The sequence below is a fragment of the Sciurus carolinensis genome, chromosome 1, assembly GCF_902686445.1.
Source record: "Sciurus carolinensis chromosome 1, mSciCar1.2, whole genome shotgun sequence".
NCBI classification, from domain to species: Eukaryota; Metazoa; Chordata; class Mammalia; order Rodentia; family Sciuridae; genus Sciurus; species Sciurus carolinensis.
The window spans coordinates 120470301-120542389 of NC_062213.1; the positions used below are offsets into that span (position 1 = coordinate 120470301).

Here is a 72089-nt window from a genome sequence, read left to right on the forward strand (position 1 = left end):
CTGGGTAACCGAAGAGGTAAAGTAAGATGGATTTTTTGTAAATAGTCTTTTGTTTTGGTGCTCAGGGGTCCCCACTAAAAGGCAGCTGGATCATGCTTGTTTACAGTAGCTCCCTTGTCCCAGGACCTTTTCTTTTTTCCCTGCCATTAAACTTTACACGACCTATGTCAGACTTTGTAAGCCACTACCTTTTTATTATATCATTTAAAAATCAATTTGCAGGAGATAAAATGGATTGCTAAAAATAGTCGTTGACAAAAATGGAATGTAAACTCTGAAGCATTTCCACAGTGTTAACATTTTGATTGTGATAACTATTATAGTAGTAGTAGTAGCAGTAGTAGTAGTGTAAGAGAATATCCTTTCCTTAAATATATCCTTTATTTTTAAGAAGTGAAAGGATATAATGCATGGTCCTACCCTCAAATGATTAGGAGGTGGAGGGAAGAGTGACGATAAAATGGCAAAATGTTAGAAACAGGGTCAACCTGGGTATGGTGGGCCTAAGATGTGTTCACACATTCTGTATATATCCTTGGAAGAGGTAGAGTCTAATTCCCTTTTCCTTGCCAGTTGGTTGGACTTGGTGATATCCAGATTAAAGCAGAAGTGACAGCACTGACTTCAAAGGCTAGGTCATAAAAGGCACTGCGACTTCTTGCTAGCTCTGTTTTTGGATCACTCTGAACCCCAAAGTCTGGGAGATGCTGTGTCATGAGGATATCCAGAGTTGTCTAAAACTGAGACCTGCCAAAAGCCATCTTGGAAGTGGATTCTCTAGCCTGGTTATGCTTTTTAGCTGAAGGCAACTACTACCAATATCTTGGCCACAACTTCAAGAAAGATTCAAAACTATAACCACCCAGCTTATCCACTCTGGGATTTTACTCTTAAAAACTGTGTAAGATAAATTGTCTTAACTCACTAGGCTTTGGGGGTAATTTGTTTTGTGGCTATAAATAACTAAAATACAAGATAAAGGGGAAAATACAGGGTAAAAACAATGTGAGTTCTTCATATTGTTCTTGCAACTTTTCTCGAAGTTTCCAATTATTTCAAGATAAAATGTTAAGAAATAAAGTTGACTGAATTTTCTGAACCTCCTATTTCCATACTTACTAGAAGTGAAAAACAAACCAATTTCCATGGAAGGAAGAAGAAAGGCATTTTAAGCCCGATAACATAGTTCCTGATTAATAAACTCATCATACTTATTTTTTAAAATCTCATATAGATGAATAAACCTATAATGCTTATTTATTAAAAAATTCTCATACAGAAACTTTTCAGATGAAGTCCAATTTGGAGCTCTTTAGAGAAAGCAATAGGAGATAAATTTTATAATTAAATCCGCAGGAACTTGTTTTAGATGTAGAGGGCTGGTAAGATAATTTTTGTGTGGTTACTCTGACTTTTCATAGCCCCTTAAAATCATACTTCATCCTGCAGCACCAATTTTAGCCTTAAGAAATGGTTATTGGTCAGTCATTTAAAAATTCTGAATACCTATATGTGGTTGTTACTGTATTTTAGGCACATCTGCATGGAGCTGACATTCTAGTGGAAGAGCACAGTTAACAAAAGAAAACTAAAGATTGAGGTAAGTGCAGTTGCTAATAGTAATAAGAGAGACATACACTGCAATGGTAAACAAGAAAGATCTGTCCTGTTCTAACAGATCTATTCTGTATATACTTAAGGCTTTGTATGTGGTTTGGGTTGTGAATATCCACAAATGAGCTTTATGTTAAGAAGATGACATGTAGCCGGACTTGGTTGCACATACCTGTAATCCCAGCAGCTCTGGAGGCTGAGGCAGGAGGATTGTGAGTTCGAAGCCAGCTTCAGCAATTTAGCGAGACCCCATCTCTAAATAAAATACAAAAAAGGGATGGGGATGTGGCTCAGTAATTAAGTGCCCCTGAGTTCAAGCACGGGTTCGAAGAAAAAGTTGACATGTAAGTTAGGGTTCTTCTGGTTAACAGTCAACAACAGGAACAGATGCTGGCTTACATAAGCAGAAGGGATCTGGAAGGATATTAGGAGTTTCCAGAATTAATAAGACCAAGAATCAGGCTGAAAAATGGACAGAAATCAAGGTGTGGAATGTTCATAGAACAGTTCATGAGGCAATACTGGAGAGTAAGGATTCCTTGGAGAGAAGGGCAAGTGGCTGAAGCTAACTATTCTTAAAGTCCTAAAACTATATCACAGAATCCAAAGCCCACTCTTTCCCCCAGATGTACCATTTATGGTACAGGAGTATGGTATGTTACTATGGTAACAGGAGTCCTCTAACTATAAAACTAAGTCACTTAAATCCCTACTCTCCTCCCTCCCTTCAATATAATCACCTGTTATGTTGATACAGGAAAATACCTCATTTTATCATGAATAGAAAGGTCCCCAAAATCCATACAAGACCTACTCTAAATAGATAGTAGGAAATGAAGGCTTTTCAATCAATAGAAGGCAGGGGTAGTAGTCTTTGCCTGTAGTTCCAGCTAAAAGTGGGACGATTGCTTGAACCCCAGAGTTTGAAAACAGGTTGAACAACTAGTGAGACCCTATCTCAAAAAAAAAAACAAAAAAAACAAAAAAAACCACACCTTGCTGGGGGGTGTAGTTCAGTGGTAAGAGCACATTGCCTAGCATGCCTGAGGTCCTAGGGGTGGGGGTGGGACTCCCACTTAATAGAAAATACTACCCTCTAGAAAATATGAAGCAGAGGAAAACTACAATACTCCAACTAGAAAATATGAAGCAGAAGAAAACTACATTATAATACTCCAACATGAATTAAATATCATCAAATAAGCAATTGCATACAATGAAAGAAAACAACAAAAATTTTTAAATAGGAAGATGTAGACAGTTATTCAAACTCAGGTAATATACTGAAAATATAAAAAATTATTTTAAAAATGACAACTAAAGTTACCTGAGAGACTAGATACAAAAGAAAATTAAGAAACAATGATTACAACAGCTATAAGAACAAAAACAAAAACGATAAACGGTTGGGGTTTTGACTCAGTGGTAGAGCGCTTGCCTAGCACATGTGAGGTACTGGGTTCCATCCTCAGCACCACATAAAAATAAGTAAAACAAAGGTATTATGTCCATCTACAACTAAAAAAAAAAAGAAAAAAGCAATAATAAGGTTCAGTGATAAAATTATATAGACAAAATTATCTAGGCCTCCAGGCAAAGATCTATAAACAAAATTAGGCCTCTAGGTGAAAGCCAAACCAACAACAGACAAAATTAACAATTCCAAAGACTAAAAAAAAAAAAAAAAAAAAAAATCAAGACTTCTTGAAAATATCAAACAATACAATGGTGGAGCATCATTTTCAAAAAAATTCAAGGCAAATAAATATCAGTCTAGGATTTTTATGTAGCCAAGCTATTTGTATTAAGGCTCTAGAAGAAATCTTAATCATGCTACGACTCAGAGACTACTATATTTATAAGTCCTCTACTAGAACCTTATCCAGTCAAGAGTAGACTGGGGGAGACTTCAAGTAAACTACAGAGAGTATTAAATACATTTAAAAATTTTTAATATGTATAATTATACAACAAAGGCAGGGATTAGGGTGCAAATAGTCTGTTTATATGTTTTAATGAAACAGAAGACAACTAAAAATCTGAGAGAAGAGAAATGATAAAAGTTTCATTGTCACATAGACAAATCACATGGAGAATCAACAGTTGGCAAATTGATGGCTGCAGTGATGCACAACTGTAATCCCAGTTACTCGAAGGCGGAGGCAAGAGGATCAAAAATTCAAGCCAGCAGTTGACTGGGCAACTTAGACTCTGCCTCAAAATGAAATTTAAAGAGGCCTGGAGATGTAACTCAGTGGTAGAACACTTGACTAGCATGTTCAAGACCAAACAAGCAAAAAGTGAGCCCAAAAAGTACTGTAAAATGTTATCTGTATAAAGGTGACCAACAGAACAGACATACAAACCTTTCTAAATACCAAAATTTTACAAATCAAAGAACACACTCCATTTAGTGAAGCACAGTACACAGTAAATATAGCAACACACATATGTTTACTTTTCAAAAAAGAAACACAGGAAGGTCAAAGAAGAAACTGAAAAATAGTTACCTATAGAAGGTAGTTATGAATAGAAAGGAAAGACAGACATGAGAGCTAATAAGATGTTTCTGTGTATAACATTCAGTTTTAACCTCTGAACCATGTAAACAATTCACATATTCAACAGTAGAATGATATTAAAAAGTAATTTCCATAGTTGAATATAAGTAAAAACCAATGAACTGAATTTTATCACACTGATAACTACACAGAGAACAATTTCCATTAACTTTTGAACATATACTCTGATCATACATCTTTAGTGGGCTATATTCTAAGGACATAACAGGAATGAAAAAAAAAAACCTTAAAATTTTTACTCAGTATGTTTACCATTAATTATAACATCGGTGTTGTAATTTTGAAACCTATACTATAAAACATTGGCAAACATATTAATATTAGTAAAAACCAAGATTCCCACTATTTTTTTCTTAAAACATTTTTTGAGATGCTGATAGACTTTTATTTTTTATTCATTTATTTATATGTTGTACTGAGAATCGAACCCAGTGCCTCACACATGCTAGGCAAGAGCTGTACCACTGAGCTACAATCCCAGCCCAGACTGACACTATTAAAGACAAGCAAAATATAAAATTAAAAACTGTATCAAGTTAAAATTTATAAATACTGACCTAGAAGCAATGATACCTTAGTAACAATGGATTCTAAGTTCCATTCCCTTTAAAAGGAATAGGGTTTCTGAGAGAAAGAGCTGACATTATATATTTGGAATAACACAAGTACAAGGTAAGTCTGGGACACCTTGTGTCTGAAGCTAGACAGAACTTGGCTAATGTGGTCATGTCTAAAAACTGCAAGAACTATCTTGTAGTGACTTTCACAGCCTACAGGCTCAAAGTGTTATCAAAAAGAACTAATTGACTATAATACATAGAGGAATTTAAAAAAAAATTCATGAAGACAGTGATATTTGAAAAAAAGAGGCACTGGAGAAAAAGGAAGGAAAATATTGTTTTTAAAAAATAGAAGATAAGCCGGGTGTAGTGGCATATACCTATAATCCCAGTAACTCGGGAGGGTGAGGCAGGAGGATTGTAAGTTCAAGGCCAGCCTCAGCAATTTAGCAAGGCTCTAAACAACTTAGATTCTGTCTCAAAATAAAAAGGGCTGAGAATGTGGCTCAGTGTTTAAGCACCCCTGGGTTCACTCCCTTGTATAAATAAATAAATAAATAAATAAGAAATAGAAAATAAACCAAGAAATGCATAAGAAAATAGAGAATTTTTAAAAAGCATTTAAAATCATGATTTTGCCCTCCAGTGTAATAAATGACTCAATCAAGAATCATTAATTGAGGCTGGTATTGTAGTTCAGTGGTAGAGTACTTACCTAGTACATGTGAGGCACTGGGTTCGACACTTAGCACCACATAAAAATAAATAAAATAAAGGTATTGTGTCCATCTACAACTAAAAATATTTTTTAAAAATAATCTCAATTGAACCAGGCACTGCAGTGCATGCCTATAGTCTTAGCTACTGAGTAGACTAAGGCATGATGATCATTTGAGCCTAGGTGTTCAAGGCCCGCCTGGGCAACATGGCAAATGCCCCTCTCAAAACAATCAAACAAACAAAAAAATCATTAATTGGTGCTGTAACCACTGAATGAAAAGCTGTTGGGAAACAGAATATTCCCACAGTGCCAAAACATTACTCCAAAGATTACTAAGGGAGAAAAAAAGGACCTTTCCAGTGAATAGATCAAGTAGTCCTCACTTTTACCAAATAATCAATTACCAATATTAATAAAAGTATCTAGGATTATGTACCCTTTAATGGGATGTTATATAAAATCTATATAACTTGTGAAATAATCTTGCTACAAACATTTAACTGAAGCTAATCAAATCTTGATTTCCAGTTCAAAGGAAATACAAAGAATAAAGGTAACAAGCCAAACAAAGGACAGATCCAAAATAGTAGCCAACTGGTTTTCTTTAAAAGTCCTGTCTTGGGGAAAAAAGCTATGAGGGTGCAAGGAGAGAGGTCTTCTAAACTAAAAGAAGTAAATATGAAGCAGAATCAATTATATTCTGATTCAGACAAAAATCTGTAAAATGTAACTTTTGAGATAGTTGGAAAAATTTGAATGAACTTAGATGATGCAATTAGAATTTGAATTGTCTTAAGTGTGATAATGGTATTGAGGTTAATTAAGATGTCTTTGCCAGGCAAAGTGTACACACCTGTGATCCCAGTGGCTTGGGAGGCTGGGGATCATGGGTTCAAAGCCAGCCTCAGCAACTTAGCAAGGCACTTAGCAACTCAGCAAGACCCTGTCTCTAAATAAAAAGGGCTGGGGATGTGGTCCAGTGGTTAAGCACCCCTGGGTTCAAACCTCAGTACTAAAAAAAAGAAAAAGGTATCTTAATTTTTAGAACATGAATGCTTAAGTATTTAGGGGTAAAATGTCCTAATAGAGATAAAATGCTCAAAATGTTAGTAACTATTGAATTTAGGTGATATGCTACTCTTTTAACTTTTTGTATATTACAAAATAAAGAGCTGAAGAAAATTTAAATTAAAAAATTCCTTAACAATCACATCTTTGTGTGCTCAGGAGATAACCTATGAACTTGTTAAAGCTTACTTGGCATGATTTGACATAGCATGGTTAAAGTCATCAAAATGGCAGTAGTTGTGCTAGGCATGGTGGCACACACCTGTAATCCTAGCTGTTTGGAAGGGTGAGGCAGGAGAACCACAATTTCTAAGCCAGCCTGGGCAAGTTAGGGAGACTCTGTCTCAAAATAAGATAAAAAGGGCTAGGGAAGTAGCTCAGTGGTAGAGCACCTGTGGGGCACTTGCCTAGAGTGTACAAGGCCCTCGTTCAGTCTCCACGACCACACATACACACAAACAAAAAACAACAGTATAAAAGCGAAAACTAAAACAAACATGAAGTGGATGCAAATAATATAAAAAAATGGAAATTTGAAGCATTATGTATATTATACAAAAATAATGCTTCAGTTTTAAAAATTCTAGAACTTACAGCAATACTATTAGAACAGTCACAGAATGTAACATGGGCTCACATCTTTCATGGTTTTCTGTAATCCTATGAGCCTCCCAGGAAATATTACCCTACCTTTGCTATATTAAGATCTATTTGAGGCCAGGTGTGGTGGTGCACACTGATTCCAGCAACTTGGAAGGCAGAGGCAGGAGGATTACAAGTTCAAAGCCAGTCTCAGCAACTTAGTGAGACACTAAGCAACTCAGTGAGACCCTATCTCTAAATAAAATATAAATAAGGGCTGGGGATGTGGTTCAGTGGTAAAGTGTCCCTGGGTTCAATCCTTAGTACAAAAAAAAAAAGGAAGAAAGATATATTTGAGCTGCATGCATATATTTGGAAAAGTACTTAGCATCATAACTTTACATTGGATTTACTATCCAAGTAGAGTAAAACATTAACATTAGCCTAAATAAAAAACTTAATAACCCCTTAATTATATTACTTTTGTATATGCAGTGTCTTATAAAAGAGCAAACACACTCATGAAAATTTTGTTAAAAAACACATGTCTGGGACTGGAGATGTGGCTCAGTGGTACAGCACTTGCCTAGCATGTGTGAGGCACTGGGTTTAGTTCTCAGCACCACATAAAAGCAAATAAATAAAATAAAGTTGTGTCCATCTACAACTAAAAAAAAATTAAACGTACATCTTATTTAAACATTTAACTAAATTTCTTACATGTTCTATGTTTAAAGTACATTTAAGAAGAGTGCATTTTTAGATTATCTCAAAACACTGTAATATTCATCATTCTTTCAGATATTTAGTGACTTTAAAAAGGAAGAAAGTGTACATTTGGGGTCAGCTCTGTATTTCTAAAGGAATACCATGTTATTTGTTTTAAAGAAACTATTTTAACATTTTAGAAATCCTAAATGAATAAGTGAAAATAAATGCATAAATGAAAAAATACAACTGATCCTTAGATCCAATGTAAGGTTGATACTTGACCCTAGTGACTGGAAATGTGTACCTAACAATAGTGAAGCCTGATGGTGAACCAAAGCAACTGCTATCAGTTCTATTCTATTAGCTTTTCTTTATACTGGTGATAATTAATGACTAATTTAAAATAAGTTCAAAATTGTATATTATATAGTTTAGATAAAACCTAAACAACAAAAAAAAATTTTTGAAGTGGTGTTTGGTTTATGTTGCTCCTGCTGGACTTGAATTCCTGGGCTCAAGTGATTCTCCTACCTCATCCTCCCAAGTAGTTGGAACTATAAACATTTCACATTGCCTGGCCCTTATAAACCAAACTTCAAATTTGTCCTTTAAAATATTTCAGCATTTAATAAAGCTATCATTAAACATCAGAATTGAAAATACATATATGCTAGTTAGTATAATATCTGATTATATATATTTTCCAACCCTAGAAATGTTTAGAAACATAAAGAATTTCTTAAAATTATAAATGGCAGTACATAAATTAAAAGTCTCTATACACGTGAATTGTCATTGCTTATGTCATCCCCAACAATTCAGGGATAATTTATTTACAGATGTTCAGTCACTGTGCAGTAAGGAATTTGGCCTTCATCAAAATTCTGGTCCAAGTCTTTGGGAGGTTCCAAAGGAATGTCTTTTATTATTTATACTGGGCTTCTCAGACCACAACTGACAATTTATGTTAAAAAAATGACCTATGGTGAGCCCTTGGAGCCTAATGTCAGAAAGATCTCCAGGGTGGGGTCAAAGGCTGTAGAAAATTTAATCATGCAGACAAAGAATCTGGACACTACAGCTCGGTGAGCTTCCCTCTGCATACTGTCACATACAGTGGCCAAAGGTAGATAATGTTGTCCATGACTCTACAAGGAGACAATCCTGGAAGTTCCAAGTTTGAACTCCTCCTACACTTTGCCTTATGTGTTTCTTCCTTTGTCTGGTTGTAATTTATATTTCCTTTCCCTATAATTATGTGACTGTGAGTAAAATAGCTTTGTTAGTTCTTTCTAGCAGATCATCAAACCAGTGGGTGGATATGGGAAACCCTAAATTAGCAATCACCAGGACATTCTCTATAGAAAAATCTCAAATCTTGGGTAATGGAAGGCAATTTGTATCTTTCTTGATATTTTCTAGAGTGAGTATGTAATCAGTCCTGCCTTGAAGGAATTATCTTTCTAAGAACAGTAAGAAGGACTGTTTACGATCTTACTTATTGAAAGGTAGTAGTATCTATAAGATGATTCTGAAATATATTTGCATAGCACTTAGATTTGAGATTGTGATATACTTTGAACAAAAGAAGCATTCTAATTAAAAAAAATTTTTTCAGCTAGTGCTGTTCATGAGAAGTTACCAAAGAAAAGTATATATTTTTTAAATGCTGATATTCTTATTTTAGTTATCTTTTAAAACAAAACATTTTGTGTAAAGTTATTACAATAATAGAGATGGAAATAAAATCCTATATGTTGCTTATTACATTTAATCTCTGTGCATTCAACTGATGGTCATAAAAGAGCAACTATATTCAAATTGTAGAGAAAATAAGTACTGAATTACTTTACTTAATTAACCTTAATGCTAGCAAAGAGAATTTTATTTACAACAAAATACTTTTAGGCTATTATCATCATACAGGTAGACAAATTCTAACTAGTTTGAATAAAAGCCATTCTTTTCATGCCAGTGCATAGGATAGAGAAAAGGAAGGATAATCACATGATAAGAAATCAACCAGAAAAGTAAAGATCAGCAGTTCATTTCTGATATGTGAGACTAATTCATAGGTTCAGTCATAGACACAGGTAAATAAGGAAATATAAGGAAAATCTATATAGAGTTATTTATGAAAATAATCTGTTTCAATAATCTATTAATTAGATAATGGATACCAAACAATGATAAGAGAAATTTTCCAATTAAAAAGTCATTTAACAAAAGATCACTTTATATATTTCTTTAACTTTGTCCATAAAACTTTGTCCATAAAAAATTTAAATATACAAATTACATCCCCAAGTCCAAAAGAATCTTTCTAAACAAATAAAATACAGGCATTGACAAATTTGGGATACAAACCATTTAAAAATCTTTTTTAAATTACAGTAAATTATATCTTATAAGAAATGAGACAACAAAATGACACTTATATACAACTGTTAAAGTTTCAAAAAGCTGAATGATGGTATAATGGTGCCACTTTGTGTAAATGAGAACTGTTAACTAATGCTTTTAATAGTTATACCTATTTCAATTTTGTTAGATAATGGATTTAAAGAGCAACATCTGTTATGTTGAAACAACCAAAAACAGAATTATTGTTATTCTTGGAACATTCTAATTTTGCCTATGTGTCTAAAATTGTGAATTACAGAAATATTCTTCAGAAAAGTCAAGTATTTGGTAAGGCAAGGCACATAGGACCAGATTTTGATAAAGGTGCTTTTTTCTTAGCCTATAACTACTTTATCCTGGAAATTCTTGAAGATGACTTTCTTTTCTTTTTTTTCTTTTTGCAGTGCTGGGGATTGAATCTAAGACCTTGTGCTTGCAAGGCAAGCACTCTGCCAACTGAGCCATATCCCCAGCTGCTTGAAAGATGACTTTCAATATAGCATAAACAACTCATGTAAAGCATATATCCATGTTTTCAGTGAACGTTTAAATAAAATGAAAGATGGTAAACCCTTTCTTAAAAAAAACAAAACAACTAAGTTGTTGACTGTACAATAACATTTTACAGGCCAATGATTTGATATGTAAGAACAGTCACTATTACACTAAATGTACAGAGCACAATGTCAATTAGTTTCCTTTTAGATTCCATGTTATTAGAAACTAGTTTAAATAGCAAACTGCCTTTCCTTTCTATGAAATTTGGTGACATTTGATGTAAATATTTAAGTTTGTACCTCTAAACTACATATTCTATCATAAAAGTAGCTTAGGACTTCTCTAAAATCATTTACTAAAGAATTGGTAATATTGCTATATTGCAACATCTACCTGTTACATTTTAAACTTTTCTTCACAATACTGTATTCTTAATTTTTAATAGAATTATCAATTGTCACTGTCCTCCCAAGAATTAACACACCGTTATATGGAACAACTTAGATGAGAGATAACAAATACACTTTTTTAAAAAGTACAGAAATTTAAATAATCCAGGAATAATCTTTATAAAAGCTTAATACAATAAGGACCTTTGAAGGTCATTAAAACACAAACCACATACATAAAATAGCATTATCTGTATATATGACATGATCTAGGACCTAAGTTCACCTTCTTCAATATGATTATTTCCTTTGAATTAAAAATTAAAAACTACATAGCTCAATAACATTTTCAACCCTACTAGAAAAGCAAAGTATAAATTATGACTAATGAAAGTTTGCTTTGAAAATATACTTCAGACTACTTTTCCATTTTCACAATTTCTAATTACATTTTATAATTTTTGTTAGAAATCTTGAAAATTATATTATTATGGACACTTGAAAATGTTATTAGTTTAACGTATCTACTATCCAATAATTTACGTGTGTAACTGTTGAAGTGTTAAAATAGGGGCAGAATAAACCTAAGTTAACAATTAATTGTGAATGCACAATGCATTAATACATAATTGCCCAAACAATACTTCACTGTAAACTGAACATATATCTTTATTTAAAAGTCTTAAATTCTGTGTAGTTGCAAGATTTAGATTTTAATTAGTAGCAATAGGATAATATAAGCCTGTATGTTGTTGCAGTCTTAAAACAAAATGTGGTTGTTATCAAACAAAATATTCTAAAAGGTGGTCAATGAAAATCATAAGTCTGGTACCATATTTTTTTTATCAATAGCAAATTAATTTTAAATATTTTATCATTTCAAGCACTTTCAAACTCTGGATGGAGTTGATTAGACCTCCAGTCTGTAGAGACTATGTTTTTGCATTATCAAGGTAGCACAGCCAGTCCAAGTTAGCCAAGAGTACCCAATGGTTTCTAATAACACTATTCTCCAGTCAAATTCTATTTAACAAAACCCATTAGACCCATATAAAAATATTTATTGTTTTACAGTTTTTATATCAGAACAGACTTTTAAAAATATATACAGTATAAATGAAAAAAATAAAGCAAAATACTTTATACTTAATAGATAATCTGCATCTAGTCAATAATTAAATTAAACCTATATCAATTATAGAATGTATTTTTACCCACCAATTCGTCTTACTATTTCTAATATATTCTCTCTCCTTTGAACCAACTAATTAAATAACATGTAATTTGCATCCTCAACTCCAGTGTTGAATCGGGAAGAAAATCCTCTAAAGCAAAATGGTGACTCCTTCCCAGCAGCTTTCATGGAACACAGAAAGGGAACTCAGAATTCAGCTACCTCTCCCAGTCATGTGATCACAGTATTCCTGGGGAAAATGGGCTTATAAGAAGTCTAAAAATTTTTTCTGACCAGTCTTAAATTTAAGGTTCTGGTGCTATTTAAAATAGTGTAATATGGCAACAGGAATGTCTCCAAGAAAAGTCATTTTGGTCTTGGTCCACTGATACTTATACTAATATTTTTGGTGGTTGTTTTTGTCAACAGTTGTTGATTAAAGGAAATTTCTACAGATAAGTAAAATATTAATTTAAAAACTTTCTAGTTGTATACAGTGTAACTTGATAGTTCAAAATTCTCCGTATGGAGCTATTAGACAAAATTGTTTTAAATTATTAAATCACTATTTAATCCATTTAAGTTACATTTTAAATTTTCAGTAACAACACAAAAATTTAAAGTAATATTAAGAATTTATCTGATTTACAGAAAAGATATGCATTAAGAGATCAAGGGTAAAACTCCATTAGAGTAAAGTCACTGGCTACTATCTAGCACAGGAACAACTGAATTACATCCAGCTGTCTCGAAGCACAAAAGATCTTAGAATTTATATGGAGAAATAGATGTCTCTTTACATTACATTTAAATATGAATTTTATTCTCTGACAAATCAGACCCAGAATATTACCTTATCAAATTTTTGTAATTAAACAAGTAACATTTTGCAATCTTTTGTTTAGTAATCTTTTATACAAATATAAAAATCTCAGATGTGAAAAAATTTTCAAATCATATTCTTATATTTCACAGCTTTATAGGTAATTATAGTTTTCAAACTTTGACTATTCCATGTAATTTGATATTTCTGTACAGAAAGAATAAGATAAAAAACATTTCATAAGAGTAAATAGATCTAATTTGCAAAAAATTGATATCTGACATTTGTGTGCTCTTGCAAAGAGTGCATAGGACATTTCTGCAGCAATCAAAAAGGTAAACTCTTTTTAAAATTAAATTAGATTTCAAGTTTCCTCCCATATTCTCTCTAATTCTAAACCCTGGAAATACTTTCAAGTTTTGATTTCTAGGTGTAATGTTTTGCTACATATACAGTACAAACATTTTATCTCTAAGTCTGTATATTTTCAAACCACTTGAACAATATGATTAGATTCAGCATGATGATATCTTCACAGAATCTGTAGAAGTCCTCTGTGCAAGATTAACGTCGAGATTTCTAGTGCACCATCATGAGAAACCAGTTAAAGAAAGTTTCTGACTATGCTTTAATGGGATTTCCTGCAGGTTTGGGATCATAACCATATAAGAAAGTAGCTGCTATTACAAGGATGGCTCCAAGGAAAAAGACACTAAATGACAGAAAGGAAAAATGAAAAAAAGAAAATCAGATTAAAAGTAAAACAAATTCTTCCTATATCTTTATCATAAACACAATTATAATTTGGGAAGAAAATGTTGCAGTAACATGGCTAAAAATATTGAATACTTCCCATAAGGTATTGGATATGTTATCTCACTTAGTTCTCACAACAACCCTGTTAAGAATTAATAGTATTATCTTCATTTTTTTACCTATGAGCCAACAGGTTTTAAAAGTTTAAATAACTTGGCTGGATATGGCGGCACACACCTGTAGTCCCAGTGGCACAGGAGGCAGAGGCAGGAGGATCTCAAATTCAAAGCCAGCCTCAGCAAAAGTGAGGTGCTAAGCAACTCACTGAGACCCTGTCTCTAAATAAAATATAAAATAGGGCTGGGAATGTGGCTCAGTGATAGAATACCCTTAAGTTTAATCCCTGGTACCCGCTGCCAAAAAAAAAAAAAAAAAAAAAAAAGAAAGAAAGAAAAAGGAAAAACAAAAAACAAAAAACAAGTAACTTGCCTGAAGTCCCACAACCTTAAGCACAAGACAGGATTCAAGCCCAGATGTTTCTGACTCCAAAGTCTGCACTCTCATCTCCTGCACTATGTCTTCCAAAGCAAGATGTTTTAAATGCTGTATTTTACCTAAACATGCATTTTGCATGCAAATACATTCAATAATAAAAGGTCTCAATTCTTTAAATTTACCATATAAAAGGAAAATTTCATTTTTTATATTAAACAAACCACAGTAGGTTCTGTTTAAAATGCAAGGTAATAATAACCAAAATTCAGGCCTGATTTATAAAAACAAATAAGATTAAATAAAGGAAGTTCTTAATTTCCTTTTTATTCCACCTATCCATAGATATAATCTAACATATATTACCTTATTTTGGAAGCGAACTTAAACTGTATGGAAACTAGATTATGAAATTTAACTTTTGATATATACATTTTAAAAAATGCTATTATAGAAACTTGAACTAGTCTTGGATTTGAAGTTTCTACTAACAATTCAAAGTCATTCTGATCTAAAAACAAAACAAAAATATTGCTCTATAAAGGAAAAAAATATAACCAATTTTTACTAGGACATCAAAGGCCTCTAATAATATGACCTCTCTGACCTCATTCCCCATACTTCTCCCCAAGCAATGTATAATTCATTTGCTCTATTCAATGTGCTCTTTCATGATAATGTTTGTAGATGTTATTCCCACAGTCTACAGTTTGTTTTATTGCAAGAAAAGTATTTATTTATAACAAATGAGATCTACTGTCTCCAAGACTCACTCCCTTAACTAGAGTGACTTTATTATACAACATTTATCACCTTATTAATGTATTATTCATATATCAGCACCCCTGCTCATCTATGTGCTCTTCATTCATTATTGTCCCCAGTGCCTGGCATATATAGGGAGCTCAATGATCACATGATAATTAATCACTAGTGTTGATTTGATGCAAATTGGTAACTTTTCAGAAGCCTTAAAGAAGCTATATAATTAAGATTAAGATAACATAAAACTGCCTATAATGTATCTTGAAAAAATAACTACCACAGAAATATTAGGGAATTATTTAGGCTTTGGATAACTATCTGTCTGGATATTTTCTTCATCAGTCATTATGAACTGTTCTTAGCTTTCTGGAACTCTGGAACTACACAGACTGAAAGTTTATGCTCAACTAAAGTTGTCTGATCTAACTTTCTACTCACTGCAGAAATCCCTTCCATGATTCCTATAACAGAATCTACTTGTATATTTAATGCTGTCAGGAAACCCCTGCTTCTCAAGCAAGCATTTTTCAAATGGTTCTGAGGGTAGTAGCAGTGGAGGCTGTGATAAATGGTCTGATTCTGGAAATAATAAAAAGGAAGAGTTGACAATTTTTTTCTAGATTAGAAGCAAGAGATAAAGAGAAACTGATAACCTTACTCATTACTCAGAGGATACACTTTAACCTTCTCTTTCTAACACTGTCTACAGAAGCTGCCTTCCCTTAAGGTTGTTGTGGATAAACTGTTTTCATGTCTGAGTCTAGGAGGAGTTCAGCCTAAGCAAGTAGAATAATAAAGGTGCTGTCACTAAGTTAGAAAATCCAGCTGGGGATAGGGAATGAGTATCTAGTAAACCCTAAAGTAAAAAAGTGAATAGGCATTAGATACAACATCCTGAAATGTAAATTTAAATGAGAATGAGTACAGAGAAATATCCTTGAGAGCTGGCATGGTGGCACACACCTATAATCCCAGTGACTGGGGAAGCTGAGGCAGAAGGATCACAGGTTTGAGGCCAGCCTCAGCAACTTAGGGTGCCCTAAGCAACTTAGAAAGATCCTGTCTCAAAATCAAAAAGAAAAGGGGCTGGGATATGGCTCAGTGGTTAAGTGCCCCTGTGTTTAATCCCCAGTAACTGCTCCCTTACCAAAAAAAAAAAAAAAATTCTTGGGACATTCTGAAGTTTAGAGAATGAGAAAATCAGGAAGGGAGTGAAATTGGAGGAAAACCAAGAATGATGTCTTGGAAGTCATTAAAATATAATCCCATTATTATTATAAATTAATTATAAAATTAAAACAAAAAAAACCCCAGAACTTTCAGTACCATCTGTAATGGGTATTAATTACACCAATTCTTCCTTACTGTCTCCTCCCTTGGCATCCATAACATTACATAATCCTGAGTCTCCTGCCTTACCTATCACTTCTTTTATAATTCCTTTCCAAACTGTTCTTTTTCCTACAATCACCTAATTGAGTTTTCTCATGAGCCACCTTCTCCATAAAAACTTCTTCAAAAATTTCATGCATTCTCCTGGCTACAAAAATTATACATTAAAAATGTTATGAGCTAGACAGTCGTAGGCAGGATAGACCTGTCTCAAAATAAAAAGGGCTGGGAATATAGCTCAGTGGTAGAACTCTTGCATAGCATGTATGAAGTGCATGTATGAAGCCCTGGGTTCAATCCCCAATATCACCAAAAAAAAAAGTCATAATTTATTACTTTATAACACACACACACACACACACACACACACACGTGTGTGTGTGTATAAGTTTTTCAGTAGAAGATTTTTGCATATATTTAGTTTGAAATTTTTTTACAAAAACAGATGAATTTTTAAATCATATTTCAATACTTTTTCAAAAGTTATAATAGGATAAACATCAAATTACTGTAAGCATTCTTTTTTTTTTTTTTTGGTCAGTGCTAGGAACTGAACCCAGGGCCTTGTGCTTCTGAGGCAAGCACTCTACCAACTGAGCTATATCCCCAGCCCTACTTTAAGCATTCTTAATTTTCTATATACTTCTAGAATTTAAAGAAGTAGAAAATAATATTTTACCTGGTTGGCACAAAATCTTGTAGCCAAAAATAGGATATCAGTGTTGATAATATTATGGATAAAGAGGTTGCAAATCCTTTTAAAATATTATCCGCATACTTAATAACAGCAGCTATAACAAGACCTCCAAGTGCCTACAAAAGTTTTAAGAGATCATTTTTAAAAACAGAATTGCTTTGCAGAGTAGTTTCATTACTCAATGAAGGTTTAGGCTTTTGTCCTACAAACTAAATCCCATTATAGTAAGCAATTTACATTAAGCATTTCTTATAAAGAATATACTTAGAGGTTTTTGTTTAATAGTCCTCATATTTCAAAAGGTATCTAATAAAGTGACTTCCAAAACCATCTGAAGCTTACTGTAATAAAGTTTGATCACATTATGAAAAACATCTATTCTCACCTAATTTAATAATTAAACATCATTTGTTTGGACAAATGTGTGAAGACTGGTCATTGTGAACAGTGATATATTTTAATCTTTGAGTAAAAATGAAATAATTCAAAAGGTGTTTTTCACTAACCTTTCAGTAGCCTCCTAACTTGGCTTTCTTCTTCTAAATTCTCTCCATTCTAACCTACTGCTCACTGTCATCAAATTACTCTTGCTAAATTACAGTTTTAATCATCTCTTTCTCCTCCCTTGTTTCCTCCCTTCCTCTCTCCCCTCCCCACTTTCTTCTGCTGTGCTGGAAATTGAATCCAGGGCTTCACACGTGGTAGGTAAGCACTCTACCATAGGCTATACCACTAGCCTTGTGCTCTTTCCTTAAAAGTGTATGAAGAACTTTCTACCTGATCTCTCTCAAATTCCAGACTGAGGCTATTTAAAAAATGAGGTTGTTGTGGGTGGGTGGTGGCTCTGTGTTACAGTGCTTGCCTAGCGAATGCAAGGTCCTGGGTTTAATCACCAAGGATGCCCCACTCCCCCCCAAAAAAGGAGAGGGAGAGGGAGGGAGAGAGAGAGAGAGAGAGAGAGATTTTACTGTATAGGCTGACCATCCCTAATCCAAAATCCAAAGTATTGCAAAATCCCAAATCTTATTTGAGCACTAACATGATGCCAGAAGTGGAAAATGCCAACCTGATCTCATGTGATGGACAGTCATAATGCAGGTACATTAAAAATATTGTATAAAATTATCATCATATTATGTGTATAAGGTAGGGGTGTGTGTGTGTATGTATGTATAAATATAGGCATGTGTGTAAGTCAATTCCCCAAAATGCAAAATCTGAAATACCTCTGATCTCAAGTATTTTGGATAAGGGATATGCAACCTGTACTTCATATCACCTTCCAGATCTAGACCACTCACCTTAACAATTTCACTCTACTTTTTTCATGATCGTAGGTTTATTTAGAGAAAGTCATGAATTATGCCAATTGAGCTTACTACAAATTAATGTTTGAGTTCCATTATTTCTAAGCAACACTATCATTCATCTGTATATTCCTAATACCAGCCAGTTATACCGAATCTTTTTAATTTTGTTCATGTCTTCAGTGCCTACTTGAGGGAAGATGACTTCCTCTTTTGCTAGGATAAAATATATCACACATAAATTCTCTTGGCTTACCCTATCTACCCTATTTTTCTCTCATCATTGTCTCCTTTTCTTTAAGTATCTTAAAAACAGAAATATCCTTCCTGCTTTCAAAACCAAGTCATTCTTTGACATCTTCACTAGCCTTCCAGGACTTTTCTCCTTATAACTTCAAATACCTCCAGAAGAACAGAAGCCTCTGAGGGCAGTGACTTGTATCTTCATTTTTATATCCTCCAGAGTAGACATACTTGATAAGTATTTTTTGAAAATGAAATTAATTACTCAACTCTTGAACAAATTCAAGTTAAATACAAACATGTAATTTGACAAAATATTTCAATATGTTAACTAAAAAATGAAGTTAAAAAACTAGAATGAAATATCTAGATCTGCTTTTTGGACCTTCAGGGGCTGACCATAAACTTTCTGTACAATATGAGTTATAGAAAAATCAAAAGTTATATTTGTCCTTAGCTTCAATCACTTTATTCTTAAACTTGCATTTTGATGATGTTAAATACCACAGATTTTACTTAAGACCTTTTTTAAAGTAAGTTTTCCATTAGGGCATTAAGACCAGTTCTATTTTTAACTTCCCTGAATAAATTAGACCCAGTGGGAGAACTAACAGGAGAGACCTTTTCCCCCCATGATATCCAGAGCTGCTTTGATTGTCTTTAGCATTAAAGAAAAGACTTTACATGCTTTACCTGAAGAACAACTACTATCCAGGTCAGTTGGTTATATCCCTGAAAAAATCCATTCTTTGATACCAGTTCTCCATCATAAATGTAAACACCCATTAATCCAAATATGCTCCCAAAGAAACCTAAAAAAAAAGAGAGAGAAGTCTATGTCATGTCATTTAGTTTTTCTGAAGAGATATTTTTTTTCTGTTGACATCCCAAATAGTTTTATACTTATTTTTTCTTTTTGATGAAATTTGACTACTTTAAAATTTTTACTTGGTTTAGATAAACTTAACATCAAAGTATTACACAGTTACTACTATACCATGACTATAAAGTCAAAGACAGGAATAAAAAGAATAGAGATTACTAACCAACAGTGCTAAAATAATATAACTGCAGAAATTACATGATTATATCACTGCCCCTTCAAATATTTGCAAAATCTACTGCTTTTAGTATATGTCATACCTTGTATCTTCCTAGCTATGTCTAGATTTTGATATCTTTACATTAATATATACATATATAAAAGCTTACACATGTAACAGCATTTTTTCATATTTAGAAGTTTTGAAAGTATAATAATTAACAAAAAATCAGGGGTAGGATATATATATAAATAAATATATAACATTAGAATCTATATGTATTTCTGAAATCTCACTTTTGGGGAAAGCTCAGCGAAATAGAAACTATGTCTTACTCATCATCAAGTTCCTTACCTTTACAATATAGTGTATCATATGACTACTGGATTTAAGCAATTTCCAGGATCATTGCTAGGCTATGTACATCTGTAGCACCACCTCTTATAGGCAATCATTGGAATGTATATATACAAACAGGGTAGCAGGAATATGATTTTTTTTTTGTAAAGGTATAAGTAGGCAGCTTTCCATAGGAAAAGGAATTAAAGAGGATGTGAAAAAATTTTCAATTTCATTTATGCCAGCTCTATCCTTAATTTTGAGCATGAAATTAATGCTGGCATATAATTATAAAAATTCCTGAAAGTATTAAATTTTTAAAAATTTAATTTATAAAAGTAATATTGATAATTAACTAAAAACATATATAGTATATACTATAGTTTGGAACTAGAATGTCCACCAAAAGTCCAAGTGTTAAAGGATTGGTCCCCAGCCTGTGGCATTACTGGGAGGTGACAGAACTTTCAAGAGATGGGACCTAGAGGCTGGGTGTGGGTAGTGTATGCCTGTAGTCCCAGTGGCTTGATAGGCAGAGGCAGGAAGATCTCAAACTCAAAGCCAGCCTCAGCAACTTAGTGAAGCCCTTAGCAACTCAGCAAGACTCTGTCTCTAAAGAAAATATAGAAAAGGGCTAGGTAAATGGCTTGGTGGTTAAGTGCTGCTGGGTTTAATTCCCAGTGTTAAAATAAATAAAATAAAGAGGTGAGACCTAGTGGGATGTCTTAGATCATTGGGACCCTGATCTCTTCCTGTATTTTTGCTTTTGGCCACCATGAGGTCAAAAGCCTCCTCTGCTATGAGCTCCTGATGCACTGCCTCACCACAGGCCAGAAACAATGGGGACAAATGAAGCATGAACTGAAACCTCTAAAACTGTGAGCCAAAATAAACATTTTTTTTTAGAAAAATACTTTTATTAGTTGTTTATGGACCTTTATTTTATTTACTTATTTATATGTGGTTCTGAGAATTGAACACAGTGCCTCACCCATGCTAGGCAAACACTGTACCACTGAGCCACAACCCCAGCCCCCAATTTTCTGTCTTCATAAGTTGGTTTATCTCAGGTGCGGTTACAGTAATGGAAAACTGAGTAACACAGTAGACAAGGAAATATACATGTCATTTATGTCCATGTGTACAGACCTACTATATTCTAATGGTTGCGTAATGTCACCCTATCTGGATAGTAGCAAATATGTATGTGATGGTATGTGTTAGGAGTTGTTCTAATTGCTTTTGCATGTCAACTTACTACCTATGAGATACTTGTATGCCCATTTTATAGATGGAACAACCTCTGCAAGCTCACACTGCTAGTAAGTAATGGACTCAATATCTGAATCTAGGCAGTGTAGTGCAGGAGTTTTATATTTTCCCTCTTTTTTTAGAGTCTATGATCCTTACCACCACTATGCTATTTAATCAAATAATAAGTCATTCAACCGGTCCTCTCTTTTCTATTTTTTTTATCAATGTAAACAATGCTTAAATAAATAACCCTGAACATCTGTTATTTTATTATAGGATAAATTTTATTAAGATGTGAAAGTCTTGCATAAAATATACATTTATTTAAAAATTTGGTAAACATTTCCAAATTGAGAACCAACAAAGTTATATATATAGCTATCATAGGTAATAGAGTTTTTGTTTTTCCACTCGCTGGCTAATAATGGATCTTATCAATTTGCTAAACTTTGACAATTCAACATCTGAAAATGTTACTACATTGTTTTAATTTTTCTTATAATTTTTAGTTATCTATAACTTACTGAAGTATCCTTCAAAAAGTATCCTTTTCAGTCAGCTTACCATTTTTTCCCATAAGCATTGTGCTATCTGGTTAAACCAAAAAAAAATAAGAGATCTCTGAAGCACCACAGAATAATGAATTCTAACTTATTTCCCATTTTATCTTACAATCTAAAACAATTTTAGGTAACTCACAAAGACCTTTAATATCTTGTTTGTTCTCATCTACTTGCATATTTATATAAAGAGTTGACATTAGTGCTTATTACATGGATATGGAAGGCACTTTTTTCTAAATCATATGTATTATCTCATTTAATACTCATTAGCAATATATGAGGTAGGTACTATAAAGCAGTATGTTTTTCTTTCTTGTTTTTTTCTTTTTTATAGTATTGGGAACTGAATCCAGGGTTTCCTGCATGCTAGTTAAGTGCTATACCTCTGAGCAACATCTCTAGCCATTTTTTAATCTTATTTTGAGACAGAGTCTAAGTTGTCTAGGCTAGCCTCACACTTGAGATCCTCCTGCCTCAGTCTCCCAAGTAGCTGGAATTAAAGGCATGCCCCACGACAGCCAGCAATAAGGTACTATATTTTATAGATGAAAGTGAAGCATAGATATGCTAAAATAACTTCTGAAAGGTCACAGAGACAGTAAGTGATTAAATCAGGATTTGAGTAGTATGACTTTAAAACCAAGTGTTCTTAAGCACTCTCGTACAGATACACTTTTTCTGCAATGGTAAATTCAACAGCTTACTGCTTTCAAGCCTATGCAATTGCATTAAAAACAAACCAAACAAAAAGAAGCTAAATTAAATTTTGCTTTAAAAATATTTACCCTGAAAGGGAAAAAATGATACATTACTACACATTTTGCAGAGAAACATAAAGAAATCCTATTTGATAACATGAAGATTCAGTTTTCTGTCACCACATTATTGGAAAATAGATGGAAAGATGACTTATCAAATTTGGGGGGTTTGACTTAAAATATGGGCCATTAGGAGTACAAACAGCTTGCTGTTCAGGAGCTAGATGAGGCCTATATGGCTGCTGATCAAAAGAGACATGTATATCTATTAAGTTGATGTGGATTGGGAGAAAAAAAATAGTAATTTCAAAATAAGCCCCAAACTTGCAAGGACAAAGACTTAAAATAAAATGTGTTTACTTGCAAAGGAGCTGCTTTTCACATAGACAGTTTTATATGTAGCACTATCCAAAGTGAACATAAGCCAGGAATATTAATTTTTGGAATCCTTGTATGAGGATTTAATCATCATAACACTATAAATAGTTTAAATATTTGCTCAAAGGCAATCTTTCCACAGGGATTCTTTTAAGCTATTTACCTTCATTTAGAAAATGCTGTATTGTTTAAGAACTAAAACATAACACTTTGAAATAAAGAGGCATGTTAACATTTCAAGAAACCAGAAATTCATCATTTCTAACTTCCTCTCCTTAAGTATCTTAATCTCCCTTTTCAGGAGTAAAATAGTTGTTATTTGCAACACCTTATAGGAAAGAAGTGAAAACTAAGAGTAAAGTTACTAGTGCTACAAATGGTGAGAACAGAAATAGACTATATCTTATGTTACAAACCTAAAATTCCATATTCTTGAATAAAGGCATTCATTTAAAATGTTTTTGTTTGTTTGTTTGTTTTTTGTTTGTTTGTTTTTTGAGACAGGTTCCCACCAAGTTGCTTAAGACCTCTGCTGATTTGCTGAGGCTAGCCTTAAACTTGCAATCCTCCAGTCTTATCCTCTCAAGTTGCTGGTATTATAGGTATGTGCCACCACACCCAACTTTAAAATATATTTTTTAAAAAGGAAAACCATTGCCAGATATTTTCATAAACAGCATATTTTATTTAAGAAGATGTACAGAAATTTGTAAATATAACAATATAATCACTTTTTAAAATACTAGAGGGGATGGAGGTATAGCTCAGTGGTACAGTATTTGCTTAGCACGCACAGGCCCTGGGCTTAATCCCTAGCACCACGAAGAAAAAAAAATTAGATAAGACTTAAAACTTACCAAGCTGAATGTTTCTTATCCACACTGATTGTTTTGTTTCTTTTAAGATTTTCTCAAAATAAACTCCAGCAAAGCCACTTGAAAAACATGCTGTAAGAACTGCCATGAGGCCTACAAATTGAGAGCCAGCTGAAAGTTCCTTAGAATCAATCTCTTGAGAATCTGAGGGCCACTGAATAAAAATAAAATTGAAGTTTACTTCCTATGATACTTTAATACTTTACAAAGTGCACATTAAGAACCCACTCTTAGAATCATTTGATTTTTCTCCCACATTAACAATGTATTACTATTTCTCAAAAAACACCCTAAAGGACAATAAGTATTTATATTTTACCTCTTACAGAGACCAATCTATTACTTTAAGATAATCTGTTAAAGTTTAATTTTTTTGTGTGCTGGGGAGTGGTATAGCTCAGTGGTAGAGACTTGCCTGGCATGCACAAGGCCCTGGGTTCAATCCCTAGCACCACCTATTAAAAAAAGATTAAGCTGGTCACAAGTGGTGCATACCAGTAATCTCAGCTACTCAGTTGAGGCAGGAGGATACAAAGCTCAAGGCCAGCAAAGGCAACTTAACAAGGCCCTGTCTCAAAATAAAAGATAAAAAGGATTGGGATGTAGCTCAGTGGTAGAACACTCCTGGGTTCAATCCCTAGTACTTCCCCCTAAAAATGTTTAATTTTTTATAGATTACCATTTCAAATATAGGTATATGAAAGTATAAGACTCTTACATATGCCCTCTGTTGCCTCAGCAAAAGCTTAGATAACTGGAAAGAGATGTACTAAATCAAGTAAGCTGTTGGAAGGGGAACCCCAAACAGAGTCAGGGAAATATGGTCCATCAGAAAATGAAAGAAAACTTGAGTTCACAAGAAAGGAAATGTGTTTCAAAATGTCCAACACAGGGACTCCAAGGTCATAAATCAGGTGTATGGTACTCTATGGCTTATATGTTACTGACATATAATCATTTGACACCTTCTAACTGCTGTTTTCTTTAACATCTATTTCTTCACTCCTCTGATTTATCTTCTATAGCTAAACTTTTTTTGTGGGGGAGGAAAGAAACCTAATTCATTCTTTTTAGATATACATGACAGTAGAGTGTATTTTGACTTTCATACATATATGGAGTATAACTTAGTTTAATTAGGATCCCATTCTTCTTGTTGTACATGAGGTAGAGTTTCGTTGGTTGTGTATTCATATATGAACATAGGCAAAGTTATGTCCAATTCATTACTACTGTCTTTCCTAGTCCCATCCACCCTCCCTTCCCTTCATTCCTCTTTGTCTAATTTAATGAACTTCTATTCTTCCCTCAACCCCACTTTATTGTGTATTAGCATAACATATAAGACAGAACATTCAGCCTTTGGTGTTTTGGAACTGGCTTATTTCACTTAGCATGAGTCTCTAGTTCCAATCATTTACCAGCAAATGCCATAATTTCATTCTTCTTTGTGGCTGAGTAATACTCCACTGTGTATATATACTCGTTTTTTTTTAATCCATTCATCTGTTGAAGGGCATCTAGATTGATTCCATAGTTTAATTATTGTGAATTAAGCTGCTATAAACATTGATGTGGCTGCATCACTAAGTAGGCTGATTTTAAGTTCTTTGGGTATAAACTGAAGAGTGGGATAGCTGGGTCAAATGGTGGTTCCATTCAAGTTTTCTGAGGAATCTCCATACTGCTCTCCAGAGTGGTTGTACCAATTTGCAGTCCTACTAGCAATGTATGAGTGTACCTTTTCCCCCACATCCTCACCAACATTTATTGTTGCTTGTATTTTTGCTAATTGACATTCTGACTGGAGTGAGATGGAATCTCACTGTAGTTTTAATTTGCATTTCTCTAATTGCTAGAGATGTTGAACGTTTTTTTCATATATTTGCTGACTGATGGTATTTCTTCTGTGAAGTGTCTGTTCAGTTCCTTTGCCCATTTACTGATTGGGGTTATTTGTTTTTTTGATGTTAAGTTTTTTGAGTTCTTTGTATATCCTGGAGATTAATCTGAAGTACAGGTAGCAAAGATTTTTCTCCCATTCTGTAGGCTCTCTCTTCACAGTCTTGTTTCCTCTACCATGAAGAAGCTTTTTGATACCTTCCCATTTATTGATTCTTGATTTTACTTCTTGCACTTTAGGAGTCTTGCTAAGGAAGTCAGTTCCTAAGCCAACATGATGGAAAGTTAGGCCTACACTTTCTTCTAGCAGTTGCAGGGTCTCTGGTCTAATACCTAGGTCCTTGATCCACTTTGAGTTTTATGCAGGGTGAGAGATAGAGGTTAAATTTCATTCTACTACATATGGATTTCCAGTTTTCCCAGCACCATTTGTTGAAACTATACTTTTCATGGCTACCAGAGACTTCTCAAGATGTTACATAACTTGTAATAACAAAACTGTTTATTTCCTACTTCACTGCAGCACTGACAATATCGATTACTAATTCCTTTCCTCTTGAAACTGTCTGCTTTTTTTCTTGGTCCTTTCTTTCCAATCATCATATCTATGTTACTCAATAGACTTCCTGTGAGAATGGAATGTTCTTATATTTCTTCTGTCCAATAGGGTAACTCTATACACATGTGGCTGCTAAGCACTTAGTAAGTAGATAATGTGACTGAGGAACAGGAAATTTTAATTTTACTTAGCTATAGGTATTAAATTTAAATAGCCATGTGGGGCTTATAGCTACCTCTACTGACAGAATAGCTCTATAGCACAGCTTACACTCATCTCTCCTAGCTGGAGAGTTGATTCACAGAAACACTGACATCTCTTCTGACCTCAAGTCCAAGATTTCAGTTGCTGCTATTCAGAAACTTGTTACCTCCTTAAAGCCAATGTGACTAAAATTTACTTGTCTTTCTCCAAAACACATACATTTTGATGTCTTTATTACTATTAAAAATGTCACCATTCAAACCTGTCTTTTATTCTCCTTGAATTTCATTCCCTCTGATATTTATTAGTCTCAAACTCATACAGAGTCTTACCTCATTACAAGTTTTTTGTTTTTTTTTTTTTTTTTTTTCCCTGACAGGGGTGCTTTATCACTAAGCTACATCCCTGGTCCTTTTTATTTTTTATTTTGAGACATGGTCTCATTAAGTTCCTGAGGCTGGCCTTGAACTTGCAATCTTCCTGTCTTAGCCTCTAGAGTCACTGGGATTATAGGTGTGCATCACCACACCTGGCTGCTCATAACACCTCACATATCTCTGCTATAGGATATTCCAATTCCACTAACTGGCCAATATAGTTTCCTCTTATGCTAACTGCCTTCCATTCCTTCAACCTTTTTCTCCACCAGTGTGCCCTGCAATCTACAGGATTTCCCTTTTAATCCCCAGTGAAGCCTTAACAGCCTAATGTGGTCAAATCTAAGCTCCTAGCCTGATACTAAACACCATATATAATCTGGTACCAATGTGTATTTTGTAATCTCATCTTCTGTAACCCTTTGTTCCAAGCAAGTTTCTTGCAGTAATAGCTTTGTTCCAAGCTATTTCTTGCTATTATTATCTTGTGCTTATCCACAACTATCTATCTGTACTAAAAAAAAAAAATCCCTATTTCTGTAATGCTTTTTCTGGTGCTTCATACCTGCTGAAACTGGTTGTGCCACTACTAGTTTGATAATCTTGAACAATTTAGTTAACCTCTGGGACCTTCAACTCTTCTTCCTCAAGTTGAAAAGAATATTTACCTTAAGAGATTATAACATATAATATAGAAGAAGCATCAAGTAGGGTGCCTGGCATATAAATATTCAATATGTGGATTTCATATAACTATTATCTTTTAAAACCTAATTTAAATCCAACTTCATCCCTGAAGCTTTCCCAGAAGTGATATGTACTTTCAATATATACAAATCATTTGACAAACAATCATTTGTAAAAACAAACGTCATTGTTTTTTTCTGATCTTAAACTATATTTAAATGTGGCTAATTAGACACTATAAATAGAATGAAAGTGAAACACAGCTCCTGCTTTCTAGGAACTTAAGTTGTAATGGTAAAGATACATGTACATAAGCATATATGAAGTACTAGAAAAGAGCTATATACAAAGTAGTATGGTAGCAGAGAAAAAGATATAAAGCTCAGTTTGGTATGTTTGGAAGGTATTCTAGTAGATGTTACTGCTCAACTGAGTCTTTTTAAATAAACAAAAGGGGCTGAGGGTGTAGCTCAGTGGTATAGTGCCTGCCTAACATGTTTGTAAGGCCCTAGCTTGAATTCCCAGCAAAAAACAAATGTGAAAGGGGAGAAATCATTGGATGCACAAGAAAGAGAATAAATAAATACATAGATGCACAAAATAGCCTCTATAAGCAAAGAAGTTGTAGAAGCTGGGGAGCAGCAGAAATGAGCCTAGACTAGAAGACATAATCGGGAAGTTCTATTTTGTCATGCTAACCATTCTGGTCCTGAAACTTCTGTTATTTGTCTTCATAGTTTCTGTCAAATCCATCTTCCATTACAATCATTAATTAGTTGATATTTTAATTTAAAACACTTTTTAAAACTTAATGCCTACTTAGCTTATATTAGGCAATATCTATAAACATGGATTTGATAGTTATATTTTTATAATACCCATTTAAAATAAGTTATTAAAAATCTTTACTCAAGATAAACATTACACTGGTAAAAGTGACAGGGATCCTCTGGGTGGCAGGGAAGTGATCTAATTTGACTCTTTTTAAAACATATCATAGTGGTGACTAAGTAAAGGCTGAATTTAGGGAGATGGGTAAGACTGGAGTTAAAAAACAAACAACAACAACAAAAAAACAGTAGGTAAAGTCCACGTGACAAAGTATGAACTAGGGAAGTGTGATAATAGGGAAACAAGGACATAATCAAAAAGATTTAGAAAGCAGAATTAATAAGGTCTTAGTGACTAGATGGGCAGAAGAAAGCATCTAGGACAGCTCCTAGGTTGAGTAATGATTGGAAAAAATAAAAATAAGAGCAGGTCTGGTGAGGAAGTAGATGAAGTTTAATTTTAGATATGTGGAGTTTATGTGATCTACTGAACAACCAAGTAAAATTCAATAGACCTTTCAATATACAAATCTGAAACTACAGATGTTATATAACCAGAGCTGATGACACAAACTGAGGAGGCATCAGCATATCAGTGTTAAAACACACACACAAACTGCAGAACAGATGAAATCTCCACAAAAAGGATATAACTTGCGAGAGAAAACAAGCCAATAAACAACCCCTTTATCTAAAGTGAGTATCAAGAAGAGAACTCCATGAAAGAAACCAATAAGGAATGAGACTCAGAAAAGAAAATATTGTGAAGCTGAAAAGACATTAAGGAGGTAGCCAATAATCTCAAATACTCTACATATCCAGTAAAAATAAGGTCTATTTAATATAGTGTCTTATTTCCTTAACCAGATTATTCATTTCTTCGCTTTTCTTCTTCCGTAGTGCGGGGGACTGAACCCAAAGTCTCATTCATGCTAGCCAAGTGCTCCACTGATCTATATCCCCAGTACTTTTTATTATTTTTTGAGATGTGGTCTCACTAAGTTGCCTGGGCTGATCTGGAACCTGCAGTCCTTTCGACTTAGTCTCCTGAAGAGTTGTGATTACTCATTTCTTTAAGTAGGTAATTTTATTTTTATTTATTTCTTTGAATCACTGATATCAATGTAGCATTCTGCAAAAAGGAAGTCCTCAAAAAATATCAGCATTTATTTGCCTCAACAAATAAAAGAACCATGTTCTCCAAGCAAACTAAATAAAGTTTCAAGACTATGATAAATATGAAAGGTATACTTATCTTCAATAATTACCTGTACAAAAGCAACTCCTGTCATCAGAATTACTAGAGAGAGCCATTGGTATACACCTAATTTTTTACTAAGCATAGACACAGAAAATAATGCTGTTGTAAGAATTTTCAACTGATATGTGACCTGAAAAAGAAAATAGCAATATTTTTAATGCTGTTTATTTCTTACTTAAAAGGACAATACAAATTAATTTCAAGTACCTGGTAAGTAGCTGCATCTAGATTTGATAGTGCCACATAGAGTAAATTATTCTGAAGAGTATATATCCCTGATGGAATAGCAAGTTTAAGTGTTTCCATAGGTTTATTAAGAATTTCATCATGCAGTACTCGATTCAGTGCTCTTAGACTACATTCTAGAATAAACAAGTGAAATGGAAAAAAAGCAATAATTAGGTAACTCTGAGTAAGTTGTACATCCATTCTCTCAAGACCTCAATTTCCTCATTTGTTTAAAAAAAAAAAAAAGGAAACTGAGATACATGTTATGATGCTTTCAGGTCTAAAATATACTTTTATCATGCTAATTTTTCAAATGTTAACTATTATAAGGTAGCCTATTAAGAAGAGTATATTCTTATACTCTTTCTTATATGTAACCAATTTGTTCATATATCTACACACACACATACACAAACATTTATGATAACCAAAGGCTCAAAGTATTAACACATCAATCAAGTATCCTTGCTTTACTATAGTAACATTATAAAAATTTGTATTCTGTACACTTCATTTATCATCAGCTATTTGTGCAATTAATAATTATGAAAACTTCAATCATGAAAAGAAGGTAAATCAGGGGATAGGTTTGGCTGCAAACCATGGAAAACCCAAATAACAGTAGCTCAACTTGTCTCATATAGCATGAATCCAAATCTCATGTTTCTATAGCAGTTTAAGGAACTAGGTTATCTCAATATGCAAATATATTGGCTTTTTACTTTCACAGTTTTCATCTGTTGTCTCTGCATGATATCTAACAGGTTCACCAAATGACTAATGAACCTCTGGTTCTTGTTTCATGCAGCAAGAAGAAAGAGGTGACAATAGCTTTGTAGGTATCTTACTCTCATTTCTGGAATATGTTACATTAGCTACCCCTAGCTATCAGAGAGCTGGGAAATCAAGTCTTTTCCTTTATTTTATCCACATTAAAGACAAAAAGAAAATACAGAAAGGAATTAGAAACAGACTTTGAGCTAACCTACAGTATTAATCACACACACAGTCCAAAGAACTCTGATATATGAATCTCTCCAAAAATGAGAAATTCTAAGGAATGCTACCACTTTACCAACAATGACACTTTGCAGATGATTTTCTCTCTAATATAAAATAGGAAAATTTTAATTATGAAAAGTTTTTTTGAAGTGAAAGAATTTTAAAGATTGACACCTATTACCTACCCTTTTCTCAATCCAAAATAGTAAAACTAAAATAAAAACTGAAATATTGGGCTGGGGACATAGCTCAGTTGGTAGAGTGCTTGCCTAGCATATACAAGTCCCTCAGTTCAATACCCAGCACCACCAAAAAAAGAAATATATAAATAAATAAAACAAAAACTGAAAAATTTTTTTACTTTATCAGAAAAGATCTAAAATATTAGCTTATGTTTTAAATTTCAAATTAAAAATTTAAAGAACTGATGCTGTCCTACACTTTTCTCACAAGTACTTTAGTAAAGGCTGTACTCCACATTCCTGCCAATTTCTGGTATTGTTACACCTTTTATTTTTGTCAACCTGAGGGCACTAACATTATATCTCTTGGTTTTAATTTCCCTGATTGCTAGTGAGGTTGAACATTTTTTTTTTCCTAGTGCTAGGGATCAAACTCAGGGCCTTGCACATGCTGTGCAGATACTCTGCTACTGAGCTATGACCTCAACCCTGAGAATCTTTTATGTATTTACTGGCCAGTCAGGTTTCCTCTTCTGTGAATTTGCCTATTTATATCCTTTGACCCCTTTTTTACTGAGTTGCTATCTTTTCTTACTGAATTGTCAGAGTTCTTTGTAATTCTGGATATTAATTATTGGTGATTACATGTAATAAAAATATCTTTCCTCAAACTATGGTTTGGCTCCTCACTTGGTCTGACATATAGACATTTTTAGTTTTAATATATCTCCCCCAAAATTATCTATTTTTTCCTTTATGGCTTATTTTTATTTTTGTATCTTGTTTGAAATCATTCATAGACCATGATCATAAAGTTTTGTTTTTAAATGCCAATCTTTTGTCCACTTGGAATTTATTTTTGTGCACAGTGTGCCTATTAATGCTTTAGTTCACTGAAATTTGATTTTATCCTATCTCTCCACAATGCAACCATTTATGCTAAAGATAGCTTTGTCTCCACCATGTTAAATGTAGTATATATTTGTATTCACCTAGACATCAGCAACAAAAACACTAATTTCTCAGCTTTTCTATTATATGTTCATATCTTGCTGGTGGCCCCTTCACAGTCCGTCTCTTACTGATCCTCTCTTCTGAACTAGACCTCTAAATATTGGGAATGATAACAAAGCTCAATCTTTGGCCTTAACTATAAAAAAAATTCCTTTTTACCATAATTGACCTTAAAACATTATATAAGCTGACAAATTCCTGAGTTTCATATTCATATAATCACTAGTTGACATCTCAATTTGAATGCTTTACAGGTATTTCAAACTTAATATGACTCAAAGAGAAGCCTTAAATTTCCTCCAAACCTGTATTCCAGATATCATTCTTTAGAGCACTCATTCACCCAATAATTTAATCTAAAAACCTAGAAATCATTATCCAAACTGGATTCCTCCCTTTTTCAGGCCTTCACATATTCAATCTATTAGCAAGTCATGTCAAATATAGTTCAAAAGAAGATATACAAATGGCCAAGAAGCACATGGAAAGTCATTGTTATTAGTGATTAGAGACATACAAGTCAAAACCCCAATGAAATACCATTTCATAAATACTTGAATAGATATGCAAGGGGGAAGGACAAGGTTAGACAAGGATGTAGAGAAAGTGGAACCTTTGTACAGTGCTAGTGGAAATGCAAAATGGTATGGGGTTGCTAGGGAAAATAATTTGACATTTCCTTAAAAAGGTAAACAAAGAATTACCAGATGACCCAGCAATTCCACTTCTAAAAGAAATGAAAGAAGGAAGTCAACCAGATGTTTGTACATCTATTGCATCATACTCATTGTTCATTCCAGCATTATTCAGTAATCAAAAGGTGGAACTACCCAAGTGTCCGTCAACATTTGCATAAATTTAAGTAAAATGTGGTACATTTTTACAATGAAATATTATTCAACCATAAAAAGAAATAAAGTTCTGATACATGTTACAACATGGATAAATCTTGAAAACATTACACCAAGTGAAATAAGTCAGACATAAAAGAACAAATGTTATAATTCAACTAATATGAAATATTTAGACTAGGCATTTTCATATAGACAGAAAGTAAATCATAGAGGATTGGGGATGTATCAGTGGTAGAGTGCTTGCCTAGCATGACTGAGGTTCTGGGTTCTATCCGCAGAATAAAAAAATAAATAAATAAAATAAGTAAATTAGAGGTTACTGGGAAATGGAGATAAGGGCCAATGGGGGGAAGTATTACCTAAGAGTTCCAGAGTTTGTTTCAGATGATGAAAAAGCTTTGAAAATTGGCCATGATTGTACAACACTGCAAATTAATTGGCAATTAATGCCAATGACTTGTGCATTAAAAATCATTACAATTGCAAGTGCTAAGTGAAATATATTTATTACCACAATTTAAAAAAATTGATAAAATACTCCAAAAACCATTTAAGAGTACACTTAAAATTGAAGAATACATGCACCAGGCCCTGGGTTCAATCTCTAGTACTGCACACACACACACACACACACACACACACACACACACACACAAAGGTGACTTGGGGCTGGAATATAGCTCAGTGATGATACAGCATGTGCTTAGCATGCATGAGGCCTCAGGTTCAATCCCCAGCTCCAAAAAGAACAAAACAAAACAAGTGGTGCATGCCTGTAATCCCAGCTGAGGCACAAGTTCAAGGCCAGCCTGAGCAATTTAGCAATACCCTGTCACGAAATAAAAATAAAAATAAAAAGTGCCGGGGATGTAGCTCAGTATTAGACTGTCCCTGGATTCAATCCCTAGTACTGCAGATAACAACAAAACAAAACAAACAAAAAAAAGTGAATTGAATGGTTCATGAATTACATCTCAATGAAACTTTTTAAAAATTGTATCAAGGGCAGAGGATGTAGCTTGGTGGTAAAGTGTTTGCCTAGCATGCATGGGGTCCTGGGTTCAATTCTCAGTACCACAAATAAAGGGAGAACTGTATTAAGTTAGTGCTGAAATTATCAATGTAGCAAGTAAAATAAAATATCTTACTTTAGTAAAAAAATTATGACCACTTTAAAGTTCTAACAGTCACAGAATTATAGTTTACTTTTTTCAAATTATTATACAATAATTATAAGAAACTATGATTCATATTTATAGTATTGATCAGAAGACATGAATCAGGCATGAATTAGGATAAAATGCCTTTATTCCCAAACTAAATACTAGGACAGTTAGACCTATGCAAGAGTTCAAATGTGTAGTTACCCATATGTTTACATATATATGTAAATTAAATTAGTCGCACTAAGTAAAAACAAAAAACCTTGATACCTACTACTGTCTTTGTAGACTAATAACAGGCAGGCCATTATCTTCAAAAGTTCAGCAACAACCACTGCTGTAGAAGACAGATAACGAGGTCCTTCCTCTTTTAAAGTCCTAGAATAACGCATTGTTAGAACCAAACTGGTAGTCTGAAAGACCAAAATTCCCAGGGAAAGGTATTTTAGGTTGGTGGACATTGTTTTATCTTCATTTGCCTGAAAAACAAAATAAACAGGGCAAGTAAATAAAATTACAAATTAGAGAAACAAACATCCAACAAGAGGCTTCTGGTTCCAGACAAGATGGAATAAGCACCTATTTTTCCTTCTTAACCCAAATACAAAAAGGAACTACCAGAAGACTCTGAAAGGTGAAGAAAATAAAGGTAAATCAGCTGAAGACCTCAGGTTTCAAGGGATACCCCAATAATAAATTCCTTGGAGATTTTCTGCCACCTATATTTTCTACTCTGGACACCACAGTAACTCACAACCTGGAATTGCTAACAGGAATAGATCAATAACAACAACAAAGTAGTCACAAGAAAAATCCAGTTTCTCTAACCAAAAGACTTAACAGAGCAATCCTAACACAGTCCTAAGATGACACAACAAAACCCATTAAACTGGGACAGAGCTCTGTTGACCATCACCACTCAGAATCAATGAGAGCAGAAGTAGTGAGACCCTGCTCACTACCTCTTAATACAAAATATTTTAATACAAAATAGGTCTGGAGAGGTAGCCCTTCCCTATCCACTAGAGAATCTGCAACCATAGACACTATGGAGTAGAGAGCTCTGTTAACCATTTCTGATATACAAGATGAATATCAGCAAGGAAGCAGTACCCAGTGTCCCACTACTAATACAGATGTAAGTAGGAACCAGAGTCTCATAATACTCAAAATGTCCAAGATGCAATCCAAAATGAGTATATTCATCCCAAAAACCAGGAAAAATCTCAACTTGAATGAGTAAAGATAATCAAGAGACAATAATGCAGAGATGATACAGACACTGGAATTATCAGACCAGAATTTCAAAGAAGGCTGAGCACAGTGATGCACATCTATAATCCTAGCTACTCAGGTGGCTGAGGTAGGAGGATTGCAAGATCTGTCTCAAAATAAAATAGAACTGGGATGTAGCTCAGTGGTAGAGCACTCGCTTAGCATGCGTGAAACCCTGAGTTCAATCACCAGTACTAAAAAACAACAAAAAACCATTCAAATAAGCTATCATAAAAATTCAGCAAGAAGCAATTACAAACAATCTTAAAATAATTTCAGAATCACAAAGATAATGAAAAATAATGCAGAAATCTGAAAATATATGTTCCACAAATACTTTTATATGAATGTTGATAGGAACTTATAACAACCAGAAATGAAATAACTCAAATGTCCATTAGCTGGTGAATTATTAAACTTACTCTGCTGTAGTTCTACAAAGGTATACTACTTGGCAATAAGAAAAGAGAAAATACAACATACTAATATAAAAAATATCAAAAGTATCAAAAATATGAAACATGCCGAACAAAAAATTTTAGACAAAACTGTATATATTATACAATTTCATTTTTATAAAATTTCAGAAAAGAAAAAGTAAAACTTATATGAAGTGATACATATAAACCTATGGTTGCCTGCAGCCAATGGCTGGAGTTGATGGTTGATTGCAAAGGATAGCAAGAAATTTTTGTTGGTGGTGGAAATATTCTGTATAGTGGATATATACTATATCAATTTTTCAGAACTCACTGAATCATGCATTTAAATGGGTATATTTCACTGTATAAATTAAAACTCAATAAAGCAGATTTTAAAAATTAAACATTGGCCAAGCACAGTAGTGCATGCCTTTAATCCCAGCGGCTCAGGAGGCTGAGGCAGAAGGATGGAGAGTTCAAAAGCCAGCCTCAACAAATGGCGCGAGGGCTTAAGCAACTCAGTGAGACCCTGTCTCTAAATAAAATACAAAATAGGGCTGGAGAGGTAGCTCAGAGGTTAAGTATCCCTGAGTTCAATCCCCAGTACAAAAAAAAAAAAAAAAAAATTAAAGATTCAACTAGGTATAGTGGCACAGGCCTATAAATTCCAGCTATAATAGGAGCCTGAGGTAGGATGATCTTAAAGTTCCAGATCAGCCTGGGCAACTTAGTGAAACTGTCCCAAAAATAAAATAAGTAGGGCTGGGGATATAGCTCAATGATATATTGCTCCTGGGTTTCATTCCCCAAACTGTCAAAAATAATAATAATGATAAAGAATAAAAAGTTAAAGATTGAGGACATATTAAATAATAGCATTCCTCATCATGCTTTCCTCTAAACTTTGGTTCTGTTTCTGATTTCATGGATTAATGACAAGTATATTCTGTTATTCATCTAACTCTTGTCTTTTCCACAAGTCCATCTTCCACATCAAAATCTTTGATTACAATCTTTGTTTATAGTATATCTCTTTATAGTTCTCACAATAAAGCCACATTTACTGTTCTAGATATATGATTTTTCCTAATTATTGCAAGAGCATATAATATATTCAAATAGATTTAACAATTCTATATTATATTAGGCTACATATCATGATTACAGAAACCTATTCTTTTAAAAATGTTTGTATTAGTGCATTATAGGTACATATAATATTGGGTTTCATTCTGACAATTATACAAGCATGGAATATAATTTGCTCTAATTCAGTCCCCAGTACTCCTTCTTTTCCTCCCTTTCTTCCTTCCTCCTGTTCCCTTTCATCTACTGTACTGGTCTTTCTTCTATTTATTTATAGTTTTAAAAAATTAGTTCACTATAGACATACATAAAGGTGAAATTCACTGGGTGCAGTGGTGTGCATACCTATAAACCCAGTGATTTGAGAAGTTGAGGCAGGAGGATCACAAGTTCAAGGTTAGCCTCAGCACTTAGCCAGTGCTAAGCAACTTAGTGAGGCCCTGTCTCAAAATAAAAAATAAAAATGTCTGGGGATGTGGTTCAGTGGTTAAGCACCCCTGGATTCAATCCCCAGTACCAAAACAATCAAAAGATAAAATTCACTGTGATATATCCATATATGTACACTGGACAGTTTGGTCAGTTTCATTCCACCATTCTTTACTTTTCCTGTCCCACCTCCCTCCCTCTCCATCCCCTTCCCATATTCCTCTAAATTTTCTCTGTTCTACTGATAAACCTATTATTGAAGGCATAAAGTCTAGCTTACTAAATCTGACAACTCCTACCCTGCATATGCCTCGATCACAAACAATGTCACACCATGAATAGAAGGATGAATTTTTAACGGTGAAATATATATTCACTATTAAATACATATAAATATAATTATTCAAAAAATTATCTTAAGCATTGATTTGAATTTCAGAGACAAAATTAAATAATATACCTCTGTTACACGAAGGATCAAGTTCAAAGGAAAGAATACATAGACTTTATCAAACATTTATCTCACTTTTGTAAACCTGCAATGGCAAAGGATCTAATATGAACTAAAATGACAGCAGTTTATAGGTGGAAGATGCTTTAGAAATCATTGAATATAATTTCATCATTTTAAAAATGAAGAAAATAGTAAATAGTGAAAGTCAGATGACTTGCTAAGTTCACATTCAAGTGATTAGAAATACCAGCTTATATAGTTAAATATTAGCTTTCCTGGTTCACACTACATGCTACTGTAAAATGCTAGGGACATCCTGGTTCTTTATCTCTGAATGGAAAGAGAGTAAGTTGCCAGCAACCTATATTTGGCATAGATATCTACTTCTCCTGGAAAATGTTAAACAATAATTTCAAATCTGTTCAAGGAAGTCTTTTGTTTAGTCTATGCTACCAAGATCATAATGTACTGGTTATAAAAGCAATTCCCTAACTCTTTTGCAAATAAAAATTTGAAAGGTCAGTTTCTAAGCTAGGGTATACTTTTAAAATTTTCTTTTTCATTTCCAAACATATACAATATTAATATAAACATTCATAATGATAATACAGTTCTTTATCTCTGATGTATTTGTTTTGGTACTAGGGATTGAATCCAGGAGTGCTTAACCACTGAGCCACATCCCTAGCTCTTTTTATTTTTTATTTTGAGACAGGGTCTCATTAAGTTGCTTAAGGTCTCACTAAGTTGCTGAGATTGGCTTTGAACTTGCGATCCTCCTGCCTCAGCCTCCTGGGATTACAGGCATGTGTCCTCATTCTCGGGCTATAACATATTTTTTTAACAAGTTGAAAAGTAGAATATATGCAAATAAGTGATCATTTCTATCAGAATAACTATAAAATTACAATTTAATTTACTATTCTATCAAAAGGATGAATAAACTCAAAATGAAAATAATCAAAACAGTTGCATTTGTAGGATTATTACAAATACATAGTTTGGTTTTGGAATACAACATATGTAAAACTAAGCAAATGCACAGCAAATCACTAAATATAAACTGGCCAAAATAAAGATTATGTTCCATTGCTATGATTTATAAAATGATTATTATTTCTTCATTTGAATGTCTAAATTATTTTCACTTCAAAATTGAAAACTTAATTTCATATTTAAGAGTTAATTTTAGTCCTTTTTACATGTTTTCTTACCCCAAATTTTCCTTTAATCCTCCTAGATGTTCTCAATCCTCTTGCTTCCAGATTATTGTTTCATAAAAATTTCCTATAAGAAACTTAGCAATAATCAAGAAGAAACAGTACTAGATTCTTTCATATACATAGCCTCATGTGATGTACTATCAAAAATCTTGTTCTGGCTGGGTACAGTGGTGTACACATGCAATTCCAGCTACTAGGGAAGCTGAGGCAGGAGGATTACAAATTCAAGGCCAGCCTAGGCAACTTTGCAAGGCCATGGCTCAAAATTTTTAAAAATTAAAAAAAAAAAAAAAAAAAAAAAAAAAAAGGGCTAGTAGAAGGTGTAGCTCAGTAGAACAATGCCCCTGGATTTAATCCCCAGCATCACCAAAGCAGGGGGCGAGGCAGGGGTGACCATCAACTTTATGTTTTTAAGATTTACTGTTAAAAACCTGTCAAAGTGCCCCTGGGTTCAAGTCCCAGTACCAAAATAACAACAAAACAAACAAACAACAACAAAAAAAAACCCACACAGCCAACAGGACTGGGGATACTGTTCAGTGGTATAGTACTTTACCAGAATGCATGAGGCCTTGGGTTGAATCCCCAGTTTTTGAAAAATAAATTAACTACTGTATAATTAACAATCCAGGGCATTTCAAGTGTTGGGCTAGTTCTACCACTAACTAAATCCTTAACCCTAAAGTAGACTGACTTATATAGCAATTATACTTTACCCCCATACTAAGGATTGAACCCAGGACCTTCTTTCCACTGAGCTGTATCTCCAGTTTTTTGTTGGAGGTAGGGTCTAGCTAAATTGCCCTGGTTGGCCTCAACGCTGAGATCTTCCTGCCTCTGCCTTCAGAATTGCTGGGATTATAGGCATGCACCATTGCACTTGATTTACACTATCAGTAGTCCTAAAAGTCCGTTTCAGTTCTTCTGAAGTCTTTTCCTTACTCACAAGGACTATTTCTGGGTTTGCTTTATCAGTCTAATAGATCTTTTTCTTTTTTATGCTGCTGAGGATGGAACACAGGACCTCATACAAACTAGGAAAGGGCTCTACCACTAAGCTACACTCCCGGTCCCTCCTAATAGATCCTGCACTTGCTTATTAATTGCTACTTTTCATTTGAAGTTGGATTAGTTTGCTAGTCATAAAGTTGAGTGCTGTAATTTTAAAATCTCTTCTTATACCCGATGAAAATATACAAAACTTCATTCACTAAGCTCCATTCATTTGGATTTGTTGAGTTTGCTAATGGCTTCACCAGAAAGTTCTTTTGCATTTTGTACCAAAAAATACATTAGTAAGCTTACTGCAAGTTCAAAGACAGTCTCACTAATTATTAAATAGTTTTAATTGAAAGGCAGGGGCTGGGACATAAACAAGTATCAGAACACTTCCTTAGCATGGGTGAAGACCTGGGTTTCATCCCCAACATTGCAAAAAAGAGGAAGGGGAGCGGGCAAGAAGGAAAAGAAATGGTTTTTCAAACATACTAGAAGGCATTAAAGTAGCTCCTAAAGAGCCTTGCTTTACAAAGCTCAGTAGGCCAATTCCAAGTTGATTTAAATGTTTCGCATGTGCGCACATGCACACACAGGATACATTTAAGGTCTGGGTGTAGCTCTGTAGTAGAAAGCTTGCCTAGCATATCTTAGGCCCTGAGTTCAATCTCTAGCACCAGAAATATACAAATGGCAACATATTATATTACCTAATGTATATGTACTATTTTTTTTCCTTATATTAAACACATTTGTTTACAACATGGATAGAGAATAAAGGGCTTAATATTAAGGCTGTATATGTACTATTACTACCACCTTCCCCCTAAACTAATCAGAATTACTGAGAAATCAGTTGTATATACCATCATTAATAGCATTACAGATATGAAGTTCTGAAATATTCAAAACATAAATTAATATTTTATAATTTTTTGGGCTATACTGGGAATTGAACCCAAACACTACCACTGAGGTATAACTCAGCCCTTTTTATTTTATTTTTGAGACAGTGTTTTGCTAAGTTGTGCTGGCTGGCCTTGGAACTTGTGATCCTCCTGCCTCAGCCTATCAAATAACTGGGATTATAGGAATGCATTACTGCAATGGGCTTTCTATTCATCTTTTCAAAGTTAAAATGGGTCCTTTGTAGAAAAATCTGAAAATCAGTATGGTTGTGGATTTATTTCTTATGTCTTACCAATATACAGCCAATATAATATTTAGGTCTATGTATGAAGTCTATCACTCTACTGAGACAAAATCTATATTTTGCTGATACTTGTGTTCAGCCATTAAAAATAAAAAACCTAAATGTTTAGTCAGTGTTTTAAAACTGCAATAAAACATACACATTTTTAAGACTATTGCATATATAAGATATGTTGTAAATAAATTTTCTTTCTATTGTAAAAACAAGATTAAATTTCTAAGTTTTGATTTTTAGAGTGAACTACATTTATTAAACAATAATTGTGAAATATACTCCCTTAGTGTAATACGATAGTCCTCCAGAGGTTAATGACATAACAGAGTATTTGTGAAAAACACACGTTATAAGTGTTTCGCAAATATGTCTGCATTCTTCACTAGTCAGAAACAACTGCTGGTGTAAAAAACCTTTCAACATTTTTCCAAGTAAATGAACATAAAAAGTAAATATATATACAGAAATGCTAAGCTCAGTTGCAATTTTTTTGTCCATCATCTTCCATGATGCCAAAACTTTAAAATCTAGAAATAAGCTGTACACTAAATAATAACAAAATTCATCATGATTGATTTTATTTCTGACACTAATATTTATATTTTTAACTACCTCAGAAGTACACACAATACTTTTTAAAAAAGCAATAATACAGGCTGGGGAGATAGCTCAGTTGGTAGAGTGCTTGCCCTGTAAGCACAAGGCCCTGGGTTCGATCCCCAGCACCCCCCCCAAAAAAAATCAATAATATTCTGCACTTGAAATCCATAAAAATCATATGGAAAATCCAAAAACTCTTTTTGTGTAAGTGAAAGAAATGAGGAAAAAGTAATTGATTTTGATTCTATGATAGAAAGAATAACTTCCACTAAATTAGTTCACTCATAAGTGCTTATGAAAGCAAAATCTTGTTCAATAACACTTTCTTGTTTGTTTTTTTTTAGTGCTGCTAAGAATTGAACCCAAGGCCTTTCTTGTTTGTTTTTTTTTAGTGCTGCTAAGAATTGAACCCAAGGCCTACGTGTGTTAGACAAACACTCTATCACTGAGCCACACATCTCCAGCCCAGTAACACTTACCCAACTCTTTTATCATTTATAGGTTCCTATTACATTCTAAGTTAAACAATGTTTTCATTGTTTCTCCTTTCCTTTCTTCCTCATGGTGTCATGTGTCTGTTTATATAAGACAATATCACCTGTATGTAAGTTACATTACTGTCAATTTTTAACTTATTTCACTGACTGCAGAGTTTCCATTACCTACCTGTAAGTAAAATCAATATACGAATATTTCTTCAATTATACAAATTTAAAATCTATGTCTTCCAATTTTTAGATAAAAAATTATTCAGTATTCTTTACATAAAGTCAGTGATTAAAAAAAAATGATCTAATATACAGAGCTCTAAGATCCCCTGCCAAATGTGTGAAGCCAAGTAACAAGGTACTCCTTCCCACCCTCCCATTTCTCCACCTATGTGCTATCCTGCTATACTATTTTCTACTATGGTCATTTTCCACAAAATGCAGGAATTAAAAGACATTCCACAGACAGCAGAGACTAATGTGAAAGCTGCATAGGGCCATTCATTACTAAAAGTTCAACACTTAGAAGAGAAGGAGCAGAAGTAAAAACAAACAACAACAACAAAAAAAAAAACAAAAAAAAACCACGGAGATAACATACAATTTTCCAGATGGCAATAAGCCATCAAATATTTAAGACATACTTAGTATGGTGAGGTACTGTACATGCAATCATGAACAAGACAAACTTTCTTATTCTCTAGCATAAAGGCACATTACTCAAACAATTCAAAAAACAAAAAAGAAATAGTATGTGTAAATTTCTATGACAGGAAAATAAAATAGAGGTACAAAAGAAAAATATTACAAGGAAATTATAATCTTGTTTTATGTCAACTTGGTTAAGCTCCAACAACATTGCCCCCAAACCCATTCTCTGAATGGTGCTGAGTTTTAGTTGGTTAAACGCAAAATATGGACAAGAGTTAGAAAGTAGAAATGAAGCAAGATCCATCACTCTCTAAATATTGTCAGGTATACGTGGTGGGAGGAAACTGAGATACTGATAAGCTCCAGTTTATCCAATCTCTACCTGAACTAGGTCAGCTCTTCTTCCCAATTGCTGACCCACTGAGCAATAGGAGGCCAAGACCCTCCACCAGATTCTTTGTGAACACAAAAGGCAACTACACAGAACTGATAGCTTTTCATAAACCCTTCTAGCAGTGATTTTATGGTACTACTCTGGCAGCAAGACATGGATGGATTCCTATAGTCCTCTGAAAGCTCTGACTTGTCTAACCACACCAGTGTTTCAGGAGGGCTGCTTAGTGACATTTCAGTAATCCTCCAACACCTTCTTCTTTGACCTTTACTTCCCCTGCCTCACCCACAATTGTGAAAAGTCTCGTTTCTATTATAAATCTCTCATCCCATAATACTAAAGGATTGTTTTCCTTACTGAACCCTAATAGATATTGTTACTGGTACCAAACGTGGTTGCAGGATAATAGAACCATAAGGTGATAGGAATCTGGAATAAATTTTCTAATGTGACTAGATTAATGGTAAAGGAGGCACTGGTAGTTCACCAGGTAGAAGAATTACTTCAACTTTCACTTGTGCATAAATATCTGCAATCAAAATAAGACTCTGGATAACAAGTTGCTGACACAGATATTTAATTGGAAACAGGAGAATAAATGTTTTCACTGATGGCTTCTAAGTTAATTAGAAATCTTGGAGAAAGGAAAGAATGAACCCAAGGCCCTAAAAATCACAACCCAAGAACCAATCAGAAAGCTTTTACAATGGCCCTAAAACAAAATTACACCTCATTTAGTAGCATGCTCGACATTTCTGAAAAACAAATCCACAATCTGATCCTATGGTTGTCTGAAATAAAAGGCAATTTGAGTTTACAATCTGATAGAATCTCATGATTCTACATTCTAAGTATTTTTTATAATCTCTATATCCCAGCACATTGAAATGTCTGAGGATTATAGTAGGCTTAATCATGGCTCCCAGAAGTATCAGGTCTTGATTTTTGGAACCTGTAAATGTTACCATCCTTGGAAAAAAGGGGATTTTGCAAATGAGATAAAGAATGTTAGGATTGGAAGATTCTCCAGGAATCAAATGGGTAGACCCTAAATGCCATAAAAAACGTTCTTCTTAAGAGATGTACAAAAGAAGAGAATATATGAGTATCTAATGTATTGCATAGTGAATAAAACTGTATGGTTTACTTGAGGAAGTAGATTTAAGTGTTCTCATATCCTCCACACACAAATAGTATGTACAATGATCTATATATTATTTAATCTGATTGAGCTGTTTCAAAATAGATATACCAATCATTGCATTGTGTACTTCATAATATAGATATAAAAATTTTACTTGTCAATTATACGTCAGTATATATGGAGACAGTGGGAGAGAGAGAGAGACAGACAGACAGACAGACACACCCTAGGAATTGAACTCAGGGTCTTGAGCATGCAGGCAAGCCCTCTATCACTGAGCTACGTTCCCAGACCAGGAAAAAAGGTTTTTTAAAGAAGAGAACCCAGATACACAAGGGAAAGCAATACAAAGAAGGGGCAGAGAGAGATTTAAAGATGCTGGCCTTGAAAATTGGAGTGATGCAGACACAAGCCAAGGGATACTGGCAGCTGTCAGAAACTAGAAGAGGAAAGAAATGGATCCCACTTTACTCCCTGAAGGGAGTAAAGCCTGCTGACATTTTGATTTTAGCCTGGTAAAATTGACTTTGAATTTCTGGTCTCCAGACCTATATGAGAATAAATTTCTGCTGTTTTAATCCACCATATTTGTGGAAATTTGTTATAGCAGCCACAGAAAATTAATACAAGGACCTGTCTTTATTTTTAAAAATTAATTATTCTCTATTCTATGTGTCTATTCAGATAGAAAGCATTTAATGTTTTAGAGGAAGACTGGTTAAAATTGTTTCACTGAGCTACACTACCAAGACCCTTTGCTGTTTTAAAAAAACAAAAGGCAAAAACAATTACAGGTTGTCTCTATTTTCATTAGTATCTGTTTTTATAAACTGAAATATGAATAGCATATAATCAGATATAAAGTTTATAAACTAGAAAAGTGCTAATTTTAAGTTTTCTGTCTATACTGTAATATTCAAGTTGATTCCTTTAAATATTAATTTATTGTTCAGTTTCAAATATACTACTTGTGTCAAAACAATGTGATCTGAAACATAACTTCATGAAGAAAGTCAAACAGAGTAATTATTCTATAAGATAATGTTGCTCCCCATGCACTAACAATAACAAGGTTCTAGCACTTTTCAAAGATTTTTCATATATTTAAAATTAAGGTATATGAGGGTAATCAAGAATAAGGGGGCTCTTAGTATAGCTCAGTGGTACAACGTATGATTAGCATAAGCAAGGCCCTAGGTTCAATCCCTTGCACAAAGGTGAGGGGAGTGGGAGAGGGAGAGGGAGAAGAATGTTATGTATTTAATTGAGCCTTTAGAATAAGCCTAAAAGGTGAGTATCCTTAAAATGATTTTTTTTGTACCATTCAAAAACAATAAAATAATTTTAGGAAAATGTGCTTGATAGTGAAAATAATTTAACTGAAACTTAACAGAACATATAGAATGAGCTGGATTTTATCCTAGCTGGTAATTATATTTGGATAATTAATGAAAGATTACCACCTCCATTAAAGATAAGATTCCAATACTAGAATTCAAATGCTGTGTAGTTTCTTTTTTTCTCAACCACTATTCTTTCTAAACATGAAACTGCAGCCCCTTCCAGTAATTCTACTGTCAGATATTTATATATACTATGGGGTTATTGACTTAAATCACATAGAATATGAATTACATTAATTATGCTTATTCAATACTTACTATTCAAGTCTCATGTCGTCACCCTGCTTACTAATGGATGCAGCAGGCTTCAGACTCTTTCAAAGTCAGTGTATTTTCTATACAGCAGATATCTTAATGAAATGAAGACTTGATCATGTTCTTTCCCTGCTTATTAAGTTTAACTGACTCTTTACCAAATGGATGACACAGTCCAAACTCCTTCAAATAGAACAGCTCCTCATAATCTGGTCCAAGCCTCAATTTCCTGCCATAAACTACTACCTGTATTCTTCATGCATTTTCTGAGCAAATATTTGTCTTTAAAAAAAAAAAAAAAAAAAAAAACTCTTTCCAAAGGACTGGGGACTAGTTCAGCTGCAGAATGATAGCCTAGCATATGCAAGGCCCTAGGTTCAATCCCTGGTAGTAGGGGGAAATAAACAAAAATAACTCTTTCCAGGGTTGGACCGATTGGTCAACAGTAGAATTCTTGCCTATCATTTGTAAGACCCACAATGTAAAAACTACACTTCTCCTTTTTCTACTGGCAGAATTTATATATATATATATCTTACAGGACTCAAATACAGGTCTCTGAGTAAAGTTTCCTGTCTTCCCAAGCAGATTGAATCCTTTCCCTAATATAGTCCCATGCCATTTTGTACATATCTTTTATAATAGCACTCAAAAATTTAATCAAACTAATTTGTTGACATATTTACATTTCCTTCACTTATATATCATTGTATTTCCTGTATTTTCTTACCAGCACCTGTCACATATTAGGCATTGACTGTTATGTAAATCCTCAAAGAAAAGAATTATCTCTTTGTGAATTAAGTCTTTTTTTTATAACACATAAAAGATTCAGATGAAGGCTGAAACTGGTTCTCATTAAATGTTTTCTAATAACTATAACTTCATAAGAGAAATTAAATTAATAAGAGCCAAGAACACCTACAATTTGTCAGATTTCTTGAGAGATGCTTTATAAGCATTATCTCAAGAACATTTAATCTGCTAAAAAATGTATTACTTCTTTTATAGATTAAGAAATTGTGGTTCTGAGATATTAAGTATATGGTTTGCCTTGCATAACATATCTGACCTCAAATATGAACCAAGATTTCTCTCAAAGTAGAACAGGGACTTAGAGAGGTGCCTTCACCAAAAGCAGACCCTTTGCTTAGGTTTGCAGATGCCCAATGGGTAACTGAAAGCAGAATAGAGCTTGGCACGTCTGCTTTCCTTTTTGTCTGTCTCCTTTATTACCTGAAACTTTTGGGTCAGGTCCCTGCTCAACTCTGCATGTAAACATGTTAAACATTTATGGAAAGTTAATCTAAAACTGGTTAGCCCTAACTTTATCCAACCTATCTTGCCTCGCTTCAAGACTGAGGCAAGATTTGCAGCATCCTGTTTCAGATCCCTGGAGTGACACTTAGAAGTCACTAGTCTTTGTCTACACAGAGGAGTCACCCCAAGATGAGACTGCCTCCCTAACCAGAAGAAATTATCTCCTGGGAACTAAATTACCCCTTTCCAGGATTACAGATCTGATAAGCATCCTGAGCAATAAACGGAAATCACCCCCTCAAGTGATAAAGACTTCTTCCTTCGAAACCACCTCACAGAACCAGAACTGAAAAAATGATCAACTAGACCACAGCTTAACCAAAACTCAGCAGTCTTACCCTCCCCCAATTTTTCCTCTACTTAAACCAAAAGCTCATGTATATACTCCAAAGACAAGGCTGCGACATATGATCTCACTTTGCCTTCCCTTATGGTCATCAATACGAGTTCTTTTCCTGCTTTTCACTGTAACCTTTTCTGTTTGATTTTTGGGGTGAGTGACCAGACCTGATTTTTTGGAACCCCCACAGTCAGACCTGACTGAGGACTCTATTAACAAAGCCCAGGGTCTTTGCAGTAAAGCCTGTGTTTAATCATGTCTAAGGATCAGCAGATAACTCACCACTGTACATGAAAATGTATGTCTCTGGACTCAGACTGCCTGAGCTCACAGTCTGACTTCACCACTTAATAACTATAGCACATTAAATAACAGTATGTACCTCACAGAGTAGCTATGAAGATTAAGGAATATAAATTAGATAAAGTGATTATTATATTACCATGCCTTCTTCAGATATTCATTCAATACCTTTATAAGATCTACTCATGGTGAAAAATCCTACTGGAAATGTTTGAAATTGGTTTTATGGCACATGTGAATTTAAGAAAAAATTCTTTAAAAAATTCTTCCCTAATTTTTACAGAAAAAACAACGCAGAGTAGGTATAAAATCACAAATGGATACTTTCTTTGCAGAATGAAGTATTTCTTAGCACTTTATCTGAAGTGACCTAAAAGTTTCAGCTTAATTCTAATATCTACTATGTCACCTGACATACCATACCTTTTCAATCAAAATGCATATATTTAAATATACACCAATTTCTCTTAAAGTGATTCTTTGATTTCATTTGATATGGTATCTCCAATATGGATGGTAAACAGAGTTCTGGGCAGATATCTGCATAGAGAAGTTGAGTAACATCCTAGCTTCTAAGTTGTTCTCCTATTTACATATCAAATACTCTCCATTTAGTAACAAAACACATTTTTAAACAATAACTAAAAATATTAATAAGCTACGCATGGTAATGGCTCTGTAGTTTCAGCTACTCAGGAGACTGGGGGGTAAGAGGATCACTTGAATGCATGAGTTTGAGACCAGCCCACACAAAGCAAGAGTACCCATCTCTAAATATATAAATAACCATAGCACTACACTTTGTCATTAATGGGGAGAATTAAGATGAAGGCACTTAGCATACACCTGCTTTTTTTAAGCTACCAAATCATATTGATCTCACTTTAACAATAAATTCATTCCCAAGGATGACATTATTAACTATCAGTTTGATGTTCAAGTTGTTTGTTACCCAGTTTTATAATTTCACATACACATACCAAAAAAGATCCTGCAACTGATTAACATCAAATAGAATCTCTCCTCTCAAAAAATTTCAGGAAAGAGAAAAGAAGCTCAAGTCATACTTCTCAGCTACTGAATGATAAAATTGGGCTTTCAACTGATAGATTATTTCTATTGATTCTACTACCTACTCATTCATTCAATCAACATACTAAGTTCCTACTTAGTAAAAGGCACCTTTGAGGATACAAATTATATTCATTTCAAATATAACTGAAGTAGCCTAAGGAGTATGTATAGGACCTAGGGCAAATTATTTGACCTGAACTTCAATATTCTTACTTTATAAAAAAGAATGGGGACCATAAAAACTGTCCTACCTCAATACTTATTTACTAGGACCAAATGAGGTACTCAAATGTGAACTAGAACGGAATTTCTTATATTTGATTATTAATGAAACTCTGACATAAGGTTACACCACAAGTTATCCTTGTCTCCAGAAGCAATATAAAAATTTGTTTCATTATATCACTTAATGTAACAAAAATTTACTAAGAGTCTAAAATATCATGATAGTGTGCAAGAGTACCAAAGTGCAAAAAATGTAAAAGGTACAATTACTTTCCTAAAAGAACTTAAATTCTAGTAGGGATAATAAAATTCTCAGAGTCATAGTACAGTATAAATTTAGCAAGTATTATAAGATTTATAAAGCCCAACACAAAGAGAAAATATATTTCAGACACATGGTAGAGTTCAGAAAGCATCATAAAAAAGAGGTGGCATATAAGGCATTAAAGAATAGAATTTTTACAAAAACCTTCCTTGTAGGAAAAAAGTTATAAAAGCAAAGACTAAGGCAGGTAGGTATACAGTGTGTTCAGAAAATCCATTTCAAATTAACTACTGCAGTTTGACTAAAAAATAGATTAAGTGGGATAAGTAATTTTTAAAAAGAATGAAAGAGTCATATTGAGTTTTGGAAAGACTTAAATTTTGAAGGGCTTTGAATGCCTCCCTAAATAATTGAACATTTATAATGGAGCTGGGGGTGCAGCTCAGTGGTACAGCATTTGCTAGCATGCATAAGACACTGGGTTCTATCCCCAGCACCACAGGGGGGAAAAAAAAGAAATTTTATTCTGGAGCCAACACAGTCACTGAGTACCCTGAAAAGAATGACCAAAGAACTGGCATAAGACCTTTGGATTTAAAAAGTAATTGAGGAGGGTTGGGGGTGAATTCAGTGGTAGAGCACTTGTTTAGCACATGCAAGACCCTGGGTTCCATTCTCAGCACCACCAATAAACCAAAAGGGAATGATGGAAGAGTGACTGGATGGGGAACAGGCTGAAATCAGCAAGTACAGTTTGGAACCCACTGGTGTGGTGCAAACAAAAGAGCAAAGAAGAGCCCACTTAGCACAGTGTAGTGGGAATGAAGCACTGAAGAATTAGGAAGGAAAGTTAGATTAGAAATGTAAATTTAGAAGTTATTTGTTTAGAAGGAAACAAAGTGAATAAGACCACAAAATGAAAAATTGTACCAAATTTAATCTTTAACCACCAAAGCCCAAGACTGATAAAGATTTAACTCTGCTTCCATTTTTGCATTTAATAGAATATAATAAAAGATTTAGGCTTGTACTATAAAATGATGACATATAAATGGTTTACTATAAAGCAAGGCTCATTATTACATTTAATTATTCTTCAATTCATTTGAACTAGATCTTCCTGAACTGAAAGGTCTTTTTGTTGATTAACTAAAAATGTTACTGAAAATCCTGTTCCTCAATACTCAGAACACACACACACACACACACACACACACACACAACCTTGTTGTGATGGTAATTTTACACGGTCTCAGACACTCCTTGCCTATTAGCCTTACCAGTGGTAGCCTTTCCATTTCTTGAAGTCCCTGTGACTTCTTGAGCGCAAAGTCCTGGTTTACTGCATCCGTGCCTATCACAGGGTTACACACTGAGCGGGAGCTCAGGGGACACTGACTGAAGGAATGACTGACCGCCAGCCTGGCCCACAAATCACTTTTCTCTGCACGCCAAGGGCTCAGAGCACACACTGCCGTTTTCATTCCCTTGACACACCCCTCTCCTCAGAACCTTTTTCCTCCTCCACCCAGCACATTCTGCACGTCGACGGTCGTGCAACGTGTCATCTCATCTGCTCCTACTCCTGCTTAACTAGTACTTCAGGTCCTCGACACCTTCCACTACACCCTGACAGACCTCACAGCCCCCTGCATGCCGCTTCGCAGTTGCCCAGCAGCAACGCAGCCGCGGAGTTCCCGGGACCCGCCCCTCCCCTGGAGCGCTCAGGCCTCACCTCCCGCGCAGCTCTGCCAGCTGCACGCACTGGGGCCTGCGGCTCAGCAACGCCGGGCGCCCGAGGCCGCTGAGCCCGCCGGGTGCACCGCGACTGCTGACCCGCAGCGCCGCCAGCTCCCGCCGTCGTCGTGGGTGCCACCTCGGTACAGCCCAGGCGTTTCCGGGTTCCCGCGGTCCCGTCCCCCAAATGCTCCGGCTTCCGCCTTGGCCCGGGCAAACGCCGTTCCCGGTTAGGCTTTGGCGGCTCCAGCTCTGCACTTGCCAGCTCTGCGCCTAAGGCGACCACACCTGGGTTGCTCTGTTGGGAGCCGCGGGTGCCGGTTTCGCGTCGCTTGACTGCTGGGAGCACTGCCTCTTTTTAGACACCTCTGGAGGGTTCAAAAGGGTCAAAAAGAGTCAAAAGGGAGGATTCTCCCCGTGGACACCTACGGGACTGACTGACTGTAAAGAGTGCCAGTCGCAGTGACAAGCTGCTGGAGGAAGGGCAAAGTCCTTTGGGGCAAAGGACCCTGAGAGAGAGTGGGGAGGCGGATCTTGGATGCAGACTAACCCGCTCCTAAAAATGACTGTCAATGACCTCAAAACAAGATTAACACTGTCGCGGTTTGTCAACCCGTATTCTGGAAGAAAACTTGTTTAGCTGGAAATGACCCCTGCTCCCACTCTGACTGAGACTTTGAGGCTGAGAGGAGTCCAAAACGGTGCAACCAATTAGCCATAGTGCCATTAACCAGGAGAGGGGAAAAGTGGAGAGGTAGGGAGCTGGGCTGGAGGATCTCAGTTATGAGGGAATTACCGCAATGACCCAATATGCAACATTAATTTGGGGTGAGGGGATGCTGGGGACTGAACCAGGCCACTGCTCTACCACTGACCTACATCCTCAGCCCTTTTAATATTTTATTTAATTTATGCTTTTTAAATTATGAGACAGTGTCTCACTAAGTTTCTCAAGCTGGCCTTGAACCTGTGATCCTCCTGCCTCAGTTTCCAGAGTTCCACTGCAGCCTATTCTGGTGATGGACAGGCTGAAATTAATAGTGCCTTTCCTGTTAACACAATGCTGGTATAAATTAAGCTATGCCTCTTCATATTGTAAATGATTTAATCTATGCTCATGGTTGGGAGAGAGCAGAAAAATAAAGTAACTGTCAGAGTAGAATGACTGACTTTAAATCTTTGTGTAATAAGATCTTGAGAAAATTTCCATATGGCAGAATATACTTGTCTATGTTGTTTTGTTTTGTTTTGTGCTATACTATGGATTGAACCCAGAAATGCTCTACCATTGAACTACATCCCCAATCCCTTTTTATTTTTTTATTTGCAGACGGTCTCATTAAATCACCCAAGCAGACCTTAAACTTTGACCTCAGCCTTCCCAGTCTTTGGGATTACACACATGTGCCACCATGCCCTGCTACCAATTTTTTAAAATTAATATTTTTTTGTAGTACTTGAAATCCAATCTAGACTAGGGCCTTCTGCATGCTAGATAGGCACTCTGCCACTAAGCTATATCCAGACTTTGTCCAATTTTTTTTTGAAACTGTATTGTGCCTGGTATATATTAATAGCTAGACACTATTGTCTCTCTCTCTGTGTTTCTCTGTACACATATACAGATATTCATTCACATACAGTAGGTGCTCGATAAATATGTGTGGATGTAGGGGGAAGAAATATTAAAATAATTTAAAGATAAACCTGCAAGAAAAAGATGCCTTTTAATGTAAGTATATTCTTTAGAGGACCTTTCAGTTTGTTCAGAAAGCTCTAAAATGATAAAAATGAGAAATGGAAGCACTTGTAATTATGAAATAGTAACACACACTTTGTCACCTTGAACAGGTATGAAATTGAAAATGACAAAAATCTATACAATTAGAATAAGATATACAGTTTAAATAAATAAGTCAAAATAGATTCTACTGTCACGTATTGTCATGTATAACTAAAAATAACAAGTAAAAATTTAAAAATAATCTGTTTTACACATTAAAACGTTAAACCAAATTAACAAGATATAAAATCTAAATAATATAACTAAAAAATTAGTAGCATCAGAATAAAAACTTAATCCTACATGCCCATAAAAAATAAATAAATTGACACTATCCAAAACAACCTGCAGCTTTCAATTTTAAATTTAAGTGTCTAAACATATAATGAATTATTTTTTGAGCTCTACATTTCTATGTACTTAATATACCTCAAAATTTAAAAAGTTGACCTCAAGTCAAGAAAATGAAATGACTGATTTGGTTCTGAAACCAGTTAAATGTTTTGTAACAAAGTAAAACATAAACTTGGCATGTTTTCCTTCATCACCTATTTTCCTAACAGACAAATGATATATGTAAGTGGGCAAATTTTTATTTAACAAATCTTGTGATCTATGGTATCAAATATAGAATATCCTTTTAACTGGATTGTTGAACACTGCCAGAGCCTATTGTACATTTGTATTTCCCTATGGTTAATCTTTTGAAATCTAAGAGATGTCCAGGCCCACTGTGCCTAGTGGGCTACCTACAATAAATGCCTCAGTGCCCACACTGAGCCTATTTTAAAGCTAAGAAGAAGAAGAAAAAATAATTCATATGCAAGTACCAGATAGCTTGTTAGTGTTCCTTTTCAATTAACTTTTCTATTTTTAAGAAGCAGAATGTAACTTAACACAAAAAATGTGATCAAAACATATTCAAGAAAAAGCATATCATTTTAATATGAATACATCAAGTGCAGAATAAAAAATATCTATACAGACAAAAGCAACACTGAAAATAGAATAGAATGTAAAGATATGAGTCCTGCCTGGTATAGGAGACATATATCTAGTCCCAGCTACTCAGGAGACTGAGGCAGAGGCTCACTTGAGCCCTGGAATTCCAAGCCAGGAGTTTCTGACAACATAGCAAGACCCCATCTCAAAAAAAGAGGGATGAGGGGTGGTGGTAAAGCACTTGACTAGCATGAGCCAAGGACCTGTTCAATTGCCAGCAATACACACGCACACACAAAATGAGCCCTAAAGTTGATGACCAAAAGCGAATGATACTTTCATTAGCCTTCCCTAGCTTTATAATTTATGTTCTAATAAATTATTAGAACTATTCTCTTTCCCTATACACTATCATAATCCCTATTCCTTTCTCTTTTTTCAAGCTTTTCACTAAATGTAGAATATTTTTCTGCTGTATCAGTTTTTATAGGGATCCCACTCAACTGTTGATTCTCTGCTCAGGTATCATCATTCCAAACTTGAAGATTTTCTTCTCTCTCTGCGTTTTTTTGTTTGTTTGTTTGTTTTGTTTTGTTTTGTACTGGGGATTAAACCCAGGGGTGCTCTACCATTGAATTACATCAATTTTGAGGATCTAAGTTGCCCAGGCTGGCCTTGAGCTTTCTATTTTACTACCTCAGTTCCCCAAGTAGTTAGATTATAGGCATGTGCCACTGTATCTGGCTTGAAGCATTTTCTTGCCCTCTATCTCCTAAGGGTCCAAACCATTTCTCTTTGGTTCCATAGCAAGTTGAGGCATCCTGTGCATATCTGGATAATTTTACTTACTTCACATAATAGAATCACAATTCTGTTTATAGTCCTCTCAAATCAACAGTTTACTTGATGTCAGTGCTATCCTAATAGTTTTTGGATTTCTAGTACCTTAGTGCATTTAGAGTCTAACACATAGAAACATTGTATATGTATACGTTTCCTGAACTGAACTGAACTAGTTAAAAAGGATGTCAAAAATAAGCCAGACTAAGCTCACCAGGGCAAGAATGTCAAGGGACCTGAAAAGCAAGTTTGAACATGCAATAGCTCGAGAAAGTATCCAAGGCCTGAAGCTCTTTTGATAACAATCATATTAACTCCCACAATAGCAAGTCATTAAAGTAAGCAATAGTACCCGTATTTTACAGAAGAAATTGAGGCTTATAAACTTAACTACTCATAAATGCGGAATATAGTCAGATAAGGTAGGGTTCAAACCCTCCTCTAAAGTCCATACTTTTTTTTTTTTTTTTTTTTTTTGCTGTGTCATGCTGAGAATCAATCCCAGGGCCTTGTACATACTAGGCAAGTGCACTATTGCTGACTGAGTTACACCTCAGCCCCTTAAAGTCCATTTTTAAGACACTGTGCTTAGCTGTCACAGGAAGAAAAAAAAAATGGGGCAGACAAGAAATGAGTACAGTATTCAGAAGACTCGGCAGAAGCAAAAAAAAATTACCAATAAAGATAAGAAGTATGGATGAGGGACAGAGTTGACCACATGGGATACTGGGCCAGAGAATAACTTGGACTAATTTAGCATAGGGTTTTGTTTGTTGGTTGGTTGGTACCAAGAATCGAACCCAATAGGGTTTAACCACTGAGCGACAGCCCCAGCCCTTTTAAAATATTTTATTTAGAGGCAAGATTCCCCTGAGTTGCTAAGTGCCTCACTTCGTTGCTGAGGTTGGCTTTGAACTCATGATCCTCCTGTCTCAGCCTCCCTAGCGGCTGGGATCATAGGCGTGAGCTATGATCCCAGCTATTTGTTTGTTTTTCTTTTTCTGTTTTTTGATACTAGAGATTGAACCCAGGGTACTTTTCCACTGAGCTATATCCCTAGCCTTTTCTGTTTTTCTTTTTTTCTTTTCTGAGACAGGGTCTCGCTAAGTAGCTCAGGGTCTTGCTAAATTGCTGAAATTTGTCTCAAACTTGTGATCCTACTGCTTTAACCTCCTGTGTAGCTGAGATTACAGGCATGTACCACCATGTGCAGGTATCACAACAGATCTTAAAGGTAAAATTTTAGCACCTTAAAGCCAGACAAATAAGAGCAAGAAATCAGTCTTAGGGTAGCCAAGGCCAAACAGAATTATGCATTCAGTTGTACCTGATTAGGATTGCTAAATAAGTACAGCTGGCCTGGTTAAAATTAATTCTCGAATAAAGAATGAATAATTGTTTATACAATATTTGAGATATATTTATAATAAATTTTGTATTGAGCATTAGAAATTCTAATTTAATTGAATGTCCTATTTGCTAAATCTGGTACTTCTATCAAAGGCATGAGTGCATTTTGAAATTGCTCCTGTCATGAGTGAGCTATGCAGTTAGCATAACATAATTTGTGTCTTTTCAAAATGCCAGAATTTATTGAATAACAGTAAATTCACAAACTATACCACTTTCAGCAGTTGTAATTCACCAAATAATTTTGGGTTACCTGATAGCCACTGAGCTACATCCCCAGTCCTTTTTTTTTTTTTTTTTTTTTTTTTTTTGAGATAGTTGTAAGCCAATAATCATAGATTCTTTTATTCCAATAGTAATTACTAAAACCTATATCACACTGTATACCCACATGCAAAAATGTATATACATATGCATACACACACACATATATGTATATGTTACAGAAAGGCTAAGAAAGTGAATAAGGATAGTTAATGGGTCCCAATTAAAGTTATTTTAATGTAAAGGCCACTTCATGAATTTCACCTGTAAAAACATTCCAGCTAAACCTTTGTCCCTAAGTGGTGGGGAAAATAGAAATGGGGGCAGACCCAAATGGAGATTACAGGAACATTCAAATTCAAGGGCCAAAATGGCACAGCCAATTAATTAGAAGGTTGTGGGTCAGGCCAATAATGTTGGTACTTTTCTAATACGTGATAAGCATAGATGTTGATCAATGACCTTACCCAGTAGACGAGTACATTTAAGTGGCAACCATTATAAGGTCACCTCTTGCCCCTATCACTTTAAATCCTACTCCTTTCCCTCTTGCTTTCCCTTGTTCAAGGATTTCATTCTTTGAATTTGCAAGATAAGAACCCAGAAAGAAATTTACAGTGAGCTGCTGTGGTCTGCTGTGACACTGGAGTGCATAGCCCACCATAAAGAGTTGCAACATGCCACTCCATAGCAGTGGAGAAGAATCTGACTTTGCCAGCTGGGACCCTTGGAATTGACACCTGCAGGAATCCCTTGCTGTGATTAGCTGCCAACACTAAAACAGGCTTTCTCAGCTGCAGAGACCTGAAGCTTATGCAGGCCCCACTCACCTGCAGAAATGGAGAATTGAGTTTCCTCTCAAACTCTGGTTTCAAAAAGGATTAAGTTGGGCACAGGGTTCAGGAGGTTGAACTGAGAGCAAAGGCAAAGCGCAGAGAAAGCAATGGTTACTGCAGGTGGTCAGATAAGGTTGTGAACCAGAACCAACCAAAAAATTTGTTTAGGGTGCAGAGCCGTCAAGGCAAGGAACTTCTAGGCTACGATCCAGACTGCAGTTTCAGAGTGTCAGCCTGAGGTGTCAGCTTGGAGTGAGCCGTGTTGTCTTTATGGGCAGAAGAAAAACTGAGCTGAAGTCCAGGAACAGAGGATCAGAGGTTCATTGCTCTTATGATTTTCCTGGGCAAGGCTGTGACAAGTGACCAGATGATGAGGTCAGTGTGCCACCATGTATAGTCTTGCAGTGCTCCTTCTTTTATGGATCAGGTGAAGTGTTCACTTCTTTCAGTGGGCCTGGTTTTTCTGATAGGGGTTTAATATGTCCATGCACCATGTACTTCTTATTTAATTCAATAAGTTTACAGGTGATTACTTTTATTAGCATGATTAATTTATTCATTGGTTTGCACTATGAAGATGGTGGTTGTTGACTTGTACAAACAAGATGCAGTCATTTTACCTCAGCACTTGTACTCAAAATGGAGAAATTCATGGCCTGAAAACTACTATTCTATACATCAAAGAGTGACTTAGATCAGAGCACAGGCTGCTTCTATAGCCCCAGAGAAATTAAGATCAGATCAAGTTATATCTAATACAGGTGACATTGCAAGCATTATGCACACAAAATACTCAGTATCTTTGGGCAGGGATAAGGCTGATAGTTTAGGGACTTTAATGACTTAAAGTCAAAGGTTGCTAGAAGACCCAAAAGGAAAAAAAGAAAAGAAAATAGTATGGTAATATACATTTTTAGAGGATTTCTGTCCAAAAAGGTTAAAATACCAAAAAAAAAATAAAAATAAAAATAAAAAAAGAATGCTTAGAGAATTAGATCTCAGGTGTCCAGGTGTCACTTTATCACAGATTTTGTTCATATATATTATAGTTCTTAAAACTATTGAGTTAATATTACAACTCAAGAGCAGGATAAACCAATTCCTTGTTTTCAGATACTGAATTCGTCTAATCTGGCTTATTCTAGTTGGTTCTTCAGGGAAAAGAACCTATTTGTAAATAAGTCTGAAAAGGATCACCAGAGTTTATCTACTTGTCCATCATTTACTTCCGAGAGGATTTGAATGAGGTCACTTCCATATCAGTGCCTAATAATCATGTGAACCTTTAGTTTTTTGAGATTTTTTTTTAAATAAATTCACTTTTCATTTCCTAACTTACTAGAAGGGTGCTCTGTGTTTTCTGCTTCACTCTTTGTGTCATAATAGACTCACTCTGAGTTAGGGGTTCAGGAGTGAGTTTAAAGAAGTGAGGTCCCTTTCTCCCTTTGTATATTCAGAAACTAGGGAAATTATTCTGCATGATTTCTGCCCCATGGGACTTGTGGACTCTGATCAAAACTTCAGTTGTCAGCTAATGCTCCTAAACCCCTTTGGGGCCTGGAGATGTAGCTCAGTGGAAGAGCACTTGTCTAGCATGTGTGAGTCTCTAGGTTTGCTCCAACCCCGGCAAAGTAAAATGGGAATCAAGGAATTAGTTCTTCTCTCAGAGTCAAGGTTAAATATAAATTAAAGTATTGGGAATTTCCCTTTACTGGACAGTTACCTTACAAAGTCACCACAAGTTCCTTTGTGGAAGATTGGGAAAGGGTACATTATATTCATACTATTAAAGCTGATCAGGAATCTCTTAAGCCTGGAAATGGATGTGGGCTGCAACCTTAGCAAAGATGGGCCTCTATTAACCAGTCCTAAAACATTTGATTATGAATTTCTTATATAACTGGATTATGCTGTTCTCAAATTTTTTTTTTTTTTTTTTTTTTTTTTGCGATGCTGGGGATTGAACTCAGGGCCTTGTGCTTGCAAGGCAAGCACTCTACCAACTGAGCTATATCCCCAGCCCTCTCAAATATTTTGCATTCTACCATTCCAGCACTTCCAAAAGTGGTTGCACCTCCCAGTGCTAGTCTGGTTGAGTGGTCCACATGACTATTTTCTGGTCAATGAGTTGTGTGTGGATGAAGTGCCGTCACTTCAGGGTTGAGCATTGCCAATTTATGATCCTCCAAAAGTCAGTTTTTCTCTCTGTTTTTGATTCTGGCAATGTGCAACATCATGACTCTTCCATGGTCATTAGAAAAGAAATACCACTGGAAGAGGGTCATAAGGATGGATTCCTGGAAAAGGGGAACTCAACTCAGGACCAGCAGGGACCTTGACATTCAAGATAGAAATGCATTTCAGTATGGGTCAGTAAAGGCATAGAGCTTTATTTAGAAAGTAAGGAATACACATTCAAGGGGGAATGCAGGCCATCTTGAGAATGGAAGATACATTTTCAGGGCTCCCAACTCTTTTTTAGGAAATTTGGTGGGGGAAATTTGGCATGGGAAGCTTTGTGAAGATGGCATCAGTCTGGTCAATCTCAGGATCCTTAAGCTGATGTGGTCTTTATTATCTGATCAGTAAATAAAGTTGAAAAGTCCCCTAAATTATAAGTTTCTTAAAATGTCCTATCTCTCTTGGCTTAATTTATTTATTTGGCTAATTAACAGTGCACAAGGTAATTATCACAAGTGGGTGAATTTACGGTAATTTTAAGATTTACAGATTTCCCAGAAATTTGGGAGTGACAGTCCTGGGAGAGAGGCTGGCTAGGGAAGTGATAGACTTGGAAAAGTATACAGAACTTTAAATTAAATGGTATTTCCTTGTCTTTCCTGTATGTCTTATGTCTCCTTTCTACCTGTTTTTTTAAATTTCTTCTAGCCTGCTTCACCATCTGATTGTATCCTAGAGTGAGAGTAATACAAAGCTTCTCCCCTGCCCTTTGCATCACAACCTAGCTTGTCAGTCTGAAAGCTGCTCTCCCCGCCCTTTCCGCTGCAGTCATTTTCCCCACCTCTCAACTACTTGTCAGTCTGTGAACATCCTAGCTAGCTGTTGGTTCATCAGTCAGCTTGCAAGTATCCTTCTCCGTTATTGGTCCCCTGTTAACCCTGTGGAATTCAACTGCTTAAGGGTAGCTACCCCCGCCATCTTTTCTCTTGCTTTCTCTCTCCTACTCACTTTCTTTCTCCTCCTTGCTTTCCACACTCTTTCTTGCCCGTGCCCTTTCTCTTTTCCTCTCTTTTCCTCTCATTTTCTCTCTTACCCTGCAGGGAGATACTCTGTTAGCTTAATAAACTCCCTTATGTGATTTCCCGTGTCCAGAGTGGTTTTTGTGGATTTTCTTACAGTGAGGACCCAGTAAGCTGCAATAAACAAACAGCATGAATAAGAAATAGATTAGGGAATGAATCCAGGTCTTGTGCCTTCTAGGCAGGCCCTCTACCACTGAGCTACATCCACAGCTCTATCATTAATTATTTTGATGAAACCTATCAATTAATATATAAATCAATGAATAGTGTCAAGGAAAAAAATTAAAAATGAAGTAACTTTGGTTAAGGGCCCTCTTATTTCATTCTCGTTTGTGATTTGGGGGGATTTGGTTTGGTTTGGTTTGTCCAGTGCTGGGGACCAAATGCTTGCACATGCCAGGTAAGCACTTGACCAGTCTACATCCCCAGCTCAGGCTGAGGGCATTTAAATTGGAGTTGGGAAGCCATTTTTAATCAGATCTCAGATACATCCACAGCTGAACTTTTGAAATGGGCTGCATATACAGCCAGCACCAGATTTGAGCTGACCTTTGGACTGGCCAAATCCTGTTTCCTGAAACACCATTAACCTCTGCTGACCTTCTGTATAATGGAACCCTTCCCCCAAACTACTCAAGAGACTGAGACCACGCCTAATCCCTTTCTTATAAGACAACTGAACTTTCCCAGTACCAATCACAGTTCCTTGTGTTATGATTTCCAACAACCTTAAGGTTTAAAGCTATAAACACAGTTGTACTTTGAAAACCTTGAAACACATTTTCAAGGTTGTTTGAATCAGTGTTTTCCTGAATCCTAATTAGCTATATATAAATGTATATTTCTTTGTTTTCAACTAACTTGATTTTATTTTCTATCAATATCAAACATGAGGTATGTTCTAACAAAAGCAGGACTTTTCTGGCATTGACTTAGGGATTAAGTAATGAGAGGAAGTAAATTGATTTTAAAGGACTGAAGAATAATAATCCATGTTAGATATTGACATATTTGATAAAACTGTGATCTGCAATAACTTGGACATTAAATAATGAACCTAGTAATCTTATAGCTTAAGGAGAATAGGATGTTAATAACATGTATTAGTTAATACTGACTGTATTTGACAGGATACTTAATGAAAGAGAAATACTCAGTAAAATTTTTAATCAAGAATGGAAGGCAGGCCCACACAGCCAGCTTCTCCAGGTTCTCGGAACGGAACTGGCCCGCTAGTGAGAGCCTGTCTGAACAGAGCACGCTCCGAGTCCCGGAGCCCCTGCAGTGCAGTGTACTCCTGCAAAGAACCAGCGGAGAGCCTCGATCTGCAGTCAGCCTCAGGGATAAGGGCAGGGCAGCCGGAGACCTCTTCAGGCGGCTCTGCCCACTCCGGCTGCGGGCTCTCTTCACGGGGCGATCCAAGATGGCGGCCTAGAGGGAGACTGCACCTCCGGTCGCTCCACAACCCAGGAGTTAAGAAGGGGAGGCATTGAGAGACTCGGACTGAAGTGGAGCCACGGGTGAGTCTGCCCACTGGGTAAAGCTCGGCCCGGGTGGCAGGCCCAGATAGAGGTGGCTTATCGGAGCCGGGCAGGGCAGCTAGAGTCATCCACAGGCAGTCCTGCGCACTCTGGCGGTGGGCCCCGCCCACACAGCCAGCTTCTCCAGGTTCTCGGAACGGAACTGGCCCGCTAGTGAGAGCCTGTCTGAACAGAGCACGCTCCGAGTCCCGGAGCCCCTGCAGTGCAGTGTACTCCTGCAAAGAACCAGCGGAGAGCCTCGATCTGCAGTCAGCCTCAGGGATAAGGGCAGGGCAGCAGGAGACCTCTTCAGGCGGCACTGCCCACTCCGGCTGCGGGCTCTCTTCACGGGGCGATCCAAGATGGCGGCCTAGAGGGAGACTGCACCCCCGGTCGCTCCAGAACCCAGGAGTTAAGAAGGGGAGGCATTGAGAGACTCGGACTGAAGTGGAGCCACGGGTGAGTCTGCCCACTGGGTAAAGCTCGTCCCGGGTGGCAGGCCCAGATAGAGGTGGCTTATCGGAGCCGGGCAGGGCAGCTAGAGTCATCCACAGGCAGTCCTGCGCACTCCGGCGGTGGGCCCCGCCCACACAGCCAGCTTCTCCAGGTTCTCGGAACGGAACTGGCCCGCTAGTGAGAGCCTGTCTGAACAGAGCACGCTCCGAGTCCCGGAGCCCCTGCAGTGCAGTGTACTCCTGCAAAGAACCAGCGGAGAGCCTCGATCTGCAGTCAGCCTCAGGGATAAGGGCAGGGCAGCCGGAGACCTCTTCAGGCGGCTCTGCCCACTCCGGCTGCGGGCTCTCTTCACGGGGCGATCCAAGATGGCGGCCTAGAGGGAGACTGCACCTCCGGTCGCTCCACAACCCAGGAGTTAAGAAGGGGAGGCATTGAGAGACTCGAACTGAAGTGGAGCCACGGGTGAGTCTGCCCACTGGGTAAAGCTCAGCCCGGGTGGCAGGCCCAGATAGAGGTGGCTTAGCAGAGCCGGGCAGGGCAGCTTGAGTCTTCCCAAGGTAGTCTTCCACACTCCGGCAGTGGGCTCTTCCCACACGGCCAGCTGCACGGTGCAGGCCCACAGTGAGAGCATTTCCGCACAGAGCCAGTTCCAAAACGTGGAACCAGTAGGGGGCTAGGGGCAGTATTCTTCGAATGAGCTGCTTTATCAGATTCCTCCAAGACATCAGGCTACTGAAGGCTGGGAGGTGATACACTGGAAATCTACTGGGACACTATAAGCCAATAGTGGAAAACTGCAATATCTCAGGGTCCCACTGACAACTGACCATTATGAGAAAACAAGGGAAGAAAATGTCCCAAACAAACCTAGATACTACATCAATAAAACCCAATGACAGCAGAGCAGAAGAAATGTCAGAAAGGGAGTTCAGAATGTACGTAATTAAAACGATCAGGGAAGCTAATGAGGAGATGAAAGAGCAAATGCAGGCATTGAAGGAGGAGATGAAAGAGCAAATGCAGGCATTAAATGATCGCACCAATCAACAGTTAAAAGACCAAATACGGGAAGCAAGAGATCATTTCAATAAAGAGTTAGAGATACTGAAAAAAAACCAAACTGAAATCCTTGAAATGAAGGAAACAATAAACCAAGTTAAAAACTCCATAGAAAGCATAACCAATAGGATAGAACACCTGGAAGACAGAACCTCAGACATTGAAGACAAAATATTTAACCTTGAAAACAAAGTGGAACAAACAGAGAAGATGGTAAGAAATCATGAACAGAATCTCCAAGAACTATGGGATATCATGAAAAGGCCAAATTTGAGAATTATTGGGATTGAGGAAGGCTTAGAGAAACAAACCAAAGGAATGAACAATCTATTCAATGAAATAATAACAGAAAATTTCCCAAATCTGAAGAACGAAATGGAAAACCAAGTACAAGAGGCTTATAGAACTCCAAACATACAAAATTACAACAGACCCACACCAAGGCACATTATTATGAAAATACCTAACATACAAAATAAAGACAGAATTTTAAAGGCCGCGAGAGAAAAGAATCAAATTACATTCAGAGGGAAACCAATAAGAATATCAGCAGATTTTTCAATCCAGACCCTAAAAGCTAGAAGGGCCTGGAACAACATATACCAAGCCCTGAAAGAAAATGGATGCCAACCAAGAATCTTATACCCAGCAAAACTTACCTTCAAATTTGACGATGAAATAAGATCCTTCCATGATAAACAAAAGCTAAAGGAATTTACAAAAAGAAAGCCAGCATTACAGAACATTCTCAGCAAAATATTCCATGAGGAAGAGATGAAAAACAACGATGCAAATCAGCAACAGGAGGCGCTAGCCTAAAGGAATAGCCAAATAAAGGAGAAACCGAATCATGTCAAAAACAAATATGAGTCAATTGACTGGGAATACAAATCATATCACAATAATAACCCTGAATGTTAATGGCCTGAATTCATCAATCAAAAGACACAGACTGGCAGATTGGATTAAAAAGAAAAATCCAACAATATGCTGCCTGCAAGAGACACATCTCATAGAAAGAGACACCCATAGACTAAAGGTGAAAGGATGGGGAAAAACATACCATGCACACGGACACAGCAAAAAAGCTGGAGTATCCATCCTCATCTCAGATAATGTGGACTTCAAACCAAAACTAGTCAGAAGGGATAAAGAAGGACACTACATGCTGCTTAAGGGAAGCATAAATCAGCAAGACATAACAATCATAAATATCTATGCCCCGAACATTGGCTCATCCACGTACGTCAAACAAATCCTTCTCAATTCCAGAAATCAAATAGACCACAACACAATAATACTAGGCGATTTTAACACACCTCTCTCACCACTGGATAGATCGTCCAAACAAAAATTGAATAAAGAAACTATAGATCTCAACAACACAATCAGCAATTTAGACTTAACGGACATATATAGAATATACCATCCAACAAAGAACGAATACACTTTCTTCTCAGCAGCACATGGATCCTTCTCTAAAATAGACCATATTTTATGCCACAAAGCTACTGTTAGTAAATACAAGAAGATAGAGATACTACCTTGTACTCTATCAGATCATAATGGATTGAAATTAGAAATAAATGACAGAATAAAAAACAGAAACTTCTCCAATACCTGGAGACTAAATAATACACTATTATATGATGAATGGATAACAGAAGACATCAGGAGGGAAATTAAAAAATTCTTAGAAGTAAACGAGAACAAAGACACATCATATCAAAACCTCTGGGACACTATGAAAGCAGTACTTAGAGGAAGATTTATTTCATGGGGTGCATTCAAAAAAAGAAGTAGAAATCAACAAATAAACGAGTTAACACTACAGCTCAAAGCACTAGAAAAAGAAGAGCAGACCAATACCAAAAGTAGTAGAAGACAGGAAATAGTTAAAATCAGAGCCGAAATCAACGAAATCGAAACAAAAGAAACAATCGGAAAAATTAATAAAATAAATAGTTGGTTCTTTGAAAAAATAAATAAAATTGATAAACCCTTAGCCACACTAACAAAGAGAAAAAGGGAGAAAACTCAAATTCCTAAAATTCGGAATGAACAAGGAAACATCACAACAGACACGAGTGAAATACAAAACATAATTAGAAGCTATTTCGAAAATCTATACTCCAACAAAACAGAAAACCTTGAAGACATCAACAAATTTCTAGAGACATATGAACTACCTAAACTGAACGAGGAGGACATACACAACTTAAATAAACCAATTTCAAGCAATGAAATAGAAGAGGTCATCAAAAGCCTACCAACAAAGAAAAGTCCAGGACCAGATGGGTTCTCAGCCGAGTTCTATAAAACCTTTAAAGAAGAGCTCATTCCAATACTCCTCAAACTATTCCATGAAATAGAAGAGGAGGGAACCCTACCAAACTCGTTCTATGAAGCCAATATCACCCTGATACCTAAACCAGACAGAGACACATCAAGGAAAGAAAATTTCAGACCAATATCCTTAATGAACATCGATGCAAAAATTCTCAACAAAATTTTAGCAAATCGCATACAAATATATATTAAAAAGATAGTGCACCACGATCAAGTGGGTTTTATCCCAGGGATGCAAGGTTGGTTCAACATTCGGAAATCAATAAATGTCATTCACCATATCAACAGACTTAAAGTTAAGAATCACATGATTATTTCAATAGATGCAGAAAAAGCATTTGATAAAATACAGCATCCCTTCATGCTCAAAACACTAGAAAAAATTGGGGTAATGGGAACATTCCTAAACATTATAAAGGCCATCTATGCTAAGCCCATGGCTAATATCATTCTAAATGGTGAAAAACTGAAAGCGTTCCCCCTAAAAACTGGAACAAGGCAGGGATGCCCTCTTTCACTGCTTCTATTCAACATCGTCCTTGAGACTCTAGCCAGAGCAATCAGACAAACCAAAGAAATTAAAGGGATACGAATAGGAAAAGAAGAACTCAAACTATCCCTGTTCACTGATGACATGATTATATATTTAGAGGAACCTGGAAATTCCACCAGAAAACTTTTAGAACTCATAAGTGAATTCAGTAAAGTAGCAGGTTACAAGATCAATGCTCATAAATCCAATGCATTTTTATACATAAGTGATGAATCTTCAGAAAGAGAAATTAGGAAAACTACTCCATTCACAATAGCATCGAAAAAAATAAAATACTTGGGAATCAATCTCACAAAAGAGGTGAAAGACCTCTACAATGAGAACTACAGAACACTAAAGAAAGAAATTCAAGAAAACCTTAGAAGATGGAAAGATCTCCCATGTTCCTGGATAGGCAGAATTAATATCGTCAAAATGGCTATACTACCTAAAGTTCTATACAGATTCAATGCAATTCCAATTAAAATCCCAATGATGTACCTCGCAGAAATAGAGCAAGCAATTATGAAATTCATCTGGAAGAATAAAAAACCTAGAATAGCTAAAGCAATCCTCAGTAGCAAGAGCGAAGCAGGGGGTATTGCAATACCAGATCTTCAACTCTACTACAAAGCAATAGTAACAAAAACGGCATGGTATTGGTACCAAAATAGACAGGTAGATCAATGGTACAGAATAGAGGACATGGACACAAACCCAAATAAATACAATTTTCTCATACTAGACAAAGGTTCCAACAATATGCAATGGAGAAAAGATAGCCTCTTCAACAAATGGTGCTGGGAAAACTGGAAAACTATATGCAATAGAATGAAACTAAACCCCTATCTCTCACCCTACACAAAACTCAACTCAAAATGGATCAAGGACCTCGGAATCAGACCAGAGACCCTGCATCTTATAGAAGAAAAAGTAGGTCCAAATCTTCAACTTGTTGGCTCAGGATCAGATTTCCTTAACAGGACTCCCATAGCACAAGAAATAAAAGCAAGAATAAACAACTGGGATAGATTCAAACTAAAAAGCTTTCTCTCAGCAAAGGAAACTATCAGAAATGTGAAGAGAGAGCCTACAGAGTGGGAGAATATCTTTGCCAACCATACCTCAGATAGAGCGCTAATTTCCAGAATCTATAAAGAACTCAAAAAACTCTACACGAAGAATACAAATAATCCAATCAACAAATGGGCTAAGGAAATGAACAGACACTTCACAGAAGAAGATGTACAAGTAATCACCAGATATATGAAAAAATGTTCAACATCCCTAGTAATAAGGGAAATGCAAATCAAAACTACCCTAAGATTCCATCTCACCCCAATTAGAATGGCGATTATCAAGAACACAAGCAACAATAGGTGTTGGCGAGGATGTGGTGAAAAAGGAACACTCATACATTGCTGGTGGGGTTGCAAATTAGTGCAACCACTCTGGAAAGCAGTGTGGAGATTCCTCAGAAAGCTTGGAATGGAAACACCATTTGACCCAGCTATCCCACTCCTTGGCCTATACCCAAAGAACTTAAAATCAGCATACTACAGAGATACAGCCACATCAATGTTCATTGCTGCTCAATTCACCATAGCCAGATTGTGGAACCAACCTAGATGTCCTTCAGTTGATGAATGGATAAAGAAACTGTGGCATATTTATACAATGGAATATTACTCCGCAATGAAGAATGATAAAATTATGGCATTTGTAGGCAAATGGTCGAAATTGGAGAATATCATGCTAAGTGAGATAAGCCAATCTCAAAAAACTAAAGGACGAATGATCTCGCTGATAAGCGGATGAGGACATATAATGGGGGGTGGGAGGGGCTAGCATTAGGTTTAGGGTTAGGTTTAGAGTTAGGCTAAGGAGAGCAGTAAGAATGAAGGAAAGAAGGACTGTGTAGAGGGAAAAGAGGGGTGGGAGGGGTGGGAGGGGTTGGAGGGGTGGGGGGGAGGGGAAAAATATAATAAACATCATTACCCTATGTAAATGTAAAAAAAAAAATAAATAAAAAAAAAAAAAAAAAAAAGAATGGAAGGCAATAAAGAGAACATGGAAATTTGAGGATTGCACATGTCAAATACTTTCAAATTGAGATTTTTAAACAATAAGGGTGATAAAACTACGTCTATAGGTAAGGATCAAATCAAGCGTATCTCTGTCACATCCATCTTTAAAATCTCTAAATGGATCAAGATGTCACCAGTACACCTTTTCTTTTGGCTGAAATGTCTCCATAAGAAAGGAATAAAGATATTTATGCCCTACTGATCTTTTTTTTTTTTTTTTTTTTTTTTTTTCTTTTCATACTAGGGATTGAACCCAGGGATGCTTAACCACTGAGCCTGTGCCCTTTTTTATATTTTATTTAGAGACAGGGTCTTGCTGACTTGCTTAGGGCCTCACTAAATTGCTGAGGCTGCCTTTGAACTTGAGATCCTGCTGCTTTAGCCTCCCCAACCCCTGGGATTACTGGCGAGCCCTACCTTGACCTGACTTGTAGTGGACTCTGGATGGATTCAAATTACCTGGAATTTTGGAGACATGTCGAGAGAAGTGCGGGTATGACTATTAGCAAGGAAAGCAGATTGGAAGCAAATAGAAAAGAAGCCAGTTATGTTTATGAAATCATTGTTTTGCAAAAGAATTCAAGAGTCTAACAAGACTTAAAATGTCTCTTTGGTTTCCAGTCTTCTATAAATAGAAAATGAGCTCAGAACAATGTCTAACTTCCAAAGCGTGCGTTCTCCCCAATGCCCACTTCAGATACAACTAAAGAAGATAATGAAAGGAGCTTAAGTCAAGGTGAGGTAAGACAGAAGAAACTTAGAAATTAGTAAAGAAAGGACAAAAAATATAAATTTTATCCAAGATTCTGCATATCTTTCCAGGGCTGATACAGCCCTAGTCAGTCTCTCTCCCAGGACTGTCACTCCCAAATTTCTGGGAAGTCTGCAAATCTTAAAGTTACTGTAAATTGAACCATTTGTGATAATTACTGCACTCCTAGTTAGCCCATCAATACATAGATTAAGTAAAAAAAAGGGCATTTTAAGAAACCTTTGCAGTGGAGCAGTGGAGTACTTCTGTGATCCCAGCAGCTTGGGAGGCTGAGGCAGGAGGATCACAAGTTCAAAACCAGCCTCAGCAATTTAGGGAGGTTCTAAACAATTTAGTGAGACCCTGCCTCTAAATAAAATATCGAAAAGGGCTAGGGATGTGCTTCAGTGGTTAAGCACCCCTGGGTTCAATCCCTGGTACAAACAAACAAACAAAAACACCTTCTATTTAGGAGACTTTCCAACTTTATTAACTGATCGGATACTGGATACCACATTTGCCTAGGAACCCTGAGTATGATCAGGCTGACATCATCCTCACAAAGCTTTCCATGCCCACCCTTTCCCTAGTTTTCTATAAAAAGAACCAGAACCCTAAAATGTATTTTTCACTCTTGAGATGGCCTGCATTCTCCCTTGAACGTGTATTCCTTACTTTCCTGAATACATCTCTGTGTCTCTACTGCCCCATGATGAAATATTTTTCCATTATAAAATGTCAAGGTACCCACTGGTCCTGAGTCATGCCCCTTGGCCTCCTTTGGTAGCTCCTTGGCCCCCTCTCCCAGAGACATCTCTTTTCTAGTGACAAAGGGACAGAACAATGACTATGACTTGGGCAGCTTCTCTTAGAGGATAGAATTGTCTAGTTCAAGGATATTGTGGGACCTCATGATATCTTGCCACTGACCAGTGTCAGCTCTGCTCATTTGCTTCACCTCCCTTTATTCCAATGATTGCCTTCTTCCCCTCATTTAGTCAGCTTTCTGTTATCTAGGAATGTGCCTATTCTAGATATTTTATAGAAATGTTAAAATATTTGTCCTTTTTTGTTTTGCTTATTTTATTTAGCATAATGTTCTCAAAGTTCATTCATGTCAAAACCTGTATCTCAACTTCATCCCTTTTAATGACTGAACAATATTCTATTTTATGGCTATACCACATTTCATTTATCTGTTTATCTGTCAATAGACATTTGGGTTGTTTTCACATTTTGTCTATTATAAATAATGCTGTTCTGAAAATTTATGTACAAGTATCTGAGTCTTTGTTTTCAGTTCTTCTGGGCATATGCCTAGAAGGGGAGTTGCTGGGTCATATGGTAATACTATATTTAGTTTTTGAGCAATTGACAAACTGTTTTCCAAAATGGCTACACCAATTTACATTCCTACCAGCAATGTATGAGTCCCAATTTCTCCACCTCCTCACTACCACTTGTTTTTTTTTTTTTTTTCTATTCTTTTTAGTCATAACCATCCTATTGAGGGGTAAAAGGGTATCTCGTGGTGTTTTTTGTTTGTTTTGGTTTGGTTTTTTGGTTTTGTTTGTTTGGTTGGTTTGGCGCTGGAGATCAAATCCAGGGCCTCTCACATGCTAAGCACTATACCTCCAGCCCTTCATGATGGTTTTGATTTGTATTTCCCTAATGACTAATGAAGATGAGTATCTTTTATGTGTTTATTAACTATCTCTATATCTTCTTCAGGGAGATGTCTATTGAAGTTGTTTGCTTATTCTTGAAGGGGGTTGTTTTTTGTTGTTGACTCCTAAGGGTTGTTTATATATTCTGGATAGTAAGTTCTTATTGCCAAATACAGGGTCATGAAGATCACCTTTGCTTTTTAAGCCAGGCTTATTGTTATGGCATCGTTCCACTAAGACAGGGATTTAGTGAACTTTTGGTATCAATAGCTGAACATCTTTAGTGCTGAGAATCACAGAGATTCATCTGCTAATCAATTAACCACACTGGTTTGAAGGCTAATACTAAATGCTCAAATACTTGTGGAGTAAGATAGCAATTCAAAGAGAAACTAAGGATATGGATAGATGTTTAAAGTTTTCTTCTTCTCTCTCTCTCTCTCTCTCTCTCTCTCTCTCTCTCTTTTTCTCTCTCCTTCCCTCCCTCCCTCCACCTCTTTTTTTAAACTGGTGAAGTTTTTATTAAATCCACAGAAGTAAAAACTATTTTGTGAGGTACTCAGGGATGGGGCCACCAGGGAATAGGAGTCAGATCACCAGGGATGGGGTAGAGATGGAATGCCAGGACAGATCAGAATTGGGCTGGACATAGGGGCCTCTATTTCTCTTTTAATGTCAGCAAGTGGGGAGAAATAAAGTCAATGCAAGTTTTTTTTTCAATATTGGAAATTGAACTTAGAGCCTTGCATATACCACTGGGCCACATCCCCAGTCCTTTTATTTGTTTGT

The 72089-nt window shown here is 35.7% G+C and overlaps 1 protein-coding gene across 1 annotated transcript; it reads right to left on the bottom strand.

The window, feature by feature from the left end:
* Positions 1-7748: 7748 nt before the first annotated feature.
* Slc35a3 (solute carrier family 35 member A3) lies at positions 7749-51966 on the bottom strand. The gene is made up of 8 exons (XM_047548275.1): positions 51540-51966; positions 34525-34729; positions 30015-30169; positions 29815-29937; positions 23970-24141; positions 19471-19589; positions 17210-17343; positions 7749-13837 (listed from the first exon to the last, which is right to left on the bottom strand). The coding sequence occupies exons 2-8, from the start codon at positions 34709-34711 to the stop codon at positions 13747-13749; spliced, it is 981 nt and encodes a 326-aa protein (XP_047404231.1). The 5' UTR covers positions 34712-34729; positions 51540-51966; the 3' UTR covers positions 7749-13746.
* Positions 51967-72089: the final 20123 nt, after the last annotated feature.

What these genes read in the sequence shown, in the direction of transcription:
- Slc35a3 (XM_047548275.1), bottom strand. Translation starts at nt 34,711, where the DNA reads ATGTCCACCAACCTAAAATACCTTTCCCTGGGAATTTTGGTCTTTCAG. An exon ending in GATAAGAAACATTCAGCTTG is followed by an intron (nt 19,590 to 23,969) that starts GTAAGTTTTAAG and finishes CTTTTTTTTTAG; the next exon opens with GTTTCTTTGGGAGCATATTT. An exon ending in CAAGATTTTGTGCCAACCAG is followed by an intron (nt 13,838 to 17,209) that starts GTAAAATATTAT and finishes TCTGTCATTTAG; the next exon opens with TGTCTTTTTCCTTGGAGCCA.